This window comes from Pieris rapae, chromosome 15, assembly GCF_905147795.1.
Source record: "Pieris rapae chromosome 15, ilPieRapa1.1, whole genome shotgun sequence".
In the NCBI taxonomy this organism is placed as follows: domain Eukaryota; kingdom Metazoa; phylum Arthropoda; class Insecta; order Lepidoptera; family Pieridae; genus Pieris; species Pieris rapae.
In genome coordinates, this window is record NC_059523.1 from 772,982 (window position 1) to 828,608 (window position 55,627).

Here is a 55,627-nt window from a genome sequence, read left to right on the forward strand (position 1 = left end):
GTATAATAAAATCTCAAAATGACACCAATTTAATAACTACTTAAATTTTACGTTTGCATGCAGGTATGTACAAGGCACCGATTACCGGGTAATACCCACAAACTAAATCATTTATTTGGTTTCTCAATAATTTTGAACACGAATCAGGCTCGCCTCTATACAATCTTGCCTATCATTGAATATTCTAGAAATTTATTTTGTGAATCATTAGTTTTGGGATTGTGTTCAACGTGTATGTATATTTTAAAAGACTAGTGAGAAAGCCAACTGTCAAATAGACAAAAACGTTCTGCAATTTATTCCTTGTTTATATTACATGAATAAGGCCATTTAATTCTGAAGCGGTCTGAAAAATCTATCACCGTGTCTACACTAATGTTGAGTAATCATTTTGTACGTATTGTTTAAATTTCTACTTGTGTATATTCAAAAATTCTAAGCTAAAAAACACTAGCACTGTCCTAATTGGCAATTATCATTTCGATATGGGCGGAAAGCTTACACGCGTTTATCATTTACCATCTGATCTCTACTATTCTACAACTACTTACTGTCTTTTCAAGTGAGAGGTGAGTTTCCGGTTGGGTGACAAATGTCATCTCTCAACTTACATATGTCCTAGCATCGAGTGTCATAAATCGTGGCGTTCAGAAGGTCCACCATTTGTGCAATATCGTTTCTCGTCTTTTATTGGACTTTTATTTGATTGGTGTAAAGGGCCGGGACAACACAAAGACAGTATTCGAGCGCTCAATTTTGCATACTTGCACTTAGAAAATAATTCCGCTTACAATAAACTCTCAAATTGTCACATTAATTTGTTTCTATGTAAACATAGCTTAGTACCTTTGATACATTAAACATACTTGCCAATTAGGACATACAACTATGTGTAAAACTACGCGTGTATATCAAATATATATAAGTATTGCTTTTATATGAGGTACAAGTTACCAACTATAATGTAGATATTTACGTTGTACACAGCAGCCTAGCATATTTGTAAATTAATTTTTTTATTGTATATTACTGGTTATTTTTGTTAATACCTATTTCCATTTTTAAACAAAGTACAACTTTTCTCCAAGATGGTGTATTTTCTGTATGTACTATACCGTGCCAAATTAGTTAAAATAACTGAAGGAGACCAATTGCAAGATAGATAAAAAAATATTTAAAATTGTTTATTCCTAATGTATAACAATCCTATAGGCTACTTTAATTTTAAATACTTAATTTATAAAGCGTTTCCAGCTGTTTTAGAATTTATTCTTATATATAATATAAATATCGATTAATAAGGATAAAATAGTTATTTAAACATTTAAGTCACTATGGCAAAGTCACTGTACGTCAACTAGTCAAATTCATGCATCTTTCAAATAGTCAATTGTCAAAGATTTCACTTGACTGCGATTGACTTAACTTATCTGTATTGTCATTGTTTAGTTAGTTTGACAGTTACCTAATATTGCACCAATCAACTGTACATAAACATATAAACAACAGTTTTATATATGTGTTCGTCTATCGTTTAGAAAATTAGACATATCAAAACTGTCAATTATGACAATTGACTATTTCAGGGGTTTAAGACAAAATCACTTGGCGACACCACCACCCAAAAACATTTGTATGTAAATGGTCACGTGAAACGAGCTAATGTCATTCCCATACAAATTCCTTTGTGTCACGCTTGTCGTATGGTGATTTTGTGTAACCACCACTTTATGCAACAACTTGACACGTTTCTTCATAATATATTCACAGACAATTCTAGACGTCAAAATCTTCCATCGTAAAAATCATGCGAGACGACGACATATAGGTTATACTATCACTGTATATGTCGCGTAACACCAGTCAGGTGAATGGACGAGTAAGGAAGACACGTCAAACAATTGAAACTGGAATATGTTTCTGTAAATTGAAATTACGACCAATGCAAGGCAATTACGAAACCTGAGTCTAGGCTAATCTACCTTATCAGTCTAATCCATAATGTCCTAAACTCAAATAGTTAAACTTTGACACTAATGTGTAAGACTGATACGTAAATGACATAACGACAGGAGTCATAAATTCTGTTTTTCTTTAACGATGCAATATCTGAATTCTCATTATAAATTGATTGGGAGATACAAAGACCGCAAAGAACGACCGAGAATCTAGCTAGTGGGGTGGATATCTGTCGGTCACGTGACCATAGTGACGTCAGTCACGCTTCGTGCTTACACTTTTGTCTAAGTTACAACGTAGTATTCACGACTTGAAGAGAACATTTCCATATTCAGAAGAAACAATGCCAAAATTCAGTAGAAATATATTTAAAGATATTCAATACGAGAAGATAGTCTAAAAAGATTTAAAGGTCGCCTTTGTTAAATTTGATACAAAATGTTTTCCTTTACTTCAACAGTGCCAAGAAATCGAAGCACTTTTTTATTAATCCAAAATTCTCATTAGACCCAGAATCTTTGCCATTATTTAAATTAGCATTTTATTGATATTAAATTAGCTAAAATGCTTTATAGTCTGTAATTATATATGCGTTGTAAACTATTTGGGACCGATTGCCATCTGAAATTATGTTTTTTAGCAAAAGTATTTACATTGAAACATTATACATACAATTCAAATCCTAAACATAATTTATAGCTCACAGTTAGCCCAGTATTAAGGAATATTAAAAGGCCGCACTGTGATTTTCTCCGCAGCTTCTAACCGCAAAGCTGTTAATGCCACTATATGTCATCTATATGAGCTAAGTGATAAATACTTCTTATGTAATATAATATATTAAAAAATGTATGTCACTACTAATACATGTGAATAATAAGTTAAGTTGTATATGAATATTAAAATCTATGACAAAAACCCGCATTTCTTTTGCGGTTAAAATGCTGGTAAAATGCAAACCACAGTGAGGCCTAAGTTAAGTTTCAATGTCAATGTATACGTCAATTTTATGTGTTAGTATAAATCGCTAGTCTAGCTAGCGGCCAGCGCAGCGTCAACGCCTCCAAGATCTGTCTTCGTCAGCTTCATCCTCATCTTCTTCATCGAAACGGAAGTCCTCGCTTTGCTCCTGGTTCTATGGAGGCAAGGACATTAGCTTTTTGCAAAGTACTTTTGGACTAACAAGACCGTTACCACCTTCAGAGCCCTTGTCACAAATATGAGTACTATTTTAAACACACACATTTTTGCACATACATTTCTAATACAGTGTAAACTCTATGTAACATACTTCGAAATAACGATGAACTCTCTAAAGCGTGTTGTCTTCCATAATGAATTAGAAAAAACTGCGCAGCTGTGTACGTTCTTTTGTCGCTTTATTCGACTCTATGCTCGACTGCTACTAATATCGCAAGACATGAATAAAATTAATAAAAAATACAACACAGTTACTGGTGCAGCAAAAGACGTCAGACAAAATCACACACAAACAACAGACTATACGCAACAGCATTCAAATAAGATTCCTTTTTATAAATCGCTTCTGTGCAGGCAAGGACATTAATAGTTTGCCGGTATCTGTAGTAGCAGTCTGAAATAAACTTTAAAGCTAAAAATACTAAGTGTCGTTATATAGAGTTTACACTGTAATTTATGTATAAAAAAAATATTTGACTTTTTATATACCCTTTGATAGATTTTTTGTCAAAGTTACCTGCGTATCCTTGCTGTTCTCCTGCGCTGGGGCATCGCCATTTTGGGTCGCGCTTGGCGCTGCTCCAAGAGGTTTATTGTTGGCTACCCACGTTATCTGAAATACAGAAATATTTTGAATAAAACTAGCTTTTGGAGATACAGTCTAAATCTGTTATAACATTGAAGGAACTACTCATATTTGATCGTAAACAGCCGATATCGTTGTTATTAAGAACCAAATATAATAGAATTCAGCCGGAACCTCTGATATTGGTCAATATAACCTGTATGTTGTTCGGTGTTGTTTGATGTTGTTGACTATAATTACACGTTTTTTGGAACAAAGAAAATAAATATACGTAATAGTGGGATACGTAAACAGTGTGGAAGAGGGCGTAATGACAAGAATACGAAAGAGGATGCTTGGGGTGTTTGGTCATGAATGGATGCATGAGTGAGTAACAAGTAGGATATACAAGGCAACCGTGGTTGGTGAGATAGGGTTGGGTAGACCTTGTCAAAAAAGAGAGAAAGGATGCCCCAAAAACTTGGGAAGATGAAATCAAAAGGATCAGTAATTACACTTACACTGAGCGTCCGATCATTGTAGTTCCTGCCACGCATCAGAGCCATTTCAGCTTGGGATCGAATTTTGTACTGCACTGTCAGTTCCGGGACAGACATGTTCACGACTTTACCGACAATCTCTCCAAATTTCTGTAACATAAACATCTTTTAAGTCTAAAAAAATAAAATAAATCAGTGGCGCTAGAGCCTCTTTAGGTCTGGGCCTCAGATTGCTGAATCTGCTTGATGCTCATCTTTCAATCTAATAGGCAAATAGGTAATCAGCCTACTGAGTCAGACACACACCGTCGACTTTTTGGATCTAAGACATGTGTCGGTTTCCTCAGAATGTTTTCTTTCACCGTTCGAGCGAATGTTAAATGCACAGATAGAAAGTCCGTTGGTGCATAACCGGGGATCAAACCTACGACCTCAGGAATGACCAACAGGCCAACATTCGGATAACTTTTTTTATATTTTCTTCTTTAATAAGACAATATAGATTATAGAATCCTTTGTTCTGTTACAACATAAAAAGAATCCACAGAAACATTTGTGTACCTTTAATTAATCTCTACACTGACTATTACCTAACGATTAAAGAAAAACACAACAACAATGAATAATAGAAGTATTAATAAAGATAGCAGTGTGAACCTACCGCGAAATGCGTCTGCACGGCCTCCAATTCATCAGGTTCAAAGCCGGATATCAACAGAGTACGAGGTCGGTGATCGACAGACAAATCGCTGAACGTCTTCGGGGCCGGTGCAGCTGCGTTACGCGTGTAACGCATTGCGGGGTTAAAACGACCGCCCCTGGAAAGAAATTACTCTCAAATATTTGCCATATATTAAATGTCTATATTCATTCTCAGGTCTCTCGTCTCTTTCTATGAATTGTGTTTAACCTGTGATGAAAAGGGACAGTAGCGTACTTTACAGTTTAAATTCATTTTGGTTACCCTACATGTATACAGTGTGAATTCTATGTAACATCTCTCGATTTAACGCCTAACTTCCTAAAGCGAAATCACTTGCTTCGGTTGGTTTAGCTTGTCTTCCATACATTGATAGACTCTACATAGCATTACACCCACCCTATTGAGGGTACAGACTATACGCGTCCAAATAATAGTTTTTAATGTAATACAATATTAGTCTGAAATAAACTTTATATTTTTCTAATAAAGATTTTCCGCATTTAACGACAACCCTTTATAACGTTAAAGCATACTTGTCGTTACACAGCCCCTCGAGTGTCGTTATATAGAATGTACACTGTATATTTATTGTTTTACTAAAAGTAACTATCAAATTCGGTTCTGTACTTTCCGAGTGTATTTGCTGGAACAATCTATACCTAAGCTCTGGCAACACTGAATATCTTTTAATTAAAATTATATCTATAAATAGAGTCGGTCTTACCGAAGCCGTCTCCTGATAATTCGATAGCTTGAAAACCATAAAAACAATATTTAATCGGAATATATAATAATTTAATATTTAAATTCCACAATACGTATTATGGTGGAAAACAAACATTAATAAACTCACCTAGAGTGGATTTTTCTTACGCTTGTGTGAGATGGAAACTGTATGGACATCTTGCGTCGCATGTCAACAATTTTCTTCGCCAATTCCGTGACGTCTTGCCCCTCCTGTACAAGAAAAAATATTTCAAGCTCATATAAACTACGGATTTAAGATTAGTTATGTGTATACACAAAAATATTAATTAAAATACTTGAACTTGGATAATAATGCAGGAGATTTCTAATATAAAAAATACAAAAATCCTTCTGATACGACCTTAGATACTACAAGACAAGTTTAAACACTAGGAATAAAATTTTAGGATTTAAATTACGAAATTAAGAAAAAAAGGAAGAAGTAATTTTGAGAAAAAAAAGAGATTTTTTAACTCAAGGTTTGAGTTTCATGAAAATCGGTACGGTTTATTAATTTATGAGATTACTTTCCAGACATTTTGTATAATATACATATGTATAATAAATAATTTATAGAAAATAAACTTTTCTTTTTTACATAAATAGCACTGTAAAATCACTAAGCCAAGCAAAGTATATGAACAATCACCTGTTGTTTTGTAATGATATCCAGTTCAGCATCCAAAATCTCTTTTTGGGCCTCTGCAGCCGTTTTTGGCTTCTTTCCCTGTAAACCATAAAGCGTATCAATTTTTTTTAGAATTTATCATCATTGTTTATATACAAAAACGCTGTTAGCTCAAATATCCATAAATCTACAGCACTTATAATTCTCATTTATAATCCAATGTATTTCAATATTGTAAATGATAATACGGGGGTTTTAATAACAAGTTTATGTAATTTAAAATATGATTGATAATATTCCCTTTTTTATACCAAAATATACAGATTTGTTTTGAAATTTGAAAAACAGGATTGTTTAAATGGACAATAATTATTACAGAATGGCAATGACAGAGCAAAAGATGGGCAGACAAGGAGAATATGAGGAACAACTTGGATAAGAATAGCTAACATCAGAAAAGACTGGAAGCAGCTGGAAGAGGCCTATGTGTCACAAGACACGCTGATCACCAAATCACATCTGATGTATTGGATTAAGTTAGGTTATGTAATTAAAACAAATGTTTTTTTTTAAATATTAGACTGGGTGTCAGCAATAAAGGCTTAATGATAATAACTTTGTTAACTAATAATAATTAGTCACTTAACACTTAGATTATTATTCGTTTATGAGAGATGAAGTTAAATACCCATTCGTAAATTGTGAATGTATAATATGGATTTTCTTGCTTATGCTTGTCATGATACTTTCGTTTAAAAGTGTCTTTGAAATAGGCCTAATTGAAATAATTGATTTGACTTTGACTGTAAGATCTCTGACTATAAGTGGATTTATATATGAATGGTAAAATAATTGCAAGTACTCCCAATTCTAAAACAGCTGTGGAATTTGGAAGCTACTTTTCCAAAAAGGTATTTTTTAGCCAATCTGAGATGTTGCTTACCTCTTTAAATTTTAGTTACATGTAATATTATGTATAAAGTTTTTTCTCTGTGTTTGTTGTAATGTTATAGTTTCGTTTTTTTATTAATTAATAATTTTAAATCGTTAGCTTATAAGGAATTTAAATTTGTACTGAGGTGTATTCTATTTAAAACTTTCCATTAACTATATGGCAAACTACTATATTTTTTAATGAATTTGAATACCAACTTATTTACATACTTATATAAGTATATTTTATATTTCTAAATACTTCGTCAATTTAATACATACATAACTAATTGCAACATATGAAGGCATGAAGCTCTTTGTAGTGTAGTATATAATACAAAAAAATTACATTACGTTTTATCTAATACATATATAATAAATAATTATTATATACTTTACAACTGTAACCTACTATATACAGTTTACTACGTTAATGTTGGTGCACGAACGATATGGCAAAATGAACTTGGTTTAATTATTTACAAAAAAAAAAATCTTAATACGGGTTACGTTACGACATCGAAGGGAATACTCATATTTAGTCGTAAAAACCGAAAGTCGTACTAGCCGATGATGTACTCAGGTACATTATACAATAGAATTTAGCCGGGACCTTTGATTTTGGTCGTTATAACCGGTATGTTGTTTAAACGATAAACGATGTCGTCGTAAACGGTTTTGACTGTACATACCTACTAATTTTCTAGTTTCAATATAATTTGAGACTAGAAAAACCTCCAAATTAAAATCCGCTAAAAAAGGTTAACACATTAAACCATAAACAATAAAAAAACAAACAAGACTTGCACATCACAAATACACGAACACAATGCAATCATGCAGTAGTCAAACTCCGGTATTTATTACAGTAACTATCATTAATAAATCTCTATCACCCAACTGGATAGTTGCAGAGAGATGATGATGATCGCGGAACGAGTTTACAGTAGCCATATGATATATGTCGCAGTAAAGTAGTTAAATCAAGTCGCTAGCATTATAATTTAAATAAAGCAGCGCCGAAAACGTTTGACTATCTGTCTGGCCGAAAGCAAGCGTGTTGATTAACAATGTTCAACAAGATGGCGGTCACGACAACAACTGATTAGTTTTAGTCTTTCTTTTGGCAAACGTTGTACAACGTTGGTTTGATTTGCGAGTGGTTTTTTGTTTCAAATTGTGGTCTTTGGTGAAATTGTAAACATGTTGTCTACTCCGCCATGATCATTTCGGTCTGATCGTGAAGAACTGAGAGCTTGGAAATTCCGAGATTTGTTTTATTGTAAATAGTTAGGTTAGGTTAGTCTAGTTGCCTAGGAACGTTTAGGAAACTTGTTAAACGTTTCGTTCACTCACTTGTCTGACGGAACTTAAGCGTCTAGAGATTCAATTAACTGATTCAACTACTTAACAGCGACATATACATTGGCATGTATGTGATTAGCATTATCATTAATTTAAAGAAAGTTTAATTCTTCGACATTATCGCTAAGTCTTAATAGGATAGTTTAATATGCTTTTTTTTATGACAAGACCTTTATTATAAGGTACGATTCCACGAAATAGTGTGCAAGATCATAGCAGAACACGTTATGAGCGCGTATCGCGTTAACTGAGATTTTCTGCCGACAGTTGCTAATGTGAACGGGCAGGAAAACGTTGTGCTAATATATTCTTGATCATTCTCTCGTCGACACGAGTCTACTAATTGGGTGTGCGCACATACGAGTGCATAGTTGCGCGTAAACTGTACTGAAATATTCGCGCACAATTTATTTTTGTTCGCTTAAGTGAGTCGACCAAAACAAACATTTGTGCTAAATGCTTTGTGTACGCAAATTTTATCACACTGGTGAAATCGTACCATATAATTATAAGGCCTATTGATCTCCACGTCTTACGATGTCTAGGCACCTAACTTGGCCTGGATCTACTCCGATTTTTCATTTCGTAGAATTCTGACAACTATCATTTTTTGACATGTCAGAGACGGCAAACCTTTTTAGCCGGACACATTTTTCATACATACATTTTATTTGTTAGCTAATGTCTGCATTTTATTAAGTGCGGTTCTCCACTTGCCGTTTGTGTGCGAGTACTTTAATGAAGAAAACACCTCTCTTCTCAAGTTTTATATCATAGCTTAGGCGCTCATATGTTTCCTAACAAACCGAGATCAAATCGAAATATTTAACAGGCAAAGCATTTACTATGTAATAATTTTAATTATTCATAGACTTGAGATTCGGTTGCATACAGGAGTAAGAGTTTCTTGTGTGTAAGTTGGCAATGTATTTTTTATTTGTCCGCAAAATCTAATTAAATAATTCCTATTTCCATGTTTTTATTAGAATTATATATGTAAGTGAAGCTATGAACCCATGTTTTTTTATTTACAATGAAGGATTATCGTTAAATGCCATAAATAATTTATTAATAATATACTGAAAATGATTAATGTGCTATTCGAAAATCGGTAAAAACCAAGTTGTGAAAAGTGGGATAGCTCAGGCACAAAGTGAAATTATGAGGGTAGTTGCACAAAGTGCGAATGAGGGTAGTTGCACAAAGTTCGAATGAGGGTAGATGCACATAAACGTCCGCGCACACAACATTCCGGTACCTGATTCAGTTGTAGCCGAGACATGGAGCGCGACACATTCTCCTCCTGTTTAATATTTTCACTTCAATCTCTTATATCATTGGACACGTTAAAACAATTCCATAGTTTGACAAAACATCTTCTAATAAAATACATTTAGACATACATAAATATTCCGATTGGCAATAATTTAATACTTGGAAAATTAACATTTCCTATAGAAATAGTTCATACCTGCAAATGTTTGATCATGCCATTGTATGCAACAAGTTCTTTCCTCAATTTCTCTATGGCCCCTTGTGCAGCCTTTATCGTCTCCAGGAATTCTGTTTTCTGCTCTTCACTAACATTACCTGAAAAAATACGGTTGTCTTACTTATCTTCTAAACACGGAAGCTCGAACTAAAACAATTTCAGTTACAATTAATTGTAAACATAAAGTATCACGTAAGAAAGAGTGGCGGAGATTTAATTGCCAGTTCTTATCGTCCATCTCCTTGATTTGAAAACTTGTATTAAATGTAAAATTACAATCATTTAGCATATATATTGATAATATACATTACTTAAACGGTTGGTTTAGTGAATACCTATTTATCCATTCAATATTTTATTTAAATATGATATTCAGAGAGACTTTAAAAATTGAAAATAAAATTGAAATGAAGTTTAAATTAATTTTATTTTTGGAATTGACTTTAAAAATACTGTTAAGAAATTATAAATTCTGTAACCTTTCGTCAAGATGACATTATGTTTCCATAAATATATCTACAATTAAAATATAAAATAGCAATTGGACATCAGTACTTCACTTACCACTCTCCAACTTGCTTATGGTAACCTTCTGCTGTGTCAGCTGCGTCTGAAGAAGCACCTGAGCACGTTTGTACCTCTCCATCACTTCCTTGTACTTGTCCGATGGTTTCTCGTCTTTTTTCTCTGTTTCGCCGTTCGTCTCTTTCAACTACAAATTATATATATCAACTAGCTGACCTGGCAAACATCGTTTTGCCATGTACCTATATTATTTATAATAAAAAATAGGAGTTGATCGTAGAGGGGTGAAAATTAGGGGTTATATGTATTTACTAATGCTGTATCATAAAAAATATCTATAATTGAAAAAATATTTAGGGATGGATTACCCTTAACATTTAGGGGGATGAAAAAAAGATGTCCGATTCTCAGACCTACCCAATATGCACACAAAATTTCATGAGAATCGAGAAAGCCGTTTCGGAGGAGTTTAACCACAATCACCGCGACACGAGAATTTTATTTCTTAAATCTTATTGACATGAAGTTCTGACGAATACGATAAGTACAAATTGGTTTTTTTTTTGTATATTTGGGATACCTAATCATTATTCTGGAATCATCAACCTACATAAAGAAAAAAAGTATATTATTATTATAAACGCTAGATCCTTAGCTAGATGTGTCTACAGGCTTTAGCGGATTCCTGAAGTCGTAGGTTCAATACCCTGCCGTGCACACATGGAGATTTTCTGTGTTCGTACGAAGCGAACCAATGAGTGAATCAAATGACGATCACGGCTATCAAAATTTATTAAATAAGAATATTTATTCCGATCCATACCTTTTCCTTCTGTTTATTCTGCTCACTGGCCTTTATGTTATCTTTGTTGATGTAGACTTTGTTGTGCGACAGTGGATTGCTGTTCTGGTTATTCTGTTGAGCGACTGGCGCTGCGTTCTCTTGTTTGCTCTGTGACATCAATGCATGGGAAATTAGCTTAATGCAAAACTGTCTCGAATTTTATAGAAAACCTAAGACAGTACGTTCTACAGATCTTTACATAGCCCCTGACCAACAACTTAAATTATAACAGTAAATGGTTAGTTATGCAACTGTTAAAATTAATATAACATTATTAATCTTAATACAAGAAATCATGTGTTCAAATCAAAATTAGTAATAGTGGTGACAGATAATTTCTTGCATGTCTTTGTATTTATAATTATAATTTAAATACTCGCATAACTAACCCTTGCTAATAACTTTATATTTTGGATTTATGTATCAAAGTAATTATTATATTAATTGAAATAAAAAATAACTAACGGCAAATACATTATAACATCAACCAATATTTAAGCAATATATAATATGATAATTTATTAACACAACCCCGAAAAAGAAATACTCCATTAAGAATTTTTTAGTATTTTTGGAGCACGGGGCACTGGACGACGCTCATCTGATGTTGTGCCAGAGGACTCGCGAGTGCGATGCCGACCTTTTAAAATCGGTAAGCTTTCTTGAAGGACCTTAAGTCGAATTGGTTCGGAAATACTTCAGTGGGCAGCTGGTTCCATATACTGGTGCGCGGCTAAAAATGCCTAATAAAACGCGATGTCTAGGTTATACGAAACTTACTTACTTGCCGATTAGATTTAGAAAGGACTAAAAAGGTAGCGCCACTTATTTATATTTAATTGAGAGTATATTAAGTTAATATAACAAATGAAATAAAAACTTACCTCTGGGTTGTGCCAAAACAGCTTGATGAATCTATTATTCAACACCGCTTCTGTACTTTTGTAGGCAACGTTTGCTTCCGTTGGATTAGAGAATGTTACAAGGGCTCCTTCGGGATCGCCTTCAAAGCAAACCTGTCAAAAATAACATTTTTAACTGGAATGCGAGGCTTTGGCTAAACAAAGTAAAGAAACCCTCGGAGCAGTGAGGTCGCTAAATGTCCAGAAGACTTCTGTGCTTCTGGAAGGAGCTAGGCTGGCTGAGTTAGCCAGGACTGCACTTATAACGGACCTGAACTCTGATTTATAATTCTGTAGAATTCTGACAGCTATCATTTTTTGACATGTCAGAGATGGCAAACCTTTTTGTCCGGGCACATTTTTTCAATTTCAATACGAGAGTCTAAGTAAGGAAACAGTGTTCACCAACCTTAAACCGTTTATCATTTGAGCCCAACTTAAAAAATTACAATTGAATGTGACGTCTGTATTTGTAAAATTAATAACCATTGACAATACGAGTCAAGAGGATACTGGTGACGAAGGTCTAAAGTTCTAACAATAATTTATATTTAATATTCCACAAATAATGAACATTTAATTATCAACTAATTAACTAATGCCGATTAGTTTACACAACATTCGAATATCTGCGTAGATATCTTATCAACTATGTTAATAATTTCACCAAGTCCTCCAAACCTATTTGGTAAAAATGAATGCTACAAAAAAAATTAAAAAAAAAAACACTTAGAAACAAACTGTAACAAAATACCCATGGACAGCTATATTAAGAGGGTGCGTTGCCGGCCTATGAGAGAGATGTAACTCAAACTTTAAATATATATGAAAATTTTGGTAAAAATTAATGATACAAAAAATTTAAAGAAAAACACTTATAAATTTTGTTACCCATGGACACTTATTTTTTAATGGGTGCGTTGCCAACCTTTGAGAGAGATGTACACTCAAACTTTGAACATATATAAAAATTTATGCTACAAAAGATTTAAAAAAAAATACCATCTAAACAGCGGATTAGGTATAAGCTAGGTACTAACTATTCTTTTTAGCCTCATCTACCACTTACTTCCCACTTCCCACTTACCTGAATATTAACAATCTTGCCAAACTTGCTGAAGTGGTTGTTCAGATGTGTGATGTCGTTGAGCCCATGAGGCACTTTCTTCACTTCCAAGGAGCAATTAACACCCTTTCCCACCAACGGTGGCCTGGTTGAGCCTAGTAAATATATATTACAGTTAGATCTGGTGGTAACTGTTTTGTATTTATTTATTTCGGTTTCAAAAATTTTGTAGTAGTAGTTTTTTGCCAGTTTTTTTTTTTTGTTATAGAACCGGGGGCAAACGGGCAGGAGGTAGTTAGTTCTTCTCTTCCGTTCTACACCCTTGATTTGAGAAGGCAGTAAATGTAAAAATAGAAGCATTTAATGGATATTTCTTTTCTTGACGTTCATAAGTGTACATTATGTTACCTATATGAATTAATGACTTTTGTTTTGATTGGATAGTTATATTATTATAGCTATAGTTTTGTAATTAGAGTCCTATCTTACTTAAACGGTGCCAGAGAGCAAATTCAAGTACTTTTCATATTAATTCCCAGAACTCTGAGAAATGTTTTTTTATTGTGAGAAAAGTTGAAAAATATAGTACTTTGGTATATAAAACGAATAGTCACTATTGGCTCGGATATGTTACATACTATATGTTGGTATTTATTTAATTACAAACATCACACATGTTAAAAGACGACAATCAGTTAATTATGAAAATATGCTATACAAAGAATATACACATGTAAAAATGACATAAGTACTTCAGAAGACGCTAAACCAACTGCACATAACATACAAATATATCTGTAAAATACATATACTCAAGATTTAGTCCATAGTGAAACCTCCAGTCCTGGGTTCGCTTCCGATTTTTTTATTTATTTCACAAACACAAATTTAAAAAATATAACTTCTATTTTAATTTGTAATCATTTTTTTTATATATATAATAGGGGGGCAAACGATCGTGCGGCCACCCAAAAAGGCAGTCATCGCAGCCCATAGACACCCATTTTTAGTGGGTGCGTTGCCGGCCTTTAAGGGAGTAGTACGCTATAACAATTTACTATTATTTTACATAGATAATAGTAAATTGAGATAAAGGTTTGACAATTCCTTACCAAGTCTATTATAGTCAAAGTTCTTCTTCATCGGTGGAGGATGTCTCGGCACAGGAGGTACCATCGCTCCAGTTGGCATTTCATGGCGTACTCTGTTCAATTACAATTTCAGAATTAAATACAAAATTATTATTTAACTTTAACACATTTAAAGAAAACACTTTTTTAACGAATTATAACTATTATATTATTATAAACTTAATTAATTTTCATATTTTAAATTTTTCCCGACGTTTCGCGTTTACAGCGGGCGTGGTCACGGTGACAGAAGACAAATGGTGTTGAATGTCAAAAAGTATCACAGCTGCAGAAAAAGTTATATTATCTGTATTAATTTCCCCAAAGTTGTTATCGACTAAAAGATGAATGGTCTTTGCAAAAATGACTTTAGATTTTAATTTGGACATTATAAAACTATGTAAAATAATTCTAAGTTTAGAATACTTCAATCCGTTAGTGTTTTCTTATATACTATATTTATTACCTAGGTATAGGCACGAGTTCCCTGGGCGTCATGTGATGCGCCGGCGGGGGGTGAGGCGCGGGGGGGAAAGCCGCGAAGCCACCTCCCACCCAGATGTCCGGAGTGGCCGGGTTGTACTCTGAAAGTCATACTTTGAGCAGTGTTGGGCATTTGTACTAACAATACACTTTTTTATTTTACGGCAACAGTTATAACTTTATGCCAGTTTCAAGTAAAATCTATACACTTGTTGTTGTATGAAAAAGAACATTATGAGGACATCGACATGTCTTCAAAGTAACACTTTCGTTTTAAGTGCTGTCAAATATAAACAAACCTTATACATGGTTTGACAGCTCTTGATAGCTTCAATTGACGTTCTAGAATACAGACCTCAGACACTATTGTGAGTCAAGCACAGACAACTTCCATATAGGGTTGTATCACTGGATTATTACATATTTTAAGATTTTATTATTGGGACTCAAAAAACAATTTTATGTTAAGAGTCGTTTACAAACCATAAACTTTTAAAAATAACTTTAATTTAAAGAAATTAATCATTGTATGAATTTAATTAAAAGAAATTATTAGATAAGGACATTTCAAATATCTTCTCGATCTCCCTTTCTCACTCTCTCTCAATCGTTCTCAATTGCTCTCTCCTCTCTTCCTTCCGCTCTTCCTTCGACTAAAACGCTGCACATCTTCGTGACGTTCCGTAAAAAAATTACCCTCATGCGCCTAAAGAAGTTTCACTTAAAAGCCACATGCCTGAGGTAATTGACCAATATCCTTACCTGGTACAGGTGGTGGCAAAGCCAGAACTCTGGTAAGAGCAGCATCTTCCAGCACAACGGGATCAACACCGTGATCCCATTCGCAAAGATCGCCGCGCATACAGTAGCCTTTCACTGAAATATAATTATAAAATAATTTGTGTCTTCCAAAAGTACATTACACAATTACTTAGCAAAATAATACATCAAATGACGAAAAAAAAACACTTTTTTTTTATAGAACAGAGGCAAACGGGCAGGAGGCTCACCTGATGTTAAGTGATACCGCCGCCCATGGACACTCTCAATGCCAGAGGGCTCGCGAGTGCGTTGCCGGCCTTGACACTGTTAAGGCCGGCAACATACAAACTTTGCACAATGTTTGTCAAAGAAAGACTCTAAAATGACCACCATCTTGTTTAACATTATTAATCAATCATCGTTTTGGACGCTGCTTTATTTCAATCAAAACGCTAGCGACTTGATTGAATATGGATATTTAATTAACTGTCTATAGATTCAATTTACTCTCTGATTGCTACTACTTTACTGCGACATATAAAGACTACGTGGCGCAAACAAAATTTTATCTTATATTATTATATTAAATACAATGCATATTTCGAAGCACAGAAAAACTATCTAAGAATGAAAAAATAATAATCTTACCGTCAAAGTCTCTACATCTCCGTTTGTACGTGTCGGTGTGGTCTAATCTTGTGTCGTGTGGCGATAACGTCCTATCGCGCGATCTATCACGAGACCTGATGAAATAAATATATGAATTTAACCTACGAACTCAGGGATAAGTTTAATGAAAATAGAACATATTACAGACTAAATATATTTATAATAAGATGTATCACTGATTTCTATTAAACTAAAAATACTCTTCAACTGTTGAACTTACCTTTCTCGGTCTCTAGAGCGAGACAAGCGATCCCGGTGCTCTCGGTCGCGCGACATTCTATCCCGCTCCAACTCACGCGCGGGACGCAGCCTGTCCCTTTCTCTCTCGAGATCCCTATCACGAGTCACTGGAGATCTTGACCTAAAATATTATTAATATCAATCAATCAATCAAAATTTATTTATTCAGTTTAGATGCGACTTAAGGCATGCTTATGAATGTCAAAAACGTTTACAAAATTCGCGAAAGAGCAAAACTACGCCATCCGTTCGCAAGACTACCAGGAGGTCTTGTTCTGAGAAGAACGGGCAAGAAACTCAGCAAGTTTTATCCTCCCTTTACATACAATAATTCAAAAGAAAATGTCATAAATATTTGAAGTCTCATAAATAACCTACATTTTAATACTGATCATTACACTTGCACATATTTCTTAGACGGTCTCTTTTTACGAAAATGTATAGCTGCAAGGGTGTGGCTGGAAGCATTTACCATTAGACTATGCAATTCTAGGCAACAGTTTAGGTTTTAGTATGACCTGGGTATATTGCCAAATATTTTTTGTATGTCCGATAAATGTTTCCGGCATTTCTTATTCTAATATATAGATATACATACTTCCCTCTTTCATGCTACGTGAAGTTCGCCACGATTCGTTCGAGTAGCGCTATGTTCGTTTGTTTGTTTATTTTAGTTAAAAGTACTAACTAGCCAGTAAAGAACGTGTAAAGACAATGTAAAGAGCACACGACACATAGTTAAAGGAGCGTTCAAGTATTTGTATATACGCAATTTTTACATTATACATTACATACATACATTTATACATATATGTCCCGTATACAGACACACAAAAATATGTATATATATATATATATATACATATTTTTACATACGTTTTATGTTTTGTTCGTTTACAAATAAAAATCCGGTGCCAGACCACTACAAAACCCATCAATGACTTGTCCATAAACGAAAAATTAACAAAGACTAATGCAATAGATTTAGCCCCAGCGGTTTATTATAACAATAATAGACCTAAAAAAGCAGCGAATAAATCTTACCTAGACCGGCTAGGCTGTCTATCCAATAATGCAGTTGGTGGACTTCTGTTCCTATACCGACCTCTTGGTGATGGAGATCGTGAGGGTCTCCTAAAATGCAGTTAATGTTAATAAGCCGTCAAACTTAGATTCAAACAATGACATTCAGTTAAGCGATTATATTTTGCTATTTCGATGACTGTTAACCAACAAAAATGATGGAAGCATAGGTCAGAGTCATAGCTATGAAATGATTAGTAAGCAGGTTTAAGATTTTTTTTTTTCAATTATAATATTGTTAATAAACATATAGTATCTTTTTTAGAAACTAAACACAACTCAATATGAATTATTTAAAGCCCAAAATAATTATGTTTTGATATAAAGATAAGATAAATAAGATGCGCTGTCAAGCAACTTTCTGTAACTGTCATCACAATGACATTTGACATGTGACAGTACAGTTGAAAATGCCAAAGATGGTAAATTTAATTGTATCATTATTTATAGTAATATCAAACTTTCGACTTTCCTGGGTCAATTAAAATATGTTTATTACTTCCAAATTATCATCTATGAATCTGAGTCTACATGAGATTAGTATTGTTAGGCGAAAAGCGATGAATGTTAGTATTGTTAGTTACCTCTTGTCATACCGTCTATCCGGATGTCCGTCGTCACGTGGGTGTCGTCTCGCGCGGGAACGTCTCTCCCAAGACCGGGAACGGCGGCGGCGACGGTCATCTTTATCACGTATCTAAAATTGGGAGAAGGCAGTTTAAATATTTGGTGGTTTGAATATTTGGCTTACATTCAGATTTACACTCTTAGCAATTATAACGGAAATGTGCAAAGACACACACAAATAGATAAATATTGAAAGAAGAAAAGATATACATCAGATTTTTTTAAATATTATATATATGTATGGCTAAAGTTGTAAGTCTTCTTACCAAGTCACCCCTCCTATCTCTTCTCCTTGGAGGTTCCACTGGTTCTTCTAACAGTTCAGTAGGTAATACCTGTGATTGATATTCCAATATACAATATTTGTATTATATAAAAAAAAAAATTAATTAATTTTACTAATCTATCGTAACATTATATGTTGTATTTTTATGTTTATTTCAGTGAATGTGCTTATTTCAGGAATCAAAGGCTCAAAATGATAGATTGCTTAGTGTTTGATTAAAAGCCAACAAATCAATTAAAATTGATCATTGGAATCTCTAGACTAATATATGTTTACAGGTAACATGACTTGTATATTACGTTCTAACCTTGACTAGAGTATGCTCATGTTGCGGAGGTCTCCTTGCCACAACCACTCGGTGTCGAGGAGGCTCCTTTACTTCTGCAGCAGGGGGAGAGTGGTTCCGTTGCTTCTCTTCAGGCTCCGTAGGCATTGGAGCCACTATAAAAACATGTATTAGCTAACCCAACATACTACAGCTATAATATAGTATACAGTAGTCATTGCCACAAAGAGGTTTTGCTTGAATATAATAATCACAATAAATTCATGGGGATAGGTGAATTGAATATATTATTGTATGAAGTCTTATATTGTTGCTAATAGTGACCACCACATTTGCTACATTAGTAGCACCACATGACTTACTTTTTCTTTATTGACAAGTGGTCATGCTTAATTTGGTTAGTAGCCACCTGTGCCTAACACATGATATCCTAAATAACATAAATAAAATACAATCTACTAACATCTTACAAACATAAACAATAAACATTTTACATGAAATCTCATACTCATCACTGACCATGATTCTCCGGTTGTGGCTCCTCAGCTGGTACCTCGGGTTCTATTGCCATTTCATCTTTCTTCTCCTCAACAGGTTTTAGGTACTCCTGGCTATCCAATGCCTTAAACAGCATCTCTACAAATGGTTTAGTCTCTGTAAAAAAATATACAAACTCCATAAAATAGTTACCAAGAAAACCAAGTTATTTGTCGAAGATCGTCTTTGCATCAAATCAAATCAAAATTTGTTTACATATTCAGTTTAGATGCATCTTACTATGCACTAACCTTGTCATAAACCACAACATCATTAAAGTAACATAAGTAAAAAATAAAATAAAAATCTGTTCTGTGATTTACCACATTCACCATTGCACACATATCAAATTTAATTAAGCTATTTTAGTATTAATAAAAATTGGTTGTCTGTAAAGTTGCTTTACTGACAATAGTTAAATGTGAGAACGTCAGATGACATGAACATGATACTAATGGAATGATTACACTTTTCAAAAGAAATTTTAATTTTATTTGTTTGATAGATATTTTGTAAAGATATAGAGGAGGTAAATTGAATCACAATCACAATTGAATTGATAAAGTTACATTTATTTGTACACATAAATACAATTTTGTAATTTTTTTAACAAACGAACGCTCCCAAACCTGGAGGCCGATGCTTGCACTTCAAGCCTTAAGAAACGCCTCAGAGTTAGGTAACGGTTGTCACGTCATTAATATTGATATTTTACTGCTAATTCTAAAAAGCCTTATTTATTATTACCTTGCTGCAAGAAAACATCAAGCTGATCAAGCATTCCATCACGGAGCTCATCCAATGGCTTGTCTTTCTTGACAAGTGCATAGACATATTTGGCTAATGCTGCTGGATCAGCATCACATCTGCAATAGTAAAATATTAATATATCACCGTTTATTTGCTAAAATTAGAATTTGAAACTTAAGGTTAGATTAGTTAATTTAGATGATGAATCTCTCTAAAATAAATATTTATAGCATGTTATATTATTATATAATATGTATATGTATAATATGGAAATAATTACTACATAATATGACCGTTTTTATCATTAATATATCCAATGATATCTAAAATTAGATAATGTGTGTGGTAACAGCAGTGATACTAAAATTAACTGACATTAACAATTCACTGCATGAGTAAAAACTTATTTATAAATTTATATTTTACATACAGTTTGAAAAATGTTGCTTAAAATGTGATCTGTATAATCCAAAGTATTCCAATATCCATTTAATGTTTTAAGTTAACCATGAAGCTCAGAATGGAGATCTATATAACTAATATGTAATAAATACTTTGGTATATTACTTCAACAAAAACTAGGGCAAAAAGAGTAATGAAACGTTGTGATTGAGTTATGTAATTAATTTATTGCAATAAATAAAATGCACCTTAAATTTACATTTTAAACACACCAATTATATTTTAATATTTTATAATACCAAATACTTACTATATGATATTTTTTGAATTAAATTTGATTTTATATAGTTGATTACAAAATTAAGTAATTATTTAATGAGCACCAAATCCTTCTACTAAAATCAATACATTATAACTTATAATGCTGGAAATATAGTCCATGATTACACATTGTTTATCGTACATTTATTTTCCGTGTAAGTTAAAAACTAGAGCTCTTTTGGAATAAATTTAATTAATCGAATTATACCTGATAACAGTTTTTAGGTTATGTCCTAATTAAAATTGCAGACTACGATTTATGAGAGAACTTATACTGTAGTTTATTTTGTAATCTAATGTTATCTATATGAGTAATGACATAACCCGAAACTTTCCCTGTAAAATGAATTTGAGAAATTGAAACGTCAAGATAAGTGCATAATTTGAGTTTCGACATTGCGAAATGGTCTAAGGGTGTAAGTACTTCCAAATAAACCTAATCCTAATTAAACTGAATGGTTACTTCAAGTCTTTTAAAAACTAAAAATTAATTTAGGAGTACCTAAACCTAAAATAATTATCTATCATTTCAATTGCTAAGGATCTTCCTTAAATAATACTCACAGGGGTTCCAATATGGAGGTCAACCATGTTTTGAACGCATCTGGATTTTCTATAATCATTTTTAGCACTAAATTCGATGTTTATCCTCAAATATCCATGTAAAATATCACTATTAGATAAATCACTAAAAAATACTATAAAGTTTAATTCTCAAATATAATTGATGACACGACTTTCACGTTTGTCTTTTCCTCTTGAAATATTTTTTTTTCAAACCTCAAACTTCAGAGATTATAATATACAGTATACACTATACACTTGAAAGCGAATTGCGAATTCCTTAGTATTGCCATCATAAATAAGCGAATGCAAAATTATTCATTAATTTACATATTAATTGTATGTTAATAATTTCTTATTAAATATATATTTCGAATTTATTAAATTAAGAAAAATAGACTTGTGATTACTTATACGCACATAGCATTATGTGCATAGCAAATTTGGCTTTTTTTTCGTTTTTGTTTATTTTTTGCCTTATTCTACGTTTGTAGTAGGGGTTAATCACCTATCTCATATGTATATAGGTTTACATATAGGTGTATGTATGTATATAGGTTTACAATAGTCAGTCCTGAAAATCATTCATACACTTATGAACGTCAAAAAAAAGAAATATACATTAAAAGCTTCTAATTTTATATTTACTGCCAGTTCTCAAATCAAGGGCGTAGAACGGAAGAGAAGAACTGGCATTAAACTCTCCGCCACTCTTTTGAATCGCCATTTTTTTCTTTTATATATAATTTTTTGTATAAAACGTTTGTAAGGAGCTGCAACCATTACACCATGTTCCATATAACATCTTGGGTAATAAAGAATAATAAAATACATTAAAAACAAAGATTTGTCCTCTATCAGCAGGAAGCATGGTGAAATAGGAGCACGCACTTACATACTCGTGGGAAGTGGGAGTGGAATTGTAGATTAGACAAATACAGGAGGAAAAATAAAATCATAAGCAATAAAGAAATATTTTATGAGGTATATTTCGTAAAATATATTTTTGCAAGAGGTTTCACAACAGTCACAGCATCAAAAATAAATAACAGACGTTACAGAGGCTGAAAGAGTGTACAACGTAGTTTTAGTTTAACAGTAATTATTTGTAGTTGTATATATTGCTCTAATGTTTTTACAGAATTCTAAATAAGTATTACGGATTTTACAAGCGTATATTCCGCTAACGGCATGTTATTTTCAGCCAGGATAACAGACTATGTATATACGGATAACTAAACTAAACTAAAAAAATATGAATATACGTTTTTTTTCCTCGAATAGTTCGTTCAAAGTTAAACATTTTAGATTGATATATAATAAGAAAAATATCAACTAATATCGACTAATTATAGATGCATGGAAGCATTTATTATTATTGTAGCTTCCTTTTTTAGTCTGTAGAGTAAATTAGAATTAAGATCTGTCCCCAATGATGCATTGTGATTGGCTATACTGATTTGTAAATTAAAAAAAGTAGTCTTGATGATTAAACTGGTGTTCGATATATTCTTAAGTTTTGTCAATTAATTTATTTCTTCGAGTTATAGAAATTATCAATTACTTAATAGCTAATAATATGGTAAGTAAGGAGGTGAAGCGTACACGTACGTAAATATTAATTTATAGCGTCAAAAATGGCGGTAAAGTCAGGTTATGTTGTTACAGTCACACACAATTCTTTTGGTTCAACCGGGACAAAGACCTGAGACGAGAACATATTCAGACTACGAAAGTGTTAATGATTGTATGGAGGGAGTTTGCAAGATATACGAGGAACACTTAAAACGGAGAAACCCAAATACGCCGACAATAACATATGATATTTCACAACTATTTGATTTTATAGACCAAGTACGTATTGATCTTATCCTAATGTAGATTTTTCGGCGTTCAATTTTAGTATTTGTACCGAATACGGGCAACTTTAATGAATTTGTATTCATAAATAAATTAGAAATTATGTCAATACTTAATAACAGACTTACAGTAACTCTGCTATCATCTCACTTTTTAATAGATTGTAATAAATACTATAACTTCTGCTATTTCCTGCAACATACGAATATATTTGTTTTATAAAACTAAGAAATTACATCATAATCAGTTTTAAGTCAACCACTGAATCATGTTCTTTATAAAACACTTTTCTTTTAAATAACAACATGCTTTTTCACTAGGAATGGAATGTGTCTGTAAAAACATATTATGGTTAGTGGACTCAGTTTTCGCACTTAGACTCATACTCGGTCCATTGTGCATATATAATAAACTACTATAAAAGTTAGTAAATTTTAATACTAATTTTCTTCCAGTTAGCAGATCTTAGTTGTCTTGTTTACCAAAAGTCAACCAACACCTATGCTCCATACAATAAAGATTGGATAAAAGAAAAGATCTATGTATTACTACGCCAAGCAGCTGGACAAGGTGATTAAATTGACATAACAAAGTAAATGGTCTGCCAAGGTTTGTAATGGATGCATAAATGGTAAAATTCATAAATTTATTTGTTACAATATTCATGACAATTTGTTTAATTTTTTTTTAAATAAAATGTAATGTGCATTTAAATATTTAATTGTATAAAAGAAAAATGTTTTACTGCAGCTGTTAAAATTTTGGTTTATAACTGACAAACAGCATAACCTTTCCTATCATCTTGAATACAATTTTTTTGACAAAGACCATCATTGCAAACTGAGACGTAGCCTAGGTAGTAAGTAAATTGGAGATATGCATAGTTTACAGAAATCCTGTAACTTTTGATTTAAAAGCATACAAAGTTATATCAAGAGTAATAAGTTTTTTATCAGACATTTTTATTTTGCAGAGAATAAAAATTATTTTAATTTTAATATCCTATTAAATCAAAATATAAAAAATAAATTAAATCAAGGTGGTTTGCAGTTGTCACAAGTGCTTTCAAAAAACTATTTGTTGGTTGGTAATTACTTGGTTAGTTACTGTAGCCAGGGAATAGATGCTTTTCATCTGACTGCCTGCATTGTGCAAGCCACCTTGGTGGGTGTAGCCAAAACTAACTTTCTGTAAAGGGAGCGATCTGTGTCCACAGCATTTTTTGTATTTTTTTTTAATAATAACTTCATACTAAAAATAGTATGTATATCAAAAGACAGTTTGACACAAACTGTTTTTTTTTTGTTTCGACTCCTTTAATTAGTGATAAGTATGAATAAAGATTTAATTGTGTATAATATGTTTCTTATTACTTAACCTTGCTATACTTTATTATATAAAATGAAATAGACAATATTATGTATATTGCTTAGAGCCTCAAGTATTCTTTTTGTCTGGATATTATTTATTACTTTGGCTCCAAGTGTAACAAAGCTTTTTTAGTTCTTAAACATTAGACCTGAGTTTACTTAATTATTCCCAGATTTTGAACCTCCTGGTACCCAGAGCCAGCTCTAAACATGAATAATAATAGAGTTGATGTAATGGAAAGGTTATAGAAAAAATAGATTCAATAATATTTATTAGAACAAAATTCTAAGACATTGAATATTTACAAAAATTTGGTAATATTCCTTAATTACAATAGACATAATGAAAATACCTTATTCAATAACAATACTCTGAAATTATGTATTCTTAACATTTAACTTAACTATTCTTAAATACCTCTTAGTTTGTGTTAAAATATATACAAATAATTTGTAACAAAATTTTTTGAGATTTTTGTATCACTACCAATTTTCCTAAAAAGTAACATAATAGCTTTATTAACATTAAATTATAACAATACTCATTTAAAGTTAAAGGGCCGTCCAAGTAAGCACTAAAAAGGATGGGTCTTTTGTGTTCGGTGATTACGTCAACAATAATTATGAACTTTTTTACACATTACCCATACATTGTAAAATGCACTGTATTTTCGAGGATTCCTACAAATAAATAATATGTTTATGGCTTATTGGCTGGCTTACTTTAGCTTTCAAATGGAGGGGGGGGCGGGGATTATAAATTGCAGTACACTTGAACGGCCCCTAAGAAGATAGCGAGTGTAATTGAAATGCTTGAAAGAATTATTCATAATTTATGCCTTTGGGTCTTTGACATACTGAGGCTTGCTATGAACTCCAAATATAAAAATATGTTTTGATTAAAAAAAAATGAAAGAAAAGAAAAGGAAAAGGAAGATAGGGAAAAACAAAACATAAAATTTGTATAGTTAGTAGTGTTTCTAAACATGGTTACAATGTTTTTTCCCATACAAAAAGAATTGTGACCATACTAACAAGTACTGTATTTTCGATCTAGGTTATATGGCCGTAGTAGCTACTTAATGTTTTTTTTTTATAATTTAAATTAATCTTTTCATCATGCGAATATATTAATATATCAATTTGTTTCTTTGGTGAATTAATCATTCAATTAATTAATCAAAACTTATCCCGCCAATAGAATTAAATAACCTAAATCAGTATATTGTAATGTAATAAAGGACGGGTTTAATTACACTCACACATAATATATTTAAAAAAAATTTGAGACACTAATGATTAATAAGTCAAACAAATATATTTTCCTTTCTAATACGATTGGCTTCGTTTATATAATTGTTTAAAGTTAGGTATTAACCGTGTTATATTCAAGTTAGTGCTTAAACCAACCTTAAGAACTAAACTTAAAAACAGATAAGAATGTGCCCATATTAATATGTATAAATTTCCCTAAAATTATCTATATACCTAATTTTTACATTAATCTTAGGTAACGATCTATAAAATTGTAAAAGTTGTTTATGTACAAAATAAAGTATCTGTTCACTATTAGGTATCTAATAGTTAATTTTTTATTAAATAATTGATGTTAATACATCATTATTACTTTTTGTCTTGATAAAAGAATGTCTTCATTTTAATAACTACATATTTATTCTTCCAAACTATAGACAAATTCAAATATACAATCTTTTTATCTAAATCTTTCTATTACAGTAAAATTTCGGAAGAATTCTTGAATCTGGGACAGAGGGGTCCATATAAATCATCAGATCAACATTTGTCCCCAATTTTGAATTTGACATCTGTCAAGATGGTGATTTTGAACTACCTTTTGGAGTGCTATAACATTTAAGTACATCACAATCATTTTAAAATTTAAAAGTAACATTCGTACTATTTCAATACACACATATCGTTTTACCGGTAATTGAAAAAAAAAAAAAAACTTTCGTAATCCGAATTCGAAGTATTTGGACGTCGGGTACGTTATACGCGTATACGTACAACACGAAGACGTTTCTAGATCACGTACTATTCAGAGTAATCATCATCAGAATGTTTCTTTCTTTTAACTTTTGGGTGCACTTTATAAAGATGTTTCTTTAGATCCTTCATTTCAATGAATTTCGATGAACATAACTTGCAAGGATATTTGAAATCTTCCGGGTTGCTATGTAGACGTAGTTCGTGGCGATCGCGGATCGATTCCTGCATAAAACATCTGTGACAGGTCTGACATTCGTATGGTTTTGTTGTATTGTGGGACTGAAAGAATATCATAAGATTATTAACGAGGCTAAAGAGATTAAATATTACTTTTATTTGAGCAATAAAAAATATTAAGTATCGGGAAAAATGCAATCCCGTAATATAGATTATAATCGAACATTTTATATGACCAAGTTTCTAAACCCCATTCTATATAGGTAACCTAATTATCTTTAATTTTTTTAATTCGTAAAAGGCCGGCAATGCACTCGCGAGCCCTCTGGCATCGAGTGTCCATGGGCGGCGGTAAAAAAAGTGATTTTGATTATTTAAAATATTTTAACTATAAAATTCATTTGAGAATGAGCTGAAATAATAATTTGTCAAATTCAAATAAATTTTTGACGCTAAATTCCGACGAAACACTGACTAAATTAATAACAATCATTAAACAAATAAAAATCAACAATTCGCTAGTAATAATTATAAAAAAACTCACAACTTTCAAATGTCGCTTCAGACTGGAATTAGTTCCAAAGCTGGAGTTGCAAATGTCACACGTGAATGGCTTTTCATTTCTGTGCGTACGTTCGTGTGCCTGTAAATAATGTAACAATAAATAAAACACGTAAATAAAAACATTACAAGACACTTCTTAATAGCATTTCTATGAGAGTTTGTATAAATTAGGGAAGTAGCGAGTCAAACCCAACAAAAGTGTCTCTGACTACTTACGGGGGCTGTCTCATACTCATGTATTTACGTAAAATTTGAGAAACAATAAACATTTTTATTTTGTAGATTAATATATTTGGTATAATGAAATAAATATTTCTAACGGATATTACAGAGACTTAATTACGAGTTAAATAAGTGATCAACCTTTGTGCCTGGCACACGCCACCGATTTTTTTGTGTAAGGCATGATTTTCTCACGATGTTTTCAGGTTTAAGTTTTAAATGCGCACCTAGACAGAAAGTCCATTGGTGCAAAACTGGGTATCGAACCTACAACCTTAGGAATGAAAATCGTAAGCTGAAGTCACTACAGCTAACACGGCTCTATGTATGTATAACGTGTACTATATAATAAATGAACGATAGTCAAGTTTTAGATCATATATTGCGTATCTTATGTATTTAATATTAAACTGTTTTATTTTTTTCGACATTATCGTATTGGCTTAGTACTGTAAGAAGGGCGATTTTTTAATAGAACTTGTGATATGGACAGGAATTTTTGTGAATAAATAAATATTTTAAAGTATTGGTATAGTAATATTACTGTTTTAGAATGAATCTGCATGTTGAATAAATATATGACAAAATAAATTCAAAAGAAAACTCGCGGACAAAGCAACTTAAACAATTTTCTAATACAGTATAATATATGGCAGTTAAATTGGAAAAAAAATATCTAGACGAATCTGTTCAAAACCGTTTCTCTTGATGTTGATGAAACTAAATGAATATGACCTAACTTCATAATAATTCTTCAACAACAAAACGGTACAAACGGAAGAAAACTTATGACTTTATTATCAATTGTCTTGTAAACTTACCGCCAAACTAAAGGATTCATAATACCCCTTTCCGCAGTAGGTACAACGGAAAGTAGCGCCACGGATCATTCGTTCGTGCGTCTTCATATGAATGTTAAGCAAAGTCGCCGAACCAAACTTCTTTGGACACTGAGCGCATCCATGTGTTTTCTCCTGAATTATTAAAAACATATTGTTTTTATGTATGTGTACCTCATCTTATATACATGACGTATCAGAATGATTGATTGCACCGCATAAATTATCAATATAAATGTCACTTTGACATATCCCTAGATCAGCCATCTTGATTATTTGTTCAAAAATACTTTATTTAATTTTAATAAATAGTTAAATATTAAACAATAGAGTTTTCTTTTAATTACCCCTCTAGTTGGCGAAAAGATAACCGACTAGACTTAATGAAACAGAAAAACAAAAGATGATTGGTAAGTATGTACATGATTGTTGGCCTAGTGGCTTAATATCACAGTTGTAAACAAATGACATTTTACACTCGCTCCTATGGTGAAACCATTATGAGAAAACCGGTCAAAAGTACTGAACATTTTCCAAATAAGTTATGACTTAAAGGTATATGTTACCAGTTCAAAAAATAAAAAAAACGGTATATCTTAGACCTTAGCCGTCGCGTAAGAGGCACAAAAGGCTGAACACTTACCACTATCATTTGTTTTCTTAAGAAAAAAAAATCACAAAACTGATCCAGTATTGAGGCGTTCACGTTCAAGCCACCAGGCCAACACTAAAAAAGGTTTTAATAAGAAATTATGTTCACCTTATGTGTATCTCGGTGTTTGGCTAAGGAATGTGCATGTTTAAACCTCTTTGGACAGTCTGGACAGTTGAAGCTGGCTTCCTCGTGCGTTGTCATATGTTGCTTCATAGCAAGCCAGCCTAACACATTCTTATTGCATATCTTGCAGGTTCTTGCACGGGTTGGGTGCATTCTATGGGAAAATTTTGGCTCATTATAAATCTCAAGTATAAGGAGCTCAAACATAAGGGAGCTCGTTTCGAATAATTTTATGCTATTTATATTCCTTAATTAATCAACTATAAATTGATATATCACTCTTTAAAAACTTATCAGTACTGTGTGTGTGTCTTTATTATTACTTACTTTTGTCTATGGGTTTTTAAGCTGCTGTATGTGTTGAATTCCTTGTCACAAATTGTACATTTATTAGGGCCGTCATGTTCTTTTTTCTCTTCATTTTGCTTTTTTATCTGTATTCTGGAATTGTAAAATTATAAGATAGTTGTTAGGTTCTAAAACAAAAAATTAAATTAAGTAATTTAACTTGGAAACCAAAATAATTACCTTAAAATGAATCTCACATCTTCATTTGGTAAAAATTATAAGAAAACAAACAAATTGTAAGTAAGAAACCTTGTTGGATGGGAGTCATACTTATGACTTTAAAACTTTTAAGTCTTAACTCTGAATCACAAGAATGGACCCAAAATATTTACAATGCATGTCAGGCACAGATGTCTGGTCAGTTGTCTTACAATTTACCAGTCATCTGTGGCTAACTGACATCTGTGTCCGGTCATGCCGGTCATCTTAACCGTTGAAACTTAATACATATTACATCTACATAATTTATATTTCAACCCACACTTTAGTACTTGCTTCTCTAAATAAATTGTAAAGCACTCATTAGCTACATACCTTGCCTGTTTTTTTAATACTTTCTTCATTTCTTTTTCCCGCTGTAACTCAAGTCTCTTCTCATTTGTCAAACCAAAGGAATGCCACTTTAAATGAATTAAATATCGCTTTGGGTTATTGAAGTAAAGACTACAATATGGACATTCAAAATAGGATTCCGTTGTACCACCTGTAAAAAAAAAATTAATTATTTTTAATTTCATTTATTTTGGAACATAGGATCATAATGGTATCACTACCACCCACCCACTGACACCACGTCATTAAATTCGAGCCTGTTGGCATCCCTACTCATCGGCAAAGAAGACGAAGGGTGGTGGCCGAGAGAAAAAGCCGGCGTAAAAAACTCTCAGTACTCTTTTTAAAAGAAAAAGCAAATGATCAAACAATTCAAATTAATTAGTCTGTGTAAAATAGTCTATGTCAAACCTTATCAAAATCTTACATTGTTGATGATAATAATACAATTGTTACTATTTATATTTGAACTGGGTGCAGGTAATACTAAGTTTTGTGTGAAATGGATCTATAAGAGGTACCTATACTTTAATATCAGATGAGTACTATAGTGAAAAATTCAAAATAATTTATTCATATAGGTAACACAATAAACACTTATGAACATCAAAAACAGAAATGTATATGAAATTTTAGATTTACTGTCACAAATGCTAAAAGAATGCAACAAGGCTCATATATATATATATGTTCATGCTTACTTAATGCATATAGCATAATTAATATTATTTTTTCATAACTTTACTTACCATTTTTAGCAAGTTCCTTAGCAATATTTATACCATTTTCAGAATCTAAAATGTGACAGTTATAAACATCTTCACTTGGAACACCAAAAGTATCTTTTTGAAATGGATTTGGTGTGTCCAGATCTGGTGTCCACTCCTCTAACTTAACTTCAACTGTGTGTATGGTTTCTTGTTTAATTTTATTTAAAGGCAATATATCATTAAATTGTTCATCATCACTTGTTTGCTTAGATGCTTCTGGTTTACTGTTTTCTTCTCGATTTGTTGTTTCAACTGATGTAGAGTTAGAATACTGTGATTCTGAACTTAGTTCTTCATTTTGTTCTATATCTGAAGTAGTCATAGCATTACCAGTTGGAACTTTAAATGCATCAGTATGACTTCTTGGACTTTCTGTTGTTTCAGAATTTTTCCTGGAATTTGTACTATTTATTATGCTTATTTCAAGCATTCTTAGGGTTTTTTCTAAGCTACGCTTACGAGAATCAGAGTCTTTAAAGGTTTTCAAACTAAAAGTGTCTGTATCACTTGTATGAGTTTCAGTCAAATTTTTTTCCACATCTGTCACTGGATTATTTGAGATGCAGCTATCAGGTTCCATTGTAAGTGCCTCTTTAACTTTATTTATAACATCTTTTTGTAAACAATTTTCATTAGGTTCGGAAACCTTACTTAGATTGCAATCCTTTTCATCTACTTTAACACTTAAACCTAAATTACTTTCGTAATACTGTTTATAATCTCCAGGGATTCTGTGTTTATTTGTTGTATTGTCATCGTAGCTTGCATGAACTGGTCGATAATTTTGATTACTAAACAGATTATCGTTATACTGATTGTAATTGTTTACGTCTGGCTTATATTTAGGGATTTGATGGACATTTAATAAATTTTCTTCTTTTTCATAGTGTTTTCTATCGACAGACATACCAAATGGCCCATTTGTAGCGTTCAAATTCATAGGAAATGTGTTGTTTGGCCAGTTCATAGAGTTTTGTGACATTACATTATGTGGAAATCCAACAGATGAAAAATTAGGATATTGGCTCATACCAGCGTTCATATTTAAGCCATAAGGAAATTCTGATATATTACATCCTGAGTTTGCTACCAGTGGCATTGGCTGAGTTAAGTTCTTTATACTGTTCACATTATTTGGATTTACAAGATCAGACGTCAAATTTGCCTCAGCACTTATTGGAACATCACTCGGTCCAAATTGATTGTTATTATGCAACATCTTTCTGATGCTTGTATAGTTTATGCATTATGTAAACCCGTTACCGTTACATAAACACTGTAAATTTGGCTTACATATAACATATTGACATATATTTAAAACTAAAACTTGGCCTTATAAATAAAAAATAACAACGACACAACAGCCATCAATACCACAAAACCATAAACTAAGATTTAGAGACTACTCACTACAGAGATTAAATAAAAGACTGTAGCGTATCCTAGATACACACTAAAAATATACATACTATATTGTGTAGTATTTTCTTTAAGATTTTGATGTTGTGGCAACATAAATACAGGACACTAAGAGAGGAAGAAAACAGACGTCACTCAGAACAGACTTTTAGGACGAGTGAGCATGACGTATTTTTTTCCTTGAGCATTTCTATAAGAATATAAATTAATTACTGTTGTTTGTGAAGAACAAACCAATTAACAAAGATAAAAATAACAATCTAATTTATGTACCTTTTTTCATTGGTAGATTTTAGTTACAAAGTAAACAGATATTATCATATGGGTGTGCCCTGTGGGTACTTTATAGTTTATAGTTGTTACTTTCAACGTCAATAGATTCTAAAAAAAACTTACTTTCAACGTCAAATTTTAAGTTGCTTTTTGCCTATTTTTAATTCATTAGCTTTAGTCTGTGTTCGTGATTTGCTATACGAAGGCGTTGTCTATTTATCAATTTTGAGTCTAAAAATATATTATAAAAATACAAAGCAGTTTACCTGTGATAAAAGAGTATGTAATATTACATAAATTTATCCAGTATTATTATAGCAAAAAAATGTCGCTTAGCTCGGTAGCGGAAGAGTACTTTAGTACGATGAACCCAATTGCAACTAAAATTCATGAAGATATTGTAGAAACACGAAATACCTTTGAGCATATTTGGAATACGCTTTCGGAAAAAGAAAAGGTATGGCACTTTATTTTTATCGTTTTGTTTTTCAAAATATCATTATATTATTAGATTTTTCATTACTTGCTTAATAATTAGGATTAAACGCAATACCATATTCATTTCTAGCATCTCCTTAGCATGTAAAGCGTTTGGTTTCTCATACAGAAATTTTATACAAAAAAATATGCAACATATTTTATATAGAACATAATTTTATTATATTAATAAATTATATTTGATATTGTTTTCACCAAAATATGGTAATCTCTCTGCATATTTTTATTTATATTTCTATGAGGTATCTTCTTTTAATTTATAGTTTGACTTGTTAAATTGTAATTATATTATTGAAATAATACTGTACTTTTTAAACTGTGTATTAGATAAACCTATTAATTCATCATTAATTAAAACATCTATTTATTATTCAAAAGCAATTAAATAATTATTCTTATATGTACATTAAACATTTCCTGTTAAGCAATTAGTTATGGATTGCATGTTGCAAAATATTAAATTTATGTACACAGGCATTTTAAGTCAAAAGCTCATGTTTATTTGTATTTTTTCTGTTGGGCCTTTAAAATTGTGCAATAAAAATATATATATGTTTCCTGTGTAAATTAAAGGAAGGATGTTTGGTTTCACTACAGGAAAAATGGCTTGATGTTGTAAATTCAATATTGGCACTTACATTTTTTATAAATACTTAATGTAATTTATTTGTAAACAACATACTTCTGTAATCTTAAAAAATATAAGATGTGGTTATAAATGGATAAAAAAATACCAGAAATGATCCTTCCACAACTATTTTGTTCCAGGACCTTATCATTATTAACAAAGTCTACTTTGTGTACATAATTCCAGTAGAATCTTTATACTAACTATTCAAAGATTCTATTATGAAAAAATATATTAATAAAATTGAATAAAATGTTTTTTTTTAACTTCAAGGTATTACATAATATGCCCTTTAGTATATTGTACTGTAGTTAGTCACAGCTAAAGTTCACAGTATAGCTTATTCTTATGTTGTCACCCATTGGTTTATTCAACAAGACTCTGTATGTAAGGCAGAATAACTTATAATGTGATTATTTGCATTGAAAAGCAGATAGAATGCTAATCACTTACATTAAGAAAAAGTATCACAGACACAGAAAGTAACTGAGTGTATAAACACTGTTACTAACTGGCTCTTATAGAATTTTAACAGCACTCCATTGATTACAGAACTTATTACCATGAGTGTTGTTAGTTGTGAATAATTGATTAAATATTAAAAGAAATTTTGTACTATAGTAATCAATTACTTAAGTGCCTCATGTAATTCTATATAATATAATGTACTAAGGTTTTGCTATTTTTGTACTTAATGCGTGATTATGTATACATTACAATTTCAGTCGGAAATAATCAATGAGTCGATTATAAAACCGGATATAGCACTCAAGTACGCTCTATTAGATAGTTTAGATTTCGATTTAAATGATCCACCAGTTCATAAGGATGATCTTATGTCTTTCTTCGGCCGAGATCACGCACAGAAAGTGGTACAAGATGAAAATGGGTCCTACAGGGATGAATACTCGGCACCATTTCTTTACCAGACGAAGAGTCAACTGAATCTCTGTATAGAGAGTCGAAAATCGAAGGATGTGCCCCCCTCACCACCTGTTATGTCGGAATTGGCAATATCGCATTCTAAAGTGGTCAATGAATTAAAGAATGCGTTGAAGAATCATGAAGTATCAAGGTAAGAGTGAAATTAGCTCATAAATTAATTTTATATTATAGATTCCAACGAAATAAACAAAAATATTTGTGTATTTTAGATATAAAGACGCGAATAGGGAGATAGTATCTCCTACCAGCTTTATTACGAAATTTATAGGAAATTTCAAAGGGAAAGATGAAGAAAAGGAGTGCTTGGTTGAAAATAATCAAACGCAGATTGTTGATTTTAGGAATTATAAGAGTCAAGACAACTATAGAGCCAGTATTGCTAAGTCTAATGGCGGTGAGTATGACTTGTTACACTTGGACTATTGGTTAGAAAATGTTTCTTTTATTTTGCTTAAGTATACTAAATTTTATTAAAATATGTTATGTTAGCAAAAAATCGTAAAAACTATGGGGCATGAGACAGATTCTGCGTCTATTTCATTTTCTGTTTCGTCTACGATAATATGGCGATTTACGCACGATCTTTTAATTTTCGAAATTTAAAAATTGTTCGTTGGGTACAACGCATCATTAAATATGAGACTCAACCTCAAGGGTTACCCACAAGGCTTACTTTTTGAGTAAAATTTTGACGGTCTTAGTAAAATACGCGTATTAACTATCCTCAACGGTATCAGTAGATGTTTAATTTAAATGTATAGAAGAATATGTAATATTAACATGTTTTAAACTTATATATATTATAAACAAAACATGTTTTAAACTTATATATATATTATAAACAAAACACTCCTAGACTAATTTTAGTATCAATTCGTAGATAGGATATCACTCTTATTTATTGAGTATTAATCTGTCAGCTAACATACATACTATAAATAGCTGTCCTAATTATATAAAAAACCAAAACAGATTATATAGATAAACATTATATATGAAACAGAAAACAAAAGTACATTATACAAAAAGAAAAAAATTAAAATGTAACTGCCAAAGTCATTATTCCTGCCTATTTAAATATTTCCTTACATCTGCTGGTGATGTGGAAAATATCAACATCCTCATAATTTGTGTCATAGTACGTACGTGGAACACTTGTGGATATATATAAACATATGGTGGTATCTTAGAAAAACGACAGCAAATAATCACTAAAAATATTGTACAAAAATAATACCAAAATTTATAGTATTGTCTTTTATTAACATAACTTTTACACATTTAAATAAAAACACTTTTTTAACGGATTGAAGTGATGTATTATTGTATTTAAACTTATAATTATTTAAAAATAATTTTAAATCGTCGGTTAAATTTAAAATTATATTTAAATAATTATAAGTTTAAATACAATAATACATAACTTCAATCAGTTAAAAAAGTTTTTTTCACCAAAATTTATTTTAAAAAGTGTACAAAGTAATTCTATTACTAATTCATAATATTCAATTATCTTAGCACCATTATTATTCTAAGCATGAGTCAACTTTGCATTGTTCAAACCATTGTTGTTCGTTAGATAAGGTGATCGTAATGACTTCATTTGAATAAACATAGCTGTAATACCTAACATGTTAAATTCTATGTTCGCGATGTTCCGCTATTAGCAGTATTATTTGAAATTTAGTCATCTACTAGCTGACATGGCAAACGTCGTTTTGCCATGTATATCATTTATAATAAAAAATAGGGGTTGATCGTTGAGGGATGAAAATTAGGTGTTGTATGTATTTTTTAATGCTGTTTCAAAAAAAATATAATTAATGGGTGGACTACCCTTAACATTTAGGGGGATGAGAAATAGATGTTGTCCGATTCTCAGACATACCTTAACATTCAATCGAAATTATCATAATCATGAAACATATACAGAAATCTGAAACCCAGGCCTAAAAAGTTGTAGGGCCACTTATATATTTTAATTTTGGACACTCCTCTATGCCAGAGGGCTCGCGAGTGCGTTGCCGGCCTTTTTAGAATTGATACGCTCATTTCTTGAAGGACCCTTAGTCGAATTGGTTCGGAAATACTTCAGTCGGCAGTTGGTTCCACAAAGTGATTAGAATTGAGAATTAAAATAAAAGATTATTTTAAGAGTATCTATCTACATTACATTTTCAGATCTCTCAGAAGAAAACCGTGGTCTTCTGTCAAGCCAGGCATCGTCAAACACAGACTTTCAGTCAACTGAAACACTCACAGACTCTACAGTGCCAAAGACAGGTTTTGACTTTTTGGATAACTGGTAAAATTAACTGAATAATGTTCAGGAATATTACTCACTAATTTATAATTTATTAAATAAATTTAAAATTATATTGTAGTAGTAATGTATGGTATATATTTATTATGCAGTAGCGAAAAAATAATAAGCCCGTTTGAGCTAGACCTCACTGTATGTACTAAAACCGATATCTGCGGCCTTATTATAAAACTGGGACTAAATATTGTTACCATGGTTACCATTTTATATGGTAATAATATCTCTATGGAAACAAGTACTGTTAGTCTACGTTTTATAATAATAGTCTTAAGAATTATGAAAAAAAAGCGACGAGTTGCCTTCTAAAAGGTATCATATGGAGATGAATGGGCAAGAAACTCCATACTTAAAATAAACTATTTTCTTTCTGTAACAATACAATTGATAAATTTTGTTTTCATATAAATTTTCTATTGAAGTTCTCAATTATTATTATAATATGTAGTTTTATATTGCGTAAGTGGCGGGAAAAAGGCAGTGTCCTATAAGTTGTATCCTGAGATATGTACCTTTTATAATATGTACCCTAGCGGCAAATACATTTGCACAATATTTTCTTATAGAAAAGATGTGGTTCAACGTATACATCTAATAAGACTAATTGTTACTATATAATTGTGGGAAGTTTTGTGAGTAGTAACTCATACTACGGCATATTAATAGATATTATTTAGTTTTTTTTTAATTTAATGTGTTTAGTCAAGTATCAATTTAAACACTTTCAATTGCATCACATAATGTGTTAATTGCATATTTATACAGTGTATACTGGCAATACAAGGAAGTTAGCTGAATGCTTGAAATTTTTTTACGTTATTATTATTATTATTTTAATTACTGAAAATGTTCTGATTGTATCATGACAATAGCTTAATATATACCTAGATAGATGGATTAAGAGAAGATTTTTTTTTATACAGGGTTCTTATATTTCAACTCACGAATTTTATTTGGTACGTCAATTGTCTATATTGGGTTTGTGGGCTGGGTGAAATGTACGTTTATCAAAGAACAAACAATCACACACGGCTCTTGACTATACCGGAAACAATACTCATGATACTTGTTATAGCCCTTTCGTAGACCGTTACCGACGTCAACATTATAAAATTAGAGCCATTTAAAAAATATAAAGTTTATGGATAAATCATTACATAGACTCGAAAGCATTTGCTTAGATGACGAATGAGTCGTTAGCCTTTTGCTAAACATACAACTTCTACTTCCCCAATACTGCCAAGTTATGTACCAGCCATTTAAAGTTAAGACAAAACATTATAATATTTATTAAAGCAACATCGGTATTATGATAAAAATATTTGAAATTTCGACGTTTACGGCGCCAAAACCAAAGCGACTGTCATATTGACACTTAACTTGTTTTAATTACTGTGTAATCTGTGCTAGTATTATTATTTTTTTCATTTAAGACATGCATTTATCTTGTGTACGCTTATTTTTGTAATTCTTTTTTAAATATAATATTCATCAATATGAAGTTTTATTTTTAGTATTCAATAATAAATCACCATAATCTAACATTAGATAGTTCACTAAGGGATCTGAATTATGGTTGTTTGGCTTGATTAAATTAACTTTAATGTGTACTGTATGTAGAAGTAGTCAGTATCGGAAAGCATATTTTACTGCTGAGACGAATTTCTAGTCATTCATCTATATCAGGGAGCGTAAAACATTACGACTACAGGCGCGGACTAAAACAGTAACAAAGGTACTTTACGCCGCATAATTGTGATTTTTAGGTAAAAATAGTAACTTGGTGGTCACGTACTGTTTTAATGGGGTTTCAGAAATAACGTTACGCCGCGTTTTTAAGTTGCGTTACGTAATACTTGAACGTATGTCATTTACTTTTGGTTCTAATATTTCGAAGAAATTGTTTCCCATTCGGCGAGTCGGTCGTACTCGCTCCGAGTTGAAAATCGAAAAACCTACTTAACAGAACATATATTATGTGGGCTTAAATGACACAGCATAAATTTAGTCGGGGTTCACAGACGATAAATAATTGTTTTGGGTTAATAGAAGCTAATAAAACTATTGATGTACCTGTCAAATGTATTCAGATAATTGTTTGAAAATCAAATGTGACTTCTCAATGTACCGGTTGATGTCAGTGCAAGGGGCAATGAAATGACAATTTAATATCTCAATTTTATTTCGCGACTATACATTTTTTCTTAACATCTCAATTAGTAGCCAGTGATAATCATTCCTTTTTCTACTTGCGCGGCTTTTTCTTTGCCAGTCAATAACTCTATCAAAGACAGTCCAAACCAATAGGCCGTGCCGGGACCCTGAAAAATTTAACAACAAAAAATATAGTTATTTAGGTTATGTGAACCTCATTAACAGTAAACATTAAGTTTTGCTTAAAAAATATGTTTAGGAAAAATATTTTTAATAGGGAAAAGCTGCAACTGTGTTATCAACTGACTAATTAGTAGTTGTATTTTTCCACAGACTACTAGGGAAGTGAAACTATTATAGATTTAAATCGATTTTTTTTAAGTAAAAATCGATTTTTGTACGCGATTTTAATATTAAAAATAAACGATTCTTTTTATAATTGAAAATCAATCATAATCGATTTTTATATCTGCTCTCTCCCGACAGTGTGTCTGGTCTTTTATAACCCGGAACTTGAACTATTAGGGGTGTTCGATATACATCAATGTTTACTATGTGATACATTGAATAGATCCAATGCTTTGAAGATGTATTGATATACTCGATGCATGATAAAACCAGCTAATCTAACAAAATCTCAAGTTAAAAGTAAAATAAATTTATTCAGCAGCACTAAGTTACATACAATAAAAATAATGCAATGAGCTACTGAACATACACTAAGCATCAATCAAATTTCACATAAAATCTATTGAATAGGTTATTTCGAAAAATCTATTATTTTTGCAGAACATCACATCCCTACAGACTACTACTACTACTTTTATTTTTATAAGTAAAAACCCTTAAAAGGGTAAAATTAGTGAAAACCAGATTGACTGAGCTTTCAAACATTAATGACATAACATTAACCTATGCTTAGCATGTTAGCAGTTATTTTGGGATGGTAAGGGCAGTACGTTCAAGGCAGGTTTGATGAAGAAATAATCCTTTGGGGTTTGAGGGTGTTAAATATAATATGCAGATATACTTTACCCGGCTAGTAACAAAATTCCCATCAATGACAACCCTTTCACCCTCAATGTATGTGTAATCTGAAGTGATTTTGTCCTTTGTAGTTGGGTAAGATGTTATTTTCTTCCCTTTACCTACACCATGAGCTACAAATGCTGTTGGAGCTGAAAAAAAAAATAAAATGATAAATATAATAAAATTTATTGTTGTACTTTAAAATGTTAGTGTCAAATAATACATAACATATATATTTTAATGACATGATAGTGTAAATTATTTTATGTTTAATTATCAATGCAATAACTTTTGCTCTTCTAAAATGGTTGAAATATTTACCTGCACAAATAGCAGCAATAATTTTTCCAGATCCTTCATGCTCCTTCAGTAAAGTGCCCACAACATCAGATTTTGATAGCCGATCTGAACCTTCTAGACCCCCGGGCAGAATAACCTAAAATTATGAAGCATTCAATTAAATAAAAAAAAAATTTTTTTTATGGAACATAAGATAGACAGTTATCACTTATTCCACGTCATTAATGTAGAACCTGTAGGCATCCCTACTCATCGGCAAAGAAGACAGGGTGAAGGCCGAGTGAAAAAGCCAGAGTGAAAAACAACACTTATTTTAAAACAAATATAGCAAATAATTAGAAATAATTAGTCCAACACTAGTCTCAGGCCCTTTTATCAACAAGATAATCGCTAACTTTATAGTAAGCCTTCTTACACAGCTTTTTTCTTTAATATATTTAAAGGTATACATTATCCCCATAACTATGGTGTAATAAATGAAATTAAGATCCATATTGTTATTTAATATTAGAAGCCCAACACTTGCCTGAATTAAATCACTTTTTTTGTAGAGATATATACACAACATGTGTTGCACAGGTTTTTTCTAATTTAAATATAATTTTCTTCATTTGTGCATGTAAATTATATTACCGCATCATACTGTGGTTTCTCAGCCAATGCATCAGCAAGTGATTTATCAGGCACCAAAGTGACTTGTCTGGAGCAAAGCACTGGTGAATTTCCATCCAAGCCAGCCATTGTCACCGATACCTGAAACAAGTCATCTGGTAAAGATACATCAAAATGTATGTTAATCAAGATGCTCAATTAATTTGATGAATACTTACGCCGGCTCTACGCAGCATATCGACTGTTATCACGGTTTCCATTTCTTCAGCCCCTTGGGCGATAATCACTAACGCAGACTTCGACATTTTAGATATTTTTAGGTTCCTAAAAAAGATAATTTCAAAAAAATCAAATAAGGAACGAAACTAAAATAGACCTACCTATCGAATCTTGATGATACCTTCTAGGTACAAATTACAAACCTTACTGTTTGAGACGATTTAACAGGGTTTTTCCTACTTTTAGGCAGTAATAAATTAACAAATTTCAAATTAGAGGCAAAATTTCGAGGTGCCGACAGAATAAACATCAAATAATATTTAAGTTTTTGGAATTTCGGAAAGATTTGACTTTGACGTATATAACAAAACTTAAAAGTATAGTGAATTTATAGAATATCTTTGTTCTGCAATGCCTCTGTGTAACAAATAACAATTCCCTGACAATGTTTGAATTTATCAAATTAACGATTTATTTTTCAGATTAGTATAATGCTACAAAGTTAGTGTAAACACTAATTAAAATATATTTTACCTCTATACCTTTGTTACTTCAAATAAGAGAAATAATAATGAAATGTCGGTATCTGTGAATAGCCGCTTTGATTTTGAAGGTCAATTTCTCATTTTATTAATAATATTCAAAGTCGATTTAAGGTCAAATATTTAATTGCAAGTAGAATTATTATGTCATAATAATTTTAACAAAATACAGTGTATGGTTTCTGAGTAACTTTTCGTAAATAATAAAAAAAAAGTGCGTGCGTACAAAGTACACATATCAGAAGTGAAACTTCTTTGTAGTTTGTAAAACTAATTATTTCTAAGGTACGTAGGTGGTACGTGGATCATATAATGATATGATCACTGCATTTGTATATCTATATTCACACTGTATTCGTGCTAATAATAGTACAAATACATTAAAAATTACAGCATATTGTATTTTTTCTCGATCTTACTATAGATCTCCCACCCGTCGCTCCCTGGCACTGTGCGCGACGCGACGTTCGCTCTATCTTTCTTTCTCTAGATATTTCTTACTTGCCTATTAGTAGCGGCACGAAACTCTAGCGCTGACCGTTATTGCGCAGAAGTAAAAAATATGGTACCTGAGGGGGGCTAGCAGAATGAAGAGCGTCGATTGGCTCTCCAGTCGTATTCCGGCCCTCGCACCACATTACACATGCGCAGCAATCCCCTCCACGTATCGGCCAGCGCTAGACTTACGTGCCTATAGTAATACTCTCGCTCCATGACTATTTGTTTCGCAAAACGCTGCATATTCGTGATTGCATTACATCAATAAAAAAATTACACTCATGCGCCTGAAAAAGTTTCACTTCAAAACAATATAATTTCAAAATAATATTTTTATGAGCACTTTAATATAAGTTTGAAACGGGCAACACAAAGCCTTCGACCGCGAGTCCTGTATCCGGCTATAATAAATAAATTAAAAAAAAAACGACCGCGAGTCGCGACAGATGTTCGTTGACGGTACTCTATTGCCTATGGAATAGTTTCCTTTCTTTCTGTTAAAAATAACGTCATTGAAATAAAAATCATGTCTTTTTGTTTTAAGTTTTAATCGTTTTTTTAATCTTGACCTTTACGCATGAATCATGTAATGTAGACTTTATTTTATATTTAGTTTTTTATTCAATTTAGTATAAGGTGCAACAAATGTGAAATCGTTATAGAATTAACGGAGGTTATACTTGGTTCGTTATGATTTAACTATTTTTCTTCAAATTTGCTTTCACAATGGATTTTGTGAAAACCGAGGATCGTGTTTTATTAGATGAAGAAAATTATAAAACCTACATGGAAAACGTAAGTTACCTTTAAGTTTATTTACCTTAAGAAATAAGATTTTGTTTCCATGGCAACAAAATACTACTGTAGTCATTCTTATCTTTATGATAACAAATTCTGATATCTGGAACAGCTGTATCGAGGCAAATTAATCTTAAAATTTGCAAATTTTCCTTTATTTTATCTTGTTGCTATAACAATTTTAAATATAGTTTAAGTATGACTTTATTAAATGATTTTTACATGTTTTAAGTAAAAGCGAAAGATTTATTTATTATGACGATATTGATTAATGTTTTCCAAGTACCAAGTCCAAGTAAAAAAATGGTTTTTGTTCTTTGATTAATCTTTTTTTGTTTTGATTACAGCTTCAAAAATCCCATCAAATTGAGAGTATGGATTACCAATATAATGTAACTATGGAACAAATACAGTTGGCTATGCAGTCTTCCTTAAATCCAAATTTAATGCATAATTTCCAATTACCACTGTCTCCACGACAAATGTCCACACTTATGTTGAAAACCAATCACCTCACACGCACACTGAATTTCAATGAGATACCTGCACATTTACAAAAAAGTGATTTAGAGCTTATGAATGAAATAAGACACGATGATTTATTAAATCAAAACCTAAATAGAAACCTAGAGTTGGCGAGAAATGATTTAGCTCAAAATATTAATAGGAATTTAGAGTTAAGAGCTGATTTAGCACAAAACCGAAGTGTGGAGTTGGCAAGAAATGACTTAGTCCAAATGAATAGAAATGATTTGGCACAAAATTTGAACAGAAATCTTGAGTTGGTACAAAACTTGAATAGAAATATGGATTTAGTTAGGAATGATATTGAAATGCAAGCAAATTTACATATTGATACCCAAAGAATGGATATGCAGAACCCAAACATAGATATGATGAATAGAATAGACAATGACATTGCCAATAGCCAAGAGGAAAGAAGGTCACCATTATATGATAGTCATTTGCTGAAACAACATTTGGACAGGTTTGATTATTCAATGAACCAGAAAATTGATCAAATATTGGCACAAAGGATGGAGTTGGGCCAACGTTTGGATCAAAGACTAGGGAATGGTATAGAGCACAGGGTTGAGCAAAATGATTTGCCAATTCCTTTTTATATAAAGCCAGAACAGGAGGAAGATTTAGGATTTTATGATAATATGAGTCAGGGGCTAGCCAACACGGTCAATGGTAAGTTATTTTAAATTTTTGTAGCTTTTTATGGAGTCTCACAGTGAAAATTTAATTTATTTATAAAATGGCTAATCTTGATCAGTTCAGAATTTGTTAGCGCGAAACTTACTCTCATAAAAAATTATATTAATAACATGAATTTAAACAGAATTATATTTTCATTTTAATTAAATATATAGACATTCTTCAAAAATTGGATGCAATTCACAAGTTAACATCAACTATCTATACAATCCTGTTACCATCAATATCATGAAAACATGACAGAAACAAAAATTATTTGATTTTGTGGATGTACATTTATTTTTATGGGTACCAACTACCCGGCTGTGGTATGCCGTGCAGGTTTCATACTATCTTTTAATAAAATAAGAAAGTAAGTAAAGTAAGAAGTTCTTTTAAGTCTAATATATAATTATAGTGTTGCTTAATGAGATTTAACCTATTAATTGTGGGTCAAACACAATTTTCTGTTAATTATGTTAGAGTTTTAAATCAAAAGGATAATATTTTTTAAAACACAATTAAATTGATTATAGAATACTGCATTATTTTGCATGGATGTATGTTTGCATCCATTTGAATAACTAATGTGATTTTATAACAGAAGAGATGTAAATCAAGTTTCACATGTTTCTTTTAATATTTATGAAAATTGATAAGGTTACAATATTATCCAAAAAATATGACTAGAGTCGCGTTGTCTGTAAATGTTCATTTTTTATTTTTTATGCCACGTTATCTAAGACAGGTGATAATTTCTAAATATAAATAAGCTCAACAACTTTAACTAAAAATATTTTTGTTGGTAATGAATAAATTTTAAACCCTAGTAGGGTTTAAATTTAAACTAATTACGTCAGATGATGCCAAATCCTATCTCCCCATTCTGTGAAATTCCAAGGATCATTTGATAGTTAGTTTCGCCTAGTATTGTCTTTGAATATTTTTCAATTTGCGCGGGATTATAAATACTCGCGGGGATTCAAGATCCGTAAATTAACAATTCAGTTATAAGATAGCTAGTAACGATTCCACCAATGTATGACGAAATTTAACATTAATATGTAATTATGTTAGTGGAGTTGGTTTTAACGATAATACAAACTGATTATTATAAAACATCGCAGCACTGCAGAGAATCTAGAATTGTATCGCGCATGCTCCAATATTAATGACAGAAAGTCGTCGATACCCAAAAGAAATTTCTTGAATAAACTGTAGTGGTTAAGTGAATCAAGGCAAGTAAATCAATCAATAAAAGTTATTTTAAATACAGAAGATTTATATTCTGTTTGTACGAGGTTTAGTTTAGGATTAGAGTAAAGGTTAATTTTAGAAATATAATCGTTTTAAATAACATCCAATATTAGGGTTATATAATCATATCGGTATCGTATTAAAATACGACAAGTTTTGAGCTTGATTTATAGTTGTAAATAGGACGTATCATCGGGTCGGTCGAAGTGATATAGTGCCAAGCGTTATTAAAAATTAATCGAAATCATCTTTTTTTAGTCACTTTATAATAAGAAAACCAGTCAGCTGACCTTTCTAATTTGACATTATCAAATTTTATAGATGTGGCGTTGAATTTTACATGCAAATCACCTCGAAAAATAAATGATTTATGTCTGCGTGATTTTTATTGTACTTTATACTAAGTTTCTTGTTTCACACGACTTTATCTGCCTTTTGTGGATTTGAAATTGAAATTGATTGAAAGATCGAAAAAAACATTTTAATATTTTATTGACTAAACTTTTCACACAATACATATACAAAAAGTATTTAAAAGATGGTGGTTATTGTCTTATCTGTAATTAATTAATTGGCATAGCTGTTATACTTTTAATCATCTTAATTGATTTTGATACATTATCGCAATGGTCATATATGTAGTACCTATTTAGATAAAACATTATAAAATATCCATTTTTTCTTTATTTCAATATTATTCAGACCAGGACGCAATTTAAGTTTAATCTTGTTATAGATCTAATTGTATTGCTTAAACTGTACTCGCTTTTCGAGAGACAAAAGAGTACTTAGATGAAACAATACAATATACTGACTGACTATATATTTCTTATGAAGGAGATATGTGTTTGCTTTAATAGTCATCAGTAAAATTAAAATTCGGTTAAATTTATCTGTTGAGCCGTAAGGAAAGTAAATAATACTTATTTTATTTTTTTAAATTTCAGGTGAAATACCACAGCAGGATCTGCAATCGCCTACAATTCATCAAGACCATATCTTCTCAGTTTACAATAACCACTTACCCATACAAGCTCTAAATTCATTAGAAATTTACCAGCGCCAACAGAACTATAACCATAACTACGCGAACGAAGTGGCCAGGGACAACCCTCAAAATTTAGTCATCCATAGACAATTTGACACCCCTACCTTTAACGAAGAAATAAAAAAACTGCGACAAGATGGCGGCAAATTTGAAATGTCAAAACATGAAGACCCAAAGGAAAATCTTAAACCGGATGAAAATAAGATTTTTTATTACGATAAAAGTGAGAATGATTCTAGCGTGAATAATAAAATTGATGACCTCTCAATGAATATCAAGGGGCAGTATAGCTGTTTTAAATGTAAGGAGGTGTTTCCTTCAAAGCGGATATTGAAACAACACGCGAAAAACTGTGACAATGGTTTAAGTGTTGAAGACTTGGACAAATTAGGGAAGTTCAGTTGTTCCCAATGTGCCTACCGGTGTCAGTCACCTGCCATATTGAAAATCCACGAACGAACGCACTCAGGGGAAAAGCCATATGCGTGTACATTTTGTGATTACAAATCTGGACAGAAAAACAATGTTGCAAAACATATCCTTGTTCATATGAAGCAAAAACCGTTCCGGTGTCAGTTTTGTGAGTATCGATGTGCACAGAAGAACAATTTAGTCGTTCATGAGCGAACACATACCGGCTATAAGCCATTTGCTTGCCCTTTCTGTGAATATCGAACAGTGCAAAAGCCAAATTTAGTCAAACATATGTACTTACACACCGATCAAAAGCCATTTAGTTGTGATATGTGTAGTTATAGGTGTGTCCAAAAAACAAACCTAACAAAACACAAACAGAGGCACCTGAATGAGAAAGAGGGAGAAAAAGTGGATTTCAAAGTTCAAAGTAAACCCTATAGACCAAGACAAAAGTCTGTCAAATGCCCTCATTGCCCATACAAGTGTGTTCAAAAGTCTAGTTTAGAGAAACACCTCCATTTTAAACATAGTGAAGAAGGTAGAAGTGATTTTAGTGTAGGACAAAGTGAATTTTCCGCAGCTCAAAGTGAATTTAATGCTTCCCCAAACGATTTTAGTGCTGATAAAAGTGATTTCAGCGCTACACAAAATGATTTTAGTGCTGACCAAAATGATTATAGTGCTGATAAAGGTGATTTTAGTGGAAATGAAGAGTTATGTGATACAATACAGAATTTAAGCGTTAAAAAAGATACTCAGTTTGATTGCGTTGATAAAATTGTTGAATCGCTGCCGATTCAAGCATAGTCAATGTGATATAAAAATCCAAGAAATCGTTATGTATTTGGCTTATAATATTTTAAACATGACATATGACAACCGTTCAAGTCTTGGGTTTCTATATCAATACTTATTACAAACCATGGACAGTTTATACATTATTTTTATTGAAACATTTAAAAGTTAATTTTAATAGTAACAAAATTCAAGTATGTGGATAGTGTTTAAGATTATTAACTATAGTTAAACAACTTAATCAGATAAAATAGTGATTATGAAAATACTAAAAATAATAATTCTGTCTATGGTATGTTCCTGTCTAATGATCTGATTTGGCTACGTTTTGTTGATGTAGATGGCGCTACACTTTTTTTATAGAACAGGGCAAAGGGGCAGGTGATACCGCCGCTTATGGACTCAATACCAGACGGCTCGCGAGTGCGTTACCGGCCTTTTAAGAACTGGTACGCTCTCTTAGTCGAATTGGTTCGGAAATAATTTAGTGGGCAGCTGGTTCCATATAGTGGCAAAACTGCCTTGCCCCTATTCTGCCTCGAGGTCCGGTGATGAAATTCAGCAGGTATTAATCTGAACAACATTCAGTTACAATTGAATCCATTTAATAAACTCTCAAACACATTTGAAATTTCGCCCACTTTTACATGGCTGGTCCAATGGAACAACTTTGTTACTTTTGTCTAGAATAGTTAGATAGCTCCATTATATAGCAAAGTTAAAAATTCTGTACCACCAGTGTCGTTTTCTTTTGTACTGTTACAATCGTACACGTACATCACTGCATCCTAATTTATGTATTCTGTCCCACGCCGTTCTTATTAGCAGAAGGAAATTGTAATTTGAGGTTGCAGCCCTAATATTGTCTTTTTTTTAATTTTGGTACTTGATAAAACGACGCAACGCATTACGAGGTGGTTGTCTATGGGCGTTGTCCCTCTGGTGATTGTCTATGGGCGGCGGTGTCACATAATATCGGACAAACGATATCCTGTTACGTAAAAATTATATTGCCATATTTTTATGAAGATATGACATTACACATGTAATAAGAATTATATTGTTTCAAGAAAGCTGTCATCCAAACTTGCTCGACAACTCACCATTACACAGTATGTGTGTTGACTAAAACGTCACCATATTCTAGAGCTAGAAGACCGGTAGTAGCTCTAGGCATGATGAGTATGAGTAGATGCTTCCAATGGGAAGTCACTGCACATGACAGCACCACAGAACAAATTCATTCATAGCCTTAGGGCTGAATGCAAATTACCACAGATAAAAAATATATTCTAGACCATACTAATACCTACACTGGTTATTACAATATTGGAGAGGTGAGACTATTTCTTGTAGCGCCATCAAGCAACGACAAAATGGAGTATTTCAAATCGGATCGTAGATTTTGTAAATAATTGCTTGTGTTTTTTTAATGATTTTTGAACGACTCTGGCGCTTAAGTACTTTTGAGGTTACGAAATGGAAAAAATATGACTTAGCTATGATTTTTTTGTGTTAAAGAATATTTCATAGAATTACAATAGTTGTTGAGTGCTCCTTGCAATACAATATAAAGATTCAGAAATAATGTGAATGAAGTACATAGCTAAAATAGGAAGCTTAATCTAGTTACATTATACTCAATTTATTGAATTGACTAAAAAAATAAGATGAAATTTTGCAGGTTCCAGATGTTTCTATTCTATATCTGTGTACTTTGTTTAACATTGTTATGAATTTATAAATACATTTTTATGTTACATAACATAAAAGTTGTAGGTTCAAAACTGTAAGAAAAGTAAGATATTAAATTATGGCGGCTAAAAACATTCAACAGTTGTCTAAGATAGATTGCAATTGTTTTCTCTTACAGTATTTAATATGACTTTAATATTGCGTCAAAATTATAGAATTCCAATTTATAGTGCCTATTTCTTATATTTTAACTATGATTCAACCGTAAATTTGAACTGCATGTTAATATTGTTCAAAAGGGTAGGTTTACCGAGGGAAATGTAAGCCTGCTGTATGATTATTATTCCTATAATCATACAACAGCTGTACTGACTGGTAATCTATGATAGATTAAAATTTTGCTATATCTGTAGTTGTGGAATTCCAATTTAATTAAGTTTCCTTGAGATTTAGGAATTGGTTTAATCCTAAATCTACCAAATTAAATGACCGTTAGTTAATGACCCTGATTAATGATTGTTACAAGTCAAAGTCGTAGCTAAATATAAGGAAATGCCAGTGCTAAGTGATAATGTACTTAAAGTACTGGACTTTTTGTGTGAAGCGCCTAAAGGCTGTGAAAGATTTTCCATTGTGTTACCAAGAGATTTGTAATTTACATCACATGAGATATTTTTTGTATGATTTTTTTGTAATTAAATGCCGCTTACCAAAGTATTTTTGTTTCTGTTTTGAAATATAACACCTGAATAATTATACTTATGAAAGTGCCTCAAAGCACTAATGAATATTTTATATCAAATTATTGTAAAAAATGTTTATATCATTTTCATTAAAAGTAAATAAAATCCTATTTGAAAGGTAAAGTTACTACTAAAGGTAATTCATTCAACACAAAATGTGTATATTGTGTATACTTTCTAAACTAATAAATAGAAAGATTTTGATTTCTGTAAGAGAAACAAAACTTGATTCATGCAGGTTCGTAAGTTTATTGCCAGTTCTTGTCTTCCGTTCTACGTCCTTGATTTTTTCTACAAGCGTAAAATTTGCGTAAAAAATTTCTGTTCTGCAAATTCTGTGAGTAATATTTTTCAAGGGCTTTGAAAGCAAAGTATTGTCCGACGTTGGTAATTAGTAACGTCGAGAGATATGAGAGATTAGCAGGTATAATGGTAAGTATGTTAAAGTGTTAAGTTATGTTATCTTAATTAAGAAACGAATTTTGTCATTCTTGACATACTTTTGAATAGTCTCTCATTTTATTTCTCAATTCTGTGGTCGTTAAGAAGACAGATACATAAATCTGGCGCGAAGTCTGGACAGCTGTTGCCTCAACGATTTTTAGGTTATGTACGATTGTCAATTAAACTTTATATCAAATAAAATCGAAATTAGGTTGTTGTTTTGAAAATAATGCCAATTTGTTTTACGGTATTTTGATTGAACAGTCATCTAGTAATACAATGCGTGCTCCAAATTATATGCCGCCCACACATTGTCGAACAATATGTTTTGACCTACTGACATTTATTTGAGTCCGATTGTGTCTTGTACCGTAATAAATGCAATTATTCCATTACTAATTCTTACTTCCCTAATCCCCTGGATCAATCTTCTTACTTTCTCTAAAACTTTTATATAAATAATCTAAAAATAAAGTATTTATCTTGGCTATCCTTCGTGTAAATATCGCATTTTTTTCGACGATGAAGTTCACAATAAAGAGTTTGTTTTTACTTGAATTACAATATAGCCTATACAATAATTATGGCTAATGTACTTAATATTATGCTGACTTTATTTTCTACAATTAAAAAAAACCTTTAACTAAGGTAATGTTCATTAACAGTCTAACGGCCTGTTTCACAATGTATGGATAAAGCACCAAATAGCTATGCAACACATAAATTATTGGAAAGATAAAACTTCCGAATAATCTACTTCGCGTTTCATGACGAATAGCGCTATTTGACAGTAGTGAAACTCAAAAATACTGTTTATCCTACCAATAAGTAATAAATATCATAATAAGACATTGTGAAACAGGCCCTTAGTGTTTTATAATATTTTGACAATATGTTCATGTGTTCGAAATACCGCACTTGCACTAACCACTAAACTAGGTTTATTAATTCAAAACGTTTAGTCAAGGCGTCTTATTCATGTCAATATCGCATATAAAAAGAGCCTCCATTGGTGAGGTTTCAAGGTGGAACTCTCATTGAAAAAAGAGGAGCGCGCTAATGCCACTAGGCCAACACTGATCTAGTAATTATAATATTTATTAAGTCGTTACTACACCCAGTAAAATAAATATAACTATTTCTTTTAGTTACATAACCCAAAAATATAATTATTTAACAAATGTTTACAAATACTTATTGTAAATTTTACATGAGTTAGTGTGGAGTTTCTTGCCCATTCTTCTCTACACGAATCTACCTTTTGGAAGGGGCAACTAGAATCATACTTATACTTTATTTAACGTTGAAAAGTGGCATTTTAGGTGGTCTAAATAATTTGACTTTGATACTTAAGTTTAATTTTCCTTTTTAGAATGCAACAATTTTACTTTCGGTTTTGTAATTGAATCACAAGTAATAACCTATTTTACCTCAATACTCATAAAAGAATACCAAAATATGTTGAAAACTGCAAAACTTGAAGAAGGTGAACGAATTCACATATTTTTTTTAAATTTAGAAACGTTAGAGAAACGTTAAAAAATATAAAAAAAACGTGTGTGTTCTTACATACACACGTTAGAAGTTTAACTTTTTTGGCGTAAAAAGATTAAAATATTTTCAAAATTTTTGTTCTACGTTTGTAGAAAATCACTAACAATAGAAAAAAGGTATTGAATATATTGGAACTTATTATTATTAATTAATTGGAAAATACATTTATAAATACATAAAATCACAAAAAGAAACTAAAATGTTAACTATACTATAGCTAACGTCAGGGTGTCGATTTCTCGTGACGGTGTGCGCGAGCATGGTAAAAGTTTACTCTCATCATTTTCCCTAACGCGTCAAAAGAAGTATAACTTCAAAAAAATAACTTTTAGGTACTTTGCGATGCGAACAGCAATTCATGATAAGATAAAACAATAAATACTTATAAAAATATGTGAAAGAGAGGATATACACGTGTGAAAATGATATGAGAACTTCAGAAGGTGCAGCGCTAACTAAATCCTTGCAACTTTCTTACAATCGACAAGCCCGCAATATCGCAGAACACAACTCACAAGAGGACTCTTCGTATTGTGGAATCGTATGGGTCTTCTAGCTTGTAGCTACTAAAAAAAATCCAATTTGTTCCGCTGAGAAGTCGTTTAACATTTCAAAATAATTGGTGTTTTTTTGTGACGGTAAATAATGACTTCCTCTAATATGGCAACGGAAAAATTTTAAAACGCAATTGTTACCACTATCTGAAAGTTCAAAGAAATATGTTTACTAATTAAAAAATGCTAATAACTATGAATGCCTGATGCAAGACGCAATATAATTGCACACGACTGAAATCCACGTGGGTACGGATAGCAAATTATGATTAAAAAACTTCCCTTGGTAAATTAAAGCCTTGTTCGAAGCTGGGTATCAAGTGAATGGTTTAAAACATAAGCTTATAATTAAGATAAAATTAGGGGTTGTGAGGCTGGATTAACAAAAAACCAACTTGACTTACTGAAGAGTACTTAAATCTAAGTGACACGTAAGTTATTGGACATTATCGGAAACGAGACTGTTCAATTGAATTTATGAGTGTGGGAAGAACGAAACAGCTCATTTTGGTTACAGGTGTGCGATGATTTGGTTTACGCTTCTAATTATTAACTAAAATATATATGTAACTTAACTAATGTTAGGTTGAATAACTTGCGCTGCGATTTTAGGTTTGGGCCTTAGATGTCTGTATCTGTTTAATGATCATTTGTCAATCTAATAGGCAAGTGATCATCATCCTGTGCCTCACGCTGACGACTTTTGGTGTAAGGGAAGCCGGTTCCCTCACGATGTTCTCCTTCACCATTGGAGCGAATAATGCGAGCAGACAGAAACTCCATTGGTGCTGGGGTTGCTGCAGCAAACCATCGGGGAGCGAATTCTGAAGCCAAAACCAAAACTCCTTTAACTTAAGAATCAACCTAAAGAAAATCGAACCAGGATATACGTTCTTTCCCAGACATTTAACTCAGGACAGCCATTAAAGCCAGGAATGCGGCAACATGAGGCAGTGTTCGCAACATATTATAGGTACGTAATTTTTCTAATGTCATCCACCAGAAAGGTCATCATTTACCAAAAGCAGATCAATAGTATATTCTGCCTTTATTACCTAACACACCTCTACGCATCGGCCTTTGCACATATTAATATTGGGTCAAAGTTACACTACAGATAATATGATAATTTTACGTGTAAATGGAGCGCTAGTTAAGGCGGAGCTATTTGGTTTGAACCGGTTTGAAGCGGTTTTCAGCTGTCATTACTGGTTAAGGTCCATATTTATGATACTCATATTTTGTCGCTACAATAGTAGCATGTATTTATATTTAATGAATCATTAAATTGAGAAGAACTAAATTACAAAGTTAGTTCAAGGTATTCTTGAAGCAGGAAACTTCACGGATTTTCATAGTTCTCAAAAGCAGTCACAACGCTGCACAGACTTTATCAAGTTTTTATTAAATTCTAAATAACCACTATTGATTGTTTAATTTCATTATCAAAATATCATTAATTTATTACCTATTATTAGTTCTCTGTATGTCCTCTCCTTGTACTTGCAGATATATATTGCAAATGTACTTTCAATGTTAGTTAAATCAATTCACGAAAATCTCCTGCTTAATGTTGATGATTTGACCCACTTGCTACTTTTAAAAGGGTTGTTGTGGACAAATATTATATTGGGTACGTCAAACCCGAGCAACCCTCACAAACACAATCTATAATATGCTAGTCTGCTACTGACTTATTTTTATTGTTTAAGACAATAAAAATATTATTTAACATCACCTCAGCATAGTAGTAACATTTAAATGATATTTATTTCCAACACACAAATATACATTTTTTAATATTCATAATCTATATACTAATAATAATAAAAGCTAAAACAAATTTAAATTTTTAATTTAAAGTATATCTTTAACGCTGGCAGCATTTCCTCGCTGTTTTGCGATACTTATTCGTTGAGCGAGGCAATCACCGGATCTGAGTTACTGTTTTGTAATAGAACAGCTTCACCTTAACAAAAAGTATTTCAGTTGTGCATGTATATGTCATAATTTACAGGGAAAATCTATGCATATAATTTCTATTAAGATAAGGTCGTCTGACATTGGTTGGTTGCACATGATATTTGTTTAGAAGATTTTTATTTTAATAATAGGCTATAAATTTGAATTGTGTTGACGAAATAAGTACTTAATCGATTTAAGTTTAAGCAAATGCTTATGTACTAACCGTTGGTACACGGAGCGCTTTCATAAGAATTAATGGTTACTATTAAAATTTAAATATATTCACAATATATCTAAATATAAAAAAAGAAATAACCTTAAATAAATTGTGGTTCCAGTGGTTGCCTGGAATAAATCGCTCGAAATCGATAAGGCCGCCAATTCATTTAATCGTCTTAAATGTATATATTGTGATGTAACGAAGTGTTAATAAATAAATAAATTGTTAGCTAATGGGGTATTTATTTTGCTAAATTGCTTCGTTGTTTATATATATATATATATTTTCTCCCATATTACTTACACTATTACACAGAAATACAGGAATAATAGGTACAATAGGTCTAATTCCAACCACCTAGACTACTTTCAGTAACGTGACAGGAACCACTTAACGTAAGATGGTAATTTAAAAGAAATATAATTATAGTTAATGAAC

The 55,627-nt window shown here is 31.7% G+C and overlaps 6 protein-coding genes across 11 annotated transcripts; 3 read left to right on the forward strand and 3 right to left on the reverse strand.

Annotated features, from left to right (window-relative positions):
- Positions 1–1,048: 1,048 nt before the first annotated feature.
- LOC110998207 (RNA-binding protein 26) lies at positions 1,049–21,763 on the reverse strand. 3 transcript variants are annotated; one of them, XM_022266726.2, is made up of 24 exons: positions 21,570–21,763; positions 20,280–20,398; positions 19,515–19,649; positions 19,017–19,150; positions 18,690–18,758; positions 18,393–18,493; positions 17,758–17,847; positions 16,694–16,834; positions 16,453–16,547; positions 15,805–15,918; positions 15,026–15,143; positions 14,542–14,633; positions 13,451–13,584; positions 12,346–12,477; positions 11,441–11,569; positions 10,657–10,804; positions 10,072–10,190; positions 9,859–9,903; positions 6,324–6,401; positions 5,781–5,884; positions 4,886–5,042; positions 4,246–4,374; positions 3,677–3,772; positions 1,049–3,094 (listed from the first exon to the last, which is right to left on the reverse strand). In XM_022266726.2, the coding sequence occupies exons 1-24, from the start codon at positions 21,626–21,628 to the stop codon at positions 3,014–3,016; spliced, it is 2,619 nt and encodes an 872-aa protein (XP_022122418.1). In that variant the 5' UTR covers positions 21,629–21,763; the 3' UTR covers positions 1,049–3,013. The 3 variants fall into 3 exon arrangements, with proteins under 3 accessions (XP_022122418.1, XP_045487264.1, XP_045487265.1); XM_045631308.1 differs by having other exon boundaries at positions 18,381–18,493; XM_045631309.1 differs by lacking the exon at positions 9,859–9,903 and having other exon boundaries at positions 18,381–18,493.
- A 1,233-nt stretch (positions 21,764–22,996) lies between these two features.
- Positions 22,997–24,784, forward strand: LOC110998209 (enhancer of rudimentary homolog). Its single transcript, XM_022266732.2, has 3 exons — positions 22,997–23,151; positions 23,238–23,423; positions 23,885–24,784. Exons 1-3 carry the CDS (start codon positions 23,149–23,151, stop codon positions 24,005–24,007), a joined length of 312 nt encoding a protein of 103 aa, XP_022122424.1. The 5' UTR covers positions 22,997–23,148; the 3' UTR covers positions 24,008–24,784.
- Positions 24,785–25,159: 375 nt separating this feature from the next.
- On the reverse strand, positions 25,160–32,548 carry LOC110998208 (zinc finger protein Xfin). Of its 2 annotated transcripts, XM_022266730.2 has the most exons (7): positions 31,039–32,531; positions 30,272–30,440; positions 29,717–29,830; positions 29,372–29,543; positions 28,594–28,746; positions 27,531–27,629; positions 25,160–27,088 (listed from the first exon to the last, which is right to left on the reverse strand). In XM_022266730.2, the coding sequence occupies exons 1-7, from the start codon at positions 32,276–32,278 to the stop codon at positions 26,855–26,857; spliced, it is 2,181 nt and encodes a 726-aa protein (XP_022122422.2). In that variant the 5' UTR covers positions 32,279–32,531; the 3' UTR covers positions 25,160–26,854. The 2 variants fall into 2 exon arrangements, with proteins under 2 accessions (XP_022122422.2, XP_022122423.2); XM_022266731.2 differs by lacking the exon at positions 28,594–28,746 and having other exon boundaries at positions 31,039–32,548.
- A 370-nt stretch (positions 32,549–32,918) lies between these two features.
- Positions 32,919–38,639, forward strand: LOC110998232 (uncharacterized protein C1orf198 homolog). Its single transcript, XM_022266764.2, has 4 exons — positions 32,919–33,208; positions 34,603–34,952; positions 35,032–35,216; positions 37,004–38,639. Exons 1-4 carry the CDS (start codon positions 33,077–33,079, stop codon positions 37,129–37,131), a joined length of 795 nt encoding a protein of 264 aa, XP_022122456.2. The 5' UTR covers positions 32,919–33,076; the 3' UTR covers positions 37,132–38,639.
- A 667-nt stretch (positions 38,640–39,306) lies between these two features.
- On the reverse strand, positions 39,307–42,104 carry LOC110998205 (protein dj-1beta). Of its 3 annotated transcripts, none has more exons than XM_022266723.2 (6): positions 41,999–42,104; positions 41,456–41,561; positions 41,259–41,378; positions 40,647–40,761; positions 40,332–40,474; positions 39,307–39,463 (listed from the first exon to the last, which is right to left on the reverse strand). In XM_022266723.2, the coding sequence occupies exons 2-6, from the start codon at positions 41,540–41,542 to the stop codon at positions 39,359–39,361; spliced, it is 570 nt and encodes a 189-aa protein (XP_022122415.1). In that variant the 5' UTR covers positions 41,543–41,561; positions 41,999–42,104; the 3' UTR covers positions 39,307–39,358. The 3 variants fall into 3 exon arrangements, with proteins under 3 accessions (XP_022122415.1, XP_022122414.1, XP_022122413.2); XM_022266722.2 differs by having other exon boundaries at positions 41,991–42,096; XM_022266721.2 differs by lacking the exon at positions 41,999–42,104 and adding an exon at positions 41,660–41,819.
- An 827-nt stretch (positions 42,105–42,931) lies between these two features.
- Positions 42,932–50,424, forward strand: LOC110998200. Its single transcript, XM_022266711.2, has 3 exons — positions 42,932–43,291; positions 43,642–44,491; positions 46,702–50,424. The coding sequence occupies exons 1-3, from the start codon at positions 43,223–43,225 to the stop codon at positions 48,024–48,026; spliced, it is 2,244 nt and encodes a 747-aa protein (XP_022122403.2). The 5' UTR covers positions 42,932–43,222; the 3' UTR covers positions 48,027–50,424.
- Positions 50,425–55,627: the final 5,203 nt, after the last annotated feature.

What these genes read in the sequence shown, in the direction of transcription:
- LOC110998207 (XM_045631308.1), bottom strand. Translation starts at nt 21,628, where the DNA reads ATGATTATAGAAAATCCAGATGCGTTCAAAACATGGTTGACCTCCATA. An exon ending in ACCTCCATATTGGAACCCCT is followed by an intron (nt 20,399 to 21,569) that starts GTGAGTATTATT and finishes TTACTATTGCAG; the next exon opens with ATGTGATGCTGATCCAGCAG. An exon ending in AGACAGCCTAGCCGGTCTAG is followed by an intron (nt 16,835 to 17,757) that starts GTAAGATTTATT and finishes ATAATATTTTAG; the next exon opens with GTCAAGATCTCCAGTGACTC.
- LOC110998208 (XM_022266730.2), bottom strand. Translation starts at nt 32,278, where the DNA reads ATGTTGCATAATAACAATCAATTTGGACCGAGTGATGTTCCAATAAGT. An exon ending in AACACCGAGATACACATAAG is followed by an intron (nt 28,747 to 29,371) that starts GTGAACATAATT and finishes TTAATAATTCAG; the next exon opens with GAGAAAACACATGGATGCGC. An exon ending in ATGAATCCTTTAGTTTGGCG is followed by an intron (nt 27,630 to 28,593) that starts GTAAGTTTACAA and finishes CATTATTTACAG; the next exon opens with GCACACGAACGTACGCACAG.
- LOC110998205 (XM_022266721.2), bottom strand. Translation starts at nt 41,766, where the DNA reads ATGTTTATTCTGTCGGCACCTCGAAATTTTGCCTCTAATTTGAAATTT. An exon ending in AAATCGTCTCAAACAGTAAG is followed by an intron (nt 41,562 to 41,659) that starts GTTTGTAATTTG and finishes TATCTTTTTTAG; the next exon opens with GAACCTAAAAATATCTAAAA. An exon ending in ATATGCTGCGTAGAGCCGGC is followed by an intron (nt 41,379 to 41,455) that starts GTAAGTATTCAT and finishes GACTTGTTTCAG; the next exon opens with GTATCGGTGACAATGGCTGG.
- LOC110998200 (XM_022266711.2), top strand. Translation starts at nt 43,223, where the DNA reads ATGGATTTTGTGAAAACCGAGGATCGTGTTTTATTAGATGAAGAAAAT. An exon ending in ATAAAACCTACATGGAAAAC is followed by an intron (nt 43,292 to 43,641) that starts GTAAGTTACCTT and finishes TTTTGATTACAG; the next exon opens with CTTCAAAAATCCCATCAAAT. An exon ending in GCTAGCCAACACGGTCAATG is followed by an intron (nt 44,492 to 46,701) that starts GTAAGTTATTTT and finishes TTTAAATTTCAG; the next exon opens with GTGAAATACCACAGCAGGAT.
- LOC110998232 (XM_022266764.2), top strand. Translation starts at nt 33,077, where the DNA reads ATGTCGCTTAGCTCGGTAGCGGAAGAGTACTTTAGTACGATGAACCCA. An exon ending in CGCTTTCGGAAAAAGAAAAG is followed by an intron (nt 33,209 to 34,602) that starts GTATGGCACTTT and finishes TTACAATTTCAG; the next exon opens with TCGGAAATAATCAATGAGTC. An exon ending in AAGAATCATGAAGTATCAAG is followed by an intron (nt 34,953 to 35,031) that starts GTAAGAGTGAAA and finishes TGTGTATTTTAG; the next exon opens with ATATAAAGACGCGAATAGGG.
- LOC110998209 (XM_022266732.2), top strand. An exon ending in TATTTGATTTTATAGACCAA is followed by an intron (nt 23,424 to 23,884) that starts GTACGTATTGAT and finishes ATTTTCTTCCAG; the next exon opens with TTAGCAGATCTTAGTTGTCT.